Source organism: Anabrus simplex, chromosome 1, assembly GCF_040414725.1.
Source record: "Anabrus simplex isolate iqAnaSimp1 chromosome 1, ASM4041472v1, whole genome shotgun sequence".
NCBI lineage: Eukaryota > Metazoa > Arthropoda > Insecta > Orthoptera > Tettigoniidae > Anabrus > Anabrus simplex.
Window position 1 is genome coordinate 1,794,819,438 of NC_090265.1, and position 72,089 is coordinate 1,794,891,526.

At 40.8% G+C, this 72,089-nt stretch overlaps 1 protein-coding gene across 1 annotated transcript; it reads right to left on the reverse strand.

Annotated features, from left to right (window-relative positions):
* Positions 1-8,762: 8,762 nt before the first annotated feature.
* Positions 8,763-53,663, reverse strand: LOC136882913 (enhancer of split mgamma protein). The gene is made up of 4 exons (XM_067155159.2): positions 53,604-53,663; positions 27,968-28,057; positions 11,580-11,705; positions 8,763-10,824 (listed from the first exon to the last, which is right to left on the reverse strand). The coding sequence occupies exons 1-4, from the start codon at positions 53,616-53,618 to the stop codon at positions 10,465-10,467; spliced, it is 591 nt and encodes a 196-aa protein (XP_067011260.1). The 5' UTR covers positions 53,619-53,663; the 3' UTR covers positions 8,763-10,464.
* Between the last annotated feature and the right edge of the window lie 18,426 nt (positions 53,664-72,089).

Consider the following 72,089-nt stretch of genomic DNA (forward strand, 5'->3'; position numbering starts at 1 on the left):
GCTTTGATGTCAGGTCACAGCCTTGGAATTGCGGCAGCTTGCTAACATACCGTGTTCTCGTGGTTGTACAATATTTTGAATTATTAATATTGATTTACAATTCTAAGTACTTTCTCTTTCTTAAAATGTTGTTAACATTTTAGGATTGTTTCCTTCATTTTAAAATCAGAGCAACAATATAAAACATGCGTGAGCAAATTGCCCTGGGGCGTGCTGTCATGTAAAAATAGGGCTTGTGATGACGAGTCAAGTATCGGACATGATTGTCACTAAGATTAGACGGCGACATTGGAGAATTAGAAATAGTTTTGAACTGTAGTTCTTCATTGTTTTAGAGATTGAGTGCTGAAAAGTGTAGCAATGTACAATATTATGAAAACAAGAGATTAAAATAAAAAATTCTCGATTTGAAGTGAATATTATGAAAATCTCCTGTCTGCTGCAACCCGCTCACCACCGCAGTTCAACAAGTTGCGTGGCGAGTCAAGATTCAAACTTCTCTAGCGGCCGACATGAGAACTTCTATAACCTGTCAAGTGTAGCTAGTAGCATACAGATGGCGTACACTTCCAGGTCTGACAATGTTTGAAAGCTGATACTTGGCACGCGCTAGATGGAGCTAGTGAAGATTATATATCATTTATAAGTTTTGTAACTTTTGCAAGGTAAAAGAATTTGCATTTATTTTGTTCCTAGCGTTTGCAAGACAGATATAGGTGGATGATATCATCACCCAGCAGAATAGTATAGAGTGTTAGATATACGTCTTTGCTGCGCAGAGTGGTGATGGCAGTTCTCGAGAGTATTTCACATTTATGTGCTCTTAAATGTAAGACCCTGAAGCTAGAAGAAAACACATGTTCCACTTCGTTCCTACTATTCAGCAGAATGCGTTCATACTTGTTTCTGAGCTGGCGGTTGAGTGCCGCACTAACACAGATTTTTTTTTTTTTGCTAGGGGCTTTACGTCGCAGCGACACAGATAGGTCTTATGGCGACGATGGGATAGGAAAGGCTTAGGAGTTGGAAGGAAGCGGCCGTGGCCTTAATTAAGGTACAGCCCCAGCATTTGCCTGGTGTGAAAATGGGAAACCACGGAAAACCATTTTCAGGGCTGCCGATAGTGGGATTCGAACCTACTATCTCCCGGCTTAGGAGTTGGAAGGAAGCGGCCGTGGCCTTAATTAAGGTACAGCCCCAGCATTTGCCTGGTGTGAAAATGGGAAACCACGGAAAACCATTTTCAGGGCTGCCGATAGTGGGATTCGAACCTACTATCTCCCGGATTCAAGCTCACAGCAGCGCGCCTCTACGCACACGGCCAACTCGCCCGGTACTAACACAGATACGTTTACCAATGCACTGGAAAGATCGGTGCCTGACAGGCAACTCAAGAGTTGACTTGCACGGATCTGGGGGTATGTATTGTGAGCAACTTATGATAGACAAGAAATTATTCATGGAATGTTTTTGACATTGATTGCCTAATGGCCGCACAGCTACAGTGATATACTTCTCTGAGCAATTGACGTAGGTGTTTTCTTTACATTTCCTTTACTGCGCTGAGGCTTGTAGAGTGAACACTGGAACATACAGTAAGTCCTTAATTAATCTTACTGCTTTTACATTTCAGTAAATACTTCTACGGTTCTCGGAGACTCCGCAAGTTTTTCCAGCAGGAGTTATTTTAGCTGCCAGAAAATTTACCGACACGAGGCTGACGTATTTGTGTACCTTCAAATACGACTGGACTGAGCGAGGATCGAACCTCCAACGTTGTGCTCAGAAGGCGAGCGCAGCCCGGCGTGGCAAGTCCTGTGTGTATTTATCCCTTTCTAGAGTCCTTCCGCGGAATATAGGCTAAATAAATATTGAAAGAAAGAAGTCAGGATTTTGAAATTTAATATGAACTGTGCAATGCATTTCGGATCGGAAAAGCATAATATTAAGAAGTGCAACACAACGTCTAGTTCGGGTGTCCGATAACGAAAAGCCTTGTCCACAGGAGAACCTACCGTTGGCTCGTAACGCATAAGACAGTGTTTGTATTTCACAAAGTGATCAAAGTAGATTATTAACTTGCAGCGGATGAAGAACGACTCACTGCGCTGGTCATAAAAGTTGACTCCAGAAAAATAAGAAAGCCAGCTCATTCAGTGCGGTAATGTGGTCTAATGTGAAATAGTGACATGTACGTATATCGCGGCGATGAAAACTCGTAGATGGCGCAACTCTTGTGCTTTCCGGACGTCCAAGTTGCTAATAAGTACTATTCTTAACCCTCAATATGAACTTATAGGTATTTTTCTACTCAACTACAAGTTCTTTGCAACAGAAAATAAAAATAAAAATACGGTGTAAGATAAATGTTAATTATCTGAAAGCACACGATATGGCCGCCAGAGTGACTCATGAACTGTGTGTGTGTCTCTGATTGACGTTGCTTCTACTCACTTGTGCCAGTCTTTGTTTTCTTCAATACACGATTGTTTTTCATAACGTTTGCTGTTCTGTAACCGATATGCTTATTTTAAAGGGTCGGAACTGCTAGAGTAAAAATTTGAATCGAGTATTATTTATAAGGTAAGGTAAACTCGTGCACCCTCGTACCGAAGTGGCGGAACCCTCTTCAGGCACACCCCCCAATGGAGGTGAGTTCCATAGACCATTTTAACCACATACCAGCCCTACTGCAATTATTTAATTTCTGACTACCAGGAATCGAACCCGGGCCCCCGAAGACGGGGCTAATAGTACTAACCGTTACGGTACGGAGGCGGACCTGAGAATATAAACTGTTGATGAAAATCAGGTTTGACTTTCGCTATTGCCTATCAAATATATTTCCGACTTTAATTACCAATAGCTGAGTGATCAAACGCAATTGCCTCACTCACTCTGGGAAAATGCTTTCAATGTTTATATTAGCGATACGCCTTGTTTCGTAATACCGAACATAGTGGACAATAGCCTAATTCATTATATTTCTCTCTCTCTCATTCATTCTTTCTTTCATTCTTTCTTTCTTAATCCGTTTATCCTCCAGGGTTGGTTTTTTCCTCGGATTCAGCGTGGGAGCCGACCTCTACCGCCTCAAGGTCAGTGTCCTGGAGCGTGAGACTTTGGGTCCGGGATACAACTGGCAAGGAGGACCAGGGTCTTGCGGAGGATGGGAATATTGAAAGAGACAGGCAAAGAAGAGGAAAGGAAGCGGCCGTGGCCTGATGTTCGGTACTATCCCGGCATTTGCCTGGAGAAGAACCACGGAAAACAACTTAGAGGATGGCTAAGGTGGGAATCGAACACCTCTCTACTCAGTTGACCTCCTGAGGATAAGCACTCGTGCCACCACTTTTCAAATTTCGTGGCACAGTCGGGAATCGAATCCGGGCCCCCAATGGTAGCAGCTACTCACACTAACCACTACGCAAGACAGGTGGACGTAATTAATTATCGTTAACATTTTACAGTATACAGTAGGCCATTCGTCAAGTATCTTGAGAAATATTGGGCGTGGAATATTATGTCTATCGTAGCAGGTCAGATTTCTCGAATGGTTTTGTTATGTCAAGCAGAATTCTGAAACTTGTAAAGGGATGGCGAATACGTCAAAATAAATTATACAACAAAATTCCCTATAAATCACAATTTAAATGCTGTTTCGAAGCTGTTGAAAATTATATTGGTTACACTTTTAAGGGCACTATGCACTAAATTCCACTTACCAGTATCTCGTCATTTACGAAGATTTTTCTGTCTTATGACGTGATGTTTCAGTCTCTTCCAGTTTGAAGGAAACTTCATTTAAGTAAATGTCTTCAAGTAACATTCTTATAAAAGCTGTGATATCATATGCGTCTACTATTTTATTTCGAGCTAGTAAATCTGAAGGACTTTATACAAAGAAAACGTATTGGTTTTGTAATTGATGTAGTTTGGAGTTCATTGGTCGAATATATTAAAATGCTCTGGGTGAAACATAGGATTTTATTGGTGAACAAATACAATGTAAGGAAAGCAATGTGTGAAGTACCAGGAAGAAATCAGACCAATAAAATTTATCACAGTCTAGAATCACATTATTTTTCACTGGGTTACATACGCAATAATACAGTTAGATCCCAAAATTTGTCGGCTAGGTCAATACTGCCAAAAATTAACGAAGCTTTATGTCGGCAGAAACATGAAACAGTTAGAAAATCTTAGTGATGTAGTCTTTTCTTTTTCACAACCTTTCTAAAAGTGGGCTCTTCAGTCTGTTACAGACTAGGCCAAGAAGCAGAAGTTGGCTGTAACTAGATGAACTAAAACAAGCGTTGAATGTAATGAGTATTGATTTAAACAAAGTTCAAATAATAAAATGTTACAGCGCAAATTACAACAAACTGGTGAATATAACCTTCCTGTTCTAACAAATGACATGATATAGTTCAGTTCCAATATTCTACATTCGATGAGATTATCTTCTAAATTAAAGAACATTTGTAACATTTGTTGGTTTATCTTAGTTTAATTCAACCAGTTGATGAAGTGACAACGTAGTCCCTTTTTGTCGGTATGTACGGTCCCACTCATACACAGGAAATTCCTACGTCATAACTTCATGGTTTGGGCATACGACGTTCACATCGTCTTGTTTAATAATAATAATAATAAGAAGAAGAATGCGTAATGGCGGTAAACTATATTTATGTGCCGGAAACTTATTGTTGAGTCATCTGTTTACATTACAACTCTTTTTTCTTCTTTGTCTCGACGATATAAATATTCCATTGCATTTTAAAATAACGAGTGACGTGCAATTATTCATAGCACAATATTTAATAATCTGTAATACTGTGGAGTGTTTTAGAATTATATGAAAGTTCAAACAAAATTGCACAAATAAACTATTAAAAATAATCAGGAATATTCTTGTAAGTCCTAAGTAGGATAATATATTTTTCAATTAAAAAAATACAAACTACAAAATTATGGAATATGTAAACATTTTCGTTTTCTAACCTATAATTATAAATACTACTTCACAAACTACTTCTTTGAAAGACAGTGGTAGTTGAAGTTAACTGGTACAATATATTAATTCTTTCTGATATAAACGTACTACACTTAAAATATATTTTATTACGAAAAAGCATTTGTTCAATGAAACTGTTACAAATTTTCACACGAAATAAATTGCATTAGTTTCGTAGGTCTATAACACATGTTTCCTTCTTTGTGTACAATATATTTACCATGCAATATAATATATTTCTCTTAATTATTAAATAACTATATAACATAACAAACAGTCATTTGAGATCAATTTGGAATCACCGGGAAGGATTTGTGAAGGAAGAATGTGACGTGAGTCTTCGGAGGAAATATTTTACTTATCACTAAACAGATCATAATCAAGGTTCAGTTAATGCCTAAAGCGAGCACAAATTGAGGCAAGCTTCATTTATAGGACGAGGAGTAGGCGATTGGAATAAATTATTAACAGAAATATCCGATAAATTTCCAAGTTCTTTGAAGATATTTAAAAGCTAGGTAATTGATAGGGAGTTAATGATCGATTGATTGATAAAGCGACGAATGTAAATGGTTTGCAGTACTGACAAGCAGGGATGCTTCACCTTTGTTATACCAATGGAATGATAAGGGAGGTAGTTTTGAAAAAGAAACAGTATGTGGATAGCTATGAAAGATCTTACTGTTAACCTAACAAGTCTTGTAGTTGAATATCATGATCAAGGTTCAGTAAACACCTAAAGAATGGAAATGATTAGAAAGGTTTGGATTCTGTCTTCGTGATAGAAATAGAAAGAAATGGAATTTTAAAAATGTCAAATTATTTTTGCATATCTAACAATTACTTGTTAATTGTTTTAAATCAAATTTACTCTTAAGGTATTTTTAAATGTTTCATATTTACTGAGCAAGACAATTCTACACTCCTTTCAGTACTCAAACTCGAACATTTCTACTTCGAAGGTAATTTTGAAGTAATTTTAATCATTGCGAGCAAGCAACGGCACTGAAGACAATGGAATAATGTGCACCTAGTACTTCAACATCATTTGGCGTTAAATAATAATCTTTATAAAAATAATTATGGTCATCCACGATCATAAAGAAATATTGTGAAAACTTGACTATGGTGATTTCTCAAGATCATTTTGTCTAGACTGGTCTTTGGTGAACAACAGTTGTTTGTCTGAATCACTAGGAACCAGGTTGTTTCAAGTTTGAGTCCTTGGAGAATTCTTCAAAATACAGTGGACTTATAACAATACACCAATCATAGTTTGTCACCCTTTGATAAAATTTAGAAATTCAGAATTTAATACTTTGGATAGCTTATGAAGTTTTATCTTTTCTATGAGCATTTAAAAGTAAACAGATTCAAGTGCTTCAAGGATGGGAAAGCAAAATTGTATATCATACAAGAATGCGGCCATTGGAGAAGACAAAATACTTCAACACAAAAATACAAACAAATATATTAGCAAATTCAAGCTTAAATTAAAATTACGACAAATATTTTTATATCTGATTCTGTAAATAGAGTGGAATAATGTACATATTGTAAGCATTATGCAAGCTTTAACTTAAGTTAGACAAGAACTAACTCAACGAGATACTAAACTAAACAGATAACAGGTCCATACTAATTCCTAACCAGCTTTATAATGGGAAATACTGAAATGAATCTTGCTGTAACATCAAAAACAATTTTCTTCAGTCTTTAAATCACATTAGTTATATTATTCACAAAATACAACTTGACGGGCAAGTTTAACTTGTCGTAAGGGGAAGGATTTGCATTTAGAGAGCTGCAAAATGCACGATGTATTTCCGAACAAAATTACAATATCGAACACGTACTAACAAATATTACAGGCATTAACTACAAACCTTTTGTAAACGAACTGAGGAATCTTAGCTCAGACAGGCACTTAATATTGTACATAGTATATACCTTGAAATATTATGTTTATATTTAATGTATTTCCTTTTTGATATATATTGTTTTAGTGTTCAAATAAATTAATGTGATTGCAATTAATGAAGTTACGCATTTATTTTAACATCTCTTCAAGCAGATTTGAAGTAACTTCTTAACATTGAGACTTTGTTGATGTTTGATTATTTTTAAGTATTTAAATTAACGTTTTTACTTCAGCTGCACATCCTAGTTTTTGTTAAATTTAGTTAGTAAACTACTAAAAATATTGATACACTTTAATTTATTCTACATTATTCTGAATAAGTATTTCTGAGAAATCATATTTCTTATATGTAATATATAATATATATAAATTTGGAGACCACTGGTTTTATTCATACTTTGGTTTACAGTGTGACGACATAAGAAGAATTAAAATAATCTCTTGAATTCAATCATTATTTATTTATATTTTCAGATCTTCGCGATAGAGTTAGTGAGGCTTTGGCCATCTCTTTTCATGGTACCATGGTAAATCGTGGTTTACGTCGCTGATATTTAGGGATGTCTGAATGCAAAAATTCGGTGACTATGGCATTCGCATATAAGAGGAAAGTTCTGATATCTCAGTGTTAATATCGTTGGCACTGTAACCCTGAATTTTATTTTCGATTTATAACCTATTCGTAACATTGTTAGTTTTGCATTAATTCAATACTTTCTTTATGTGGTTATTAATTCAATAGTTTTTTTATGTTGTTCAAAGCAACAGAAAGTCTTTAAAGCATTTCTGTAACATTCTCATCGAATGTCTTCCGGCCGATTAAATCATCAGTCCTTTATTAAATTCAGTTGAAGTGATTTGCGAAATAGGTATACCATATCATGGTGCTTCGTGACAATGTCAAGCCGCATATTAAAATCGGCACAGTCGAACATTTCCAATCTTTGAGGTTCACTGTTCTACGTTACGAAGGACCATGGTCCGTTCGAATACGCTCTCTTATCAGACATTGCGAAATCTTCCCTCCAAGCACGAACATTATTGCAATGTCTGGCGAACACTGTCCATTGGTATGGAGTTATGCCTGTAAAAGGATTTCCTGTTGCCATTTAAGATTATAGACCAGTGGCAACGGTGTATGTGCGAAGGTGGACAGAAATCTGAATAGTCTAGAGCGTAATACCTTATGTTAGCGTCATCTTCATCATCATCATCATCATTACCTGAACTACACAGTTGTCTCAATCAGTACTGAGTGACTCTCCTACATCTACAAACTGACTGAAAGCCAGAACATCACAAAACAAAATCAAAATATGACGGTGACATCTTTTTTAAAGTGAAAATATACACATAAAGACCCTAGGTATCATCTTCAAATAGTTCTAAAATATTTACAATGTACAAAAATAAAGCTATGAACTAATTTTCCTCAATAAAGGTAATAACAATTTTGCATACAGAAACTAATCAAAATACGTCTTTCAATGCAAATCTCATCCCTAAACGTTACAAAATATTGTGAAAAGCTCTTAAAAATAGTTAAATATAACTTATCAAATTTACAATACGAATTCACAAGTAAATCAGCAATGCAATGCAAGTCAAGAACAAGATCAGAATAAAACACCTGCATATAATTTGTGAACCAGGATAGGAATTTGTGATTACTCAGGTACAAAATTACCATAACCCGTCAATACTATTCAGTGCAAGGGTATCATATTTGGAAATCTCTCAGAACATTGTTTATATTTCAGATATAACAAGACATAATTTAATTTCAATACACAACATATTTTAACATATTAAATACTTTTAAAATACGTATTTCTTCATTAACCTAGTACATATCAGCCATCTTAAGTATATAGATAATTATTTTTATTCCAGTGTTTCACTATAGCTTCCACATCCGCTCTATGGCTGAACTAGGAACTAATACATCGACGATACATAATACTTAAGAAATTAGTCTTGACGTATGTGTAGAAATAATGTATTCATATTAATATACAATTAACTATGGTTTTGATGACTTATAAGCATACATAAATGTGAAATGAATCAATCTCAAGCTTAAAATGAAACAAGTCTTGTTAATCACATCATATTGACAAGATTCTCTTCTTTCATATTTTTTGTCAAAACAACACGAATGGTTAGAAAAGTTAATATGGTCAACGGTTGGTATTCATACTAATTTCCTGCTCGAACTTTCTTAGCAAAGTTAGAAACGATCCGGAAGCTGTAAGTACTGTGTGATCCTTACTCTGTTAGCGCCTATCCACGATTGTAATATGTACACGGGTGTACACTGTGTTGCCTGCACAGTAAGCGCCAGTCGCAGAAGTGATTGACTGTAGTGCCCGAGTGTACGCTATATTGCCTACACTGCAGGCGCCAGTCTAGGAATGTATTGACTGTACAGTAGTACATAAATGTGCCAGCTTGAAAGGGTGAATGCGAGAATGAATTACGTAGTAGTATTTCCATTATTGATATAATTGTAACACGACGCTTTAAGTTATGTAGACCATCAGACGTGTTATAAGTTACTTATTTCTGGTGTCGTTGCTACCACCATTACCGTCAGTAATATAGTTACGTATAGAACTACGTTTTCGTCTATAAGTTAGCATACGAAAGTACGTATTGAAATTATCAATCAAAGAACTATGGAGAAAATTACATATCCAAATAAGGGAAAGGTAAATGGATGAAAATATAAAAACACTGTAAGGACGTTTTCCCGGTAGACGATACATTAGAGTGACAAGACACCTCGTAAATATTTTTGTGGGTACAGGAAACAGTAAAGATGCGATTTGATGGATTAAACATAATAACTTGAAATAAATTACAGGAATATTTAGATTAGTTTTATGGAAATATTACAAGTTTTCTTCAGTCATACTTATGATGAGTATCTCTGAAAATGATTTTCATGTAAGATTACTGTGGTTCTTCATAGTCTTAAATTGTTGTTTCTCACAACGGGGTTTTGAGATAACTGACGCCTCTCTAACATAAAATCAGGTTAATAATTAATTTGCAGCATAAAGTTTACACTTTGTTTATAAATTTTGAATGCATGGTGCAAACGTTCTATTCACTCGGGATTAGCTAAACAGAAGTTGAAATTAAACTCAATAATTGTTTGTTTTCTTGTCTCTCTGTTATGAAATCATGTTGAAATAGTTGAACATCGTTGTGCGGAAGAAAGGAGGACCGTGCAATAAGTAATTTGATTCATTTACTCTACGTGTGGAGCTCATTAGTTCTTCAGCCGCCTGAATGTTGAACACACAAGTTTCAAAGAAAAAGCAGGTAAAATCTTCCCGTCGAACAAAAGTTATATACTTGATGGCTTAACTGGAACATAACTCAAAAACATCTAAGGAAGAGCCATTTCAACTCTGTATTATGTGCGATAAGGATATTTGAGTTATCCTACTCTGACACTCGTTTTTCCTCTTGAGGAAAGACACAGATAGTTTCTAGAGCTTGGAGAACACGTGTCATATCACCAAGGCCTCCAGAGGGGGCCTGGGGGTGGACTATGTTCCCCGGCGCTACCGCCTGTGTTGTTCACGGTCATGAGAAGTCCGGTGAAGGGTCTGGCGAGGTCCTGAGCACTGGGGGTTGAAGACAGGACCGGCTGGTGTTGTTGGCTGGCACAGTCTGAGTCGCTTGAGCTGCTGGGGCTCGCAGGTGACACGGGTGGTGAGAAGGCGAGATGGCCAGGACTCGGCACCTGGACACTGAGCGGTCCAGCTACATAGTGACTGAGGTGTGCCACCAGGCGGCGACCAACTCGCGCATCCAGACCTGGTAGCGACAGAAGGAACTGGCAAGCCTCGCTAGCGCACTGGCTGAACCCCGCCTGCAACAAACATAATCATATATTCACACTAGGCCTACTCTTGGAACAATCTAAGGTTAGTCTGGTCTGATTTTTCCCACAAAATCCTGCCAATGCGCATACTATTGAAGAATTATTAAGTTATTAAAGCCCAATGCACAAAGTTGTGGTAAGCGCTTGCGTTCTATTTTTAAAATATAATCAAGGTCTCAATTAGAAAATTTGTTACTAAATCGTATATAGTACGATGTGTTGATGGTCGTATGGCTGGACATGTGTTTTCCTCATTACTAACAACCACAGAACTCGTAGTTTATGCGTCAACTAGTCAATGTATTGGCGCACATACAATACCCTAGAACGTACATATTCCTACTTTCAGCAACACAAATTCAATACTTCTGCCTTTTAATTTATCAAGTAAAAGATTTTATAAACAATATTTTGTGCTTCTTAACATGAATGGTGGATGACTAACCCAGTTGGGAGATGGGCAACTCGAATTTTCAGTTTTCCAGATGAAACTGTCAGGAACAAAATGGCATCACATGCAACTAGAAATCAATATGAACGTTGTTGAGTAAAACTCGCTCAGGGAAACATCTGGTGAACTTGTTCCATTGACAAAAAGAGTATACATCCAAACGGTCAACAAGGTAAGCTGCACCAGGTTTAATGGTTGTTACCTGTTAATCAGGAATTACGAACAGATTTTGATGATGAACTAAAAATGAGCCTGTTTTACTTCACGAATGTCAGTAGGGACATAGACGAACCTGGAAGCGATGAGCGTCCTCCATGGCATCGCGGGGCTGGCTCAGGCGGTGGAGACGATGGAGATGACGAACAGTAAGCTCCAGAATATCCGCCTTCTCCAACTTGCTGACATTCTCTCCCTCGGCCTATAAAACACAACAATAATCATGAGTTCATCACTCAGTGCACTTTGGGAGGATGTTAAGGGACACCTGCTGAGTGGCTCATTACAGTGTTACCCGTGTTGAACTGAAAAGAATAAATCCTAGTTCTTGACGAACGCCGAGGTGCCACAATTTTGGTCCCCAGGAGTTCTTTAACGTGCTGAAAGGCAACGATCCTGTTGATAGTCATTTTTAACAATACCTGTAAGGGAAAAGTTCCGGATTTGTTACGTCCTCTACTGTGCAGTACAGTAAAGTGCAGTAGAGTAAAATTTTGAAAATGTTATATAAAACCAATAACTTAATTATTAACAGTACTGTGCCTTTCTTATAGGAGCATTATTTATGATAATACAATAATATAATTTGGTTAACATCTCTTAAATATTTATATAATTTTAGAGACGCCAGGTTGTTCTAATTTTGTTCCATTCATTATTCCATTTTATTATTATCAACAAATACGTCGCAAATGGGAAATAACCCGGCGGCAATGGTCACTTACAGTAATGTAATAATAAAGTAAAATTAACATAATTACCTCAGAACAAACAAACAAGAGTACAACTAGCAATTCGATAGAAACAAAATATTACAAGGAATCCGACTAGTTTAACATTCTACATCCAGCTTCATGGTATAAAATTTGAGCACACCGTGATAAAAGTGTACGTGTTTCGTCTGAGGGTTGTTGCATTATTCTGATTTTTGCGTTGTACGTTTTGGTTATTGCATATTACAAGCTTATTCGCTGACATAAAAGCTCAGGAGTGGAGCACAAGGGATATTTTATACGCCGACATTTCTGCATTTTGAAATTCTGACAGTCGTTGCCAAGTTTTGAATCAACGATCTCAAATCCGGTGGCCGACACTCTACGAAGGATTGATCCAGAGAGATGGAAACAGCATAAATATTTGGGGTTACACCAAACGACATGGCAAGCTAACCCTCCCAAGAGTACGTTACAGATGTTGATATTCGCTTTCAGATTAAAATCATATCTCAGAATTGTCCTACACGACATTGCTTCTCTGGGTTAAGTGGCTCAGACGGTACGGCACTTGCTTTCTGAGCCCAAGTTGCTGGGGTTCGATGTCAGTTCAGTTCCGTAAGACTTGAACGTGCTCAAATATGCCAGCTTCGTGTACATATATTTATTGGCACTTAAAAAATTCCTGCACCACAAAATTCCGGCATCGTTTTGTCTATGAATAGAGTAAAATTTTGAAAATGTTATATAAAACCAATAACTTAATTATTAACAGTACTGTGCCTTTCTTATAGGAGCATTATTTATGATAATACAATAATATAATTTGGTTAACATCTCTTAAATGTTTATATAATTTTAGAGACGCCAGGTTGTTCTAATTTTGTTCCATTCATGTTCCGTAACACGCCGGAAGCCTACAACATGGAGTTATCACCTTTTATTGCCCTAAAGTGCCACCACCCTCAGCGACGATCGTCGAATCCACTATTCTCTGAGCAGAAGGACGACTGCTAACCAACAAAGCCACCGAAATCCTTAGTAGGAAACACTCACGGCTAAGTGTTGGGTGCGTCCAAGTTCGCTCCATCACGTAGAAGAGACGTTTTCATTATTGAAGACCTAGGAACGCAACTAACGCTGCCCTGTACAACGGGCTACGGAGAACTCTTGAATGAAACGAAGCGGAAGAAACACAAAATATGGGACGACTTTTACGTCACTGATGCTCTAACTCGTTTTGCCATACATCAGAAGGTTCGCCAACTGTGAAGTATCATGTATATGTATGTGGTGTCATCGGCAGTGTGACAGACGCCGTGCTCTGAACTTGTTTGTGGCTGAACTAAACACATGTGCCGGTACATCTGCATAGTTGTGTCACTAAACACTGTATACGTATGGCCATTGGCAGCAATAAAACTTTAATTAATAATTGGTGCATAATGTGGAGATTGGCCTGTCCGACTCGTTGGCTGGATGGTCAGCGTACTGGCCTTGGATTCAGAGAGTCCCAGGTTCGATTCCCGGCCGGGTCGATGATTTTAGTCGCTTCTGATTAATTCTTCTGGCTAGGGGACTGGGTGTATTTCTCTGTCCCAACACTCTCCACATCATATTCAGACAACATACCACACTACCAACCACCACAGAAACACGCAATAGTGATTACATTCCTCCATATAGGGTTGAAGTCAGGAAGGGCATCCGGCCGTAAAACAGGGCGAAATCCACATGTGCGACGCAGTTCGCACCCGCGACCAAACACGTGTGGGAAAAAGCGGCAGAAAAAGAATGTGGAGATTGGTCAACTGATGGTGCATGTTATAAGAGTGAAATAACTGAAAAATTTTTTGTGTTGAATATTATATTTAATTCTCAGCATGAGTAGTACTTCATGCACGGTAAATTATTATGGAGACTTAAAGAAAACCATGGTAAATGGAGGGAAGTTCATCCATTGTCACTTGGTCCATCAAACAGTTCATATAAAGCGATCTAGATTTGAAGACATCTATGTTCAGATGCTTTAAGTATGGAATGATTTTTACTGTGTACAGTTTCAAAGGAAGTTGGGATGAAATCTTTCTATTGCGAGTTGAGGAGTTAGTTAACTCCTTCCACTTCTGTAACTTGTTTTGACGGGCCGTCGAGTAGGTGAAATTTGGGGAACAGCTGTCACGAAAAAGTCAGTTTTTAATTGTACGCATTTGACGTGATAATAACAATTAAAATGCCGGAGAAGATTTGAAGACATTAAGCTAATGAAGACAACACTAAATGAACATGCCTGTAAAGCGTTTTTCTTCATTTTATATTTCTGAATTAGTGGAGTCACTGGAATTCCTCGTTGAAAGCTTTCATGAAGATATATTACGGCCAGTTCTAATTACTATTTCTGTCCTTCTTGGTTGAAAGACGTCCTGGAACGAAATATTTGCAGATGATCTCATTGGAGTTAGAAGAACTTGTACCCAGGTATTTTTTAGGAGCGGTTCAGATTCCTGCACGTTGAATGGCCCCGATAAGTATTTGTTACCTCCAACAGTTCGATTCACGTAGATGACCCCTGAATTGCTCCGTGTCCCCTTTACTTACCTAGCGCTGCCCTATAGAGCTGTGATTCCCAACAATAAGAAACTATTTTAAATTAATTTTCATTCAAATTTTCTTTAAATGTTGCCATAGTTTAATTATAGGGCAGCTAACCCCGATGGATTCAAATTACTTTTACGTTATACAGATGATTTTTGATTTTGTACTATTTGGACTGGATACCCTGTAATACCCTGTAATACCCTGTAATACACTTACCATGCAATAATTAACACGGGAAATACAAAAGGCAATATTATTAGACCTTGATATTTTCTTATGTATATAAATGATATGTGTAAAGAAGTGGAATCAGAGATAAGGCTGTTTGCAGATGATGTTATTCTGTACAGAGTAATAAGTAAGTTACAAGATTGTGAGCAACTGCAAAATGACCTGGATAATGTTGTGAGATGGACAGCAGGCAACGGTATGATGACAAACGGGGTTAAAAGTCAGGTTATGAGTTTCACAAATAGGAAAAGTCCTCTCACTTATCATTGCTGGATTGATGGTGTGAAAGTTCATTTTGGGGATCATTGTAACTGTCTAGGTGTTAATATAAGGAAAGATTTCCATTGGTATAATCACATAAATATGATTGTAAATAAAGGATACACATCTCTGCACGTGGTTATGAGGGTATTTAGAGGTTGTAGTAAGGATGTAAAGGATATGGCATACAAGTCTGTGGTATGACCGTAACTAGACTATGCTTCCAGTGTATGAGACCCTGACCAGGATTACCTTATTAAAGAACTGGAAAAAATCCAAAGAAAAGCAGCTCGATTTGTTCTGGGTGATTTCCAACGAAAGAATAGCGTTACAAAAAAGTTGCAAAGTTTGGGCTGGGAAGACTTGGGAGAAAGGAGACGAACTGCTCGACTAAGTGGTATGTTCCGAGCTGTCAGTGGAGAGATGGCGTGGGAGGACATCAGTAGACTTATAAGTTTGAGTGGTGTCTTTAAAGTAGGAAAGATCACAATATGAAGATAAAGCTGGAATTCAAGAGGACAAACTGGGGCAAGTATTCATTTATAGGAAGGGGAGTTAGGGATTGGAATAACTTACCAAGGGAGATGTTCAATAAATTTCCAATTTCTTTGCGATCATTTAAGAAAAGGTTAGGAAAACAACAGATAGGGAATCTGCCACCTGGGCCCTAAATGCAGATCAGTATTGACTGATTTGATTTTGATATTCCCCATGGTTTTACTGTGCAGCCTAACAATGAGATGTACTAGTGTGCCTCGCTGTATGTCTGTCTCTCGAGAGTGCTGCCACCTAGTGGTAACTGTTTGTACTTCGTTCGATTTCATCTACAGAAGAGCAGCATGTCACCGTGTTCTATTCCGAGAACATTTAGTGGAAAATGTAGACTTCTTCTTCTACCTGTGGAGTCGCTGTGCGAAATGTGTGGCACATGTGGATTTGGCATTGTTTTATGGTTGCATGCCCTTACTGACACCAACCCTATATCGTGGGATGCAATTACTATTGCGTATTTCTGTTGTGGTTGGTAGTGAAATGTGGTGTCTGAATATGAAGGGGAGAGTGTTGGGAGAAAGCAAACACCCAGTCCTCCATCCAGTAGAATGAATCACACGCGGTTAAAATCCCCCACCCGGCAGGGAATCGAACCCCTCAATGCTGACCATTCTGGCAAGGATTCTGGCAGTGGAAAATATAGATTAATTAGCCCATATTTGACCTGTTTATCCGACGTAGCTAAGAGAAATGTTGCTACCAATTATTACTATCTAATGGTTAGTTTGCTGGTCTTTCGTCCAAAATGTCGCGGAGTCGATTCCCGGTGGGGTTGAAGATTTTGACCTTCATTTGCTAATTCCCATGGGTTGGGGCCTGGGTTTGTGCGCCGCCTTAAGCATTACAATTCATAATTTGTAGGGCCGCATCCCCACAGACGCGCAGGTCGCCTATAGGCGTCACCTAGAAAGACTTACACCAGGCCATAATTTGAGCGTGTAGCACAATATTGTGAGATACCGCAATACTAACGCCTACTTCTTTTACATCAAATGAAGGTCTCCTTGTCAGGATTACTAGAAAAAGATTATTAATTTTCTTAAACCTTTATTTGCATAAAATAATCAATCATATGCAAATAATATGATTACGCCATTGCAGTTCACTGTGTACACCGGTAGATGGTGCCCGATAGAGAGCTCTGTGGAAGTTGTCTATCGACGCCGTATCGGTCTACATAGGCTGTCGTCGCTTTCATCTATCCTATCCGACCTCCCTTCGTCAACTCCTGTTATTTTTTTCGACCCCGAGGTATTAGACCATTCGAGGCCTAGGGAGTCTTTGATTTTCACGCCCTTTGTGGGAGTTTGTGGATTAGAATTCAGCCACGGTAACCTTTGCCAGGCGACTAAAAAGCAAAACCGAGTAATTCCCGGGATAAGGAGTCGGATAAGGAGGGCGGATGAGCAGATGAAGGTTCAGCGCAACTTGGGATGGGAAACCGTGTTTAAAGGCGGAAGAAACTATAGGTCAACGGCATGAGGATGTAGAAAGCAACGGAAAACTACTACATTAAAATTCGTAAGAATATCTCATGTATAGTAGCCATGCAGTTGATGTGTACAATCAAGAAAGAAAGTCAGCCTGCCTTGAGCATGTAATGAGGAATGAGAAGTTGAACATGCAGGGATGAAAAGGTCACGGTATCTTGGCTGAGGAACTCTTTGCTGCGATTGTGGACAACCTGGAGTAATGCAGTGTAAAGGCGAGTAGTGTCTGAGTTTAGCCTGCTACGAGATGGATTTGGATATTTAAGTATCAGGGCTCATTTTAACAAGCGCAAAGCAGAATTTACTTGCTGTGTGCATGTACTTCTGCCTTGCAGAGGAATTCGCTAGCGGACGGTCGTGTATTAAAATATGAATAATATTTTATTTTGGGATTCGTCTTGCTAATCAGCTGGAATGAAGTGTAAACTTTAAACAGTCAAGATAAAACAAATGAAATTTTTGTTTACCTCAGAGAATTTGTGAGCAAGGACCTCCCTAAGAATTCAGTGTGGCAGTAGCTACAGTAATTGCACACCTTTGCATTTACCGGTAAGTACAACTCAAAACTCTGAACATTTTGATTGATCCAAATAAATAAAATATTTTTCTGATAATAATGTATTCTTCTGGAATGATAAGCCATCAAATTTAAAAGAAATAATCAATTGCGCATTTAAGGATTAAATTCAATTTCCAATTTCCTTGTTCTCTTCCCCAGTGCTTCCTTTTTGATTGTCATTCGGGGTAATAATCTCGCCAAGGTATTTACACTTGATGGTTAGTATTATAATAATTATTATTTTTATCATTATTATTATACGCACATCTGTCGATCTGTCATAGAGTGTCGGATTCCAACATCACGGGTCGAACGTCAGAGATAATAGTATTTTTGAGCGGTGGGAAATGTCCATTCTGCATTCGGCTAAGAGTAAATAACAGAAGGTGTGTAAACATTTTCCGAGCTAGCAGCTGAATTATTGATTTGTTTTGCGCCTTTTTATCGAAGGTAACTCGAGTGAAAAGAGACCGGAGGTCGGACAAGCACGACGGCGTGCCGCTATTCACGGAAGAGATCTTCAAACCTCCAACACAAAAACTTTCTACGTTTACTTTGAAGGACATGCCTATAGTATCCACCTCTCATGAACTTACCATCCAATTTCTCTCCGGTTGGTGTAGTACTGAATATTTCTACTTTATCTTTAAAAAGTAATGGAGAAGGCACTACAAAAAGCAGCTCATGAAACAAAGAACTATTGGAATGTTCGGGTTATTAAGAAGTGACATGTTCACCCGATGTTGTATTCGAACCTAATTTTACCGTACAATTGCGTTTGGTACCATTCATACGTGGGGAAGAAATCTCACTGCTTTCTCTGGATCTGATATCGCTGCAAGTAAGTCAACCTTATTAGGTACAAACGTAACGCTTTTCCCAAAAAATCTTAGTTCTTTGAGAATGGCAAAGGCAAATTTGTGTTACGTAACAACAGCTACTAAAAAGTTTTCTTTCCTCCCCTGAAGGGGGAGGCGGGCCTCTTAGACGGTGACGTCGTCTCTCAGCCCAGGAGATTTGTTACGTTGAAGGAGATGTGAGAGGGTGAGAGGCCGTGAACTGTCCCGGCATTCGCTTTAGTGCAGGAGAATGGAAAACCACAGTGAAACATTCTCAGGACAGCTGACAGTGGGGACCAGGCCTTCTCCGTCTGCCGAGTGCAGAGGTGTAGAGCCACAGCCACCCCTCCTCTGCTCGGTTGGTCGGTCGGAGTGCAGAGCTGTCGGACCAGCCGAAGCGCGCTCTATACCCGCCGACCAAACGTAAGAATTAGTTGTCCTATATTTACTCTTAAGTTTGTTGAGTGGGCTTTATATTACAAATATTATGAAATACTATGTCGCACATGAATTCTTTTAAGAAGCTGTGTCCCCATGTTCAAGTGACAGGTACTGAGTGAGCCTCGCTGTATTTTGTCCCCAGACAGCGCTGCCATCTAGTGGGATACGTTTGTACTACTACGCATCGCGGCACGGCCGACTTGATGCGTCGCTCTGCGCAGCGAGGGATCCAGTCGGCCGTGCACTTTCCCCCACAGTTGAGCAGCTTTTAGTCTGTTCTGTTCTGTGAACATAACACCAGAGTTGTGAAAAATATAACATAGTGACGTTATAAATGACTCATGTCTTATGCAACTCAATATGTAACGAAATAATAGCATTTTTATCGTGACATCGGGTATAAATTCGAAGTGAAGGCTGTATTAACGCTATAATGAAAGGGACTAGGCCTCTTTATTAACAGTTTCTAACAGAATGGGAAAACGTCTGTCAAAAGAAGACATTTTGTTGTTTGTCAAAGATGTAATATAAAGTAGCCTAAAAATAAAGATTCACTCGGTCAAGGAAGATGCATAATTGCACTAGTGGTTATGGGGTACCAGAAAATAATTTAATTAACCTACACTGTGTTTAAATTGTCCGCCTCTGTGGTGTAGTGGTTAGTGTGATTAGCTGATACCCCCGGAGGCCCGTGTTCGGTTCCCGGCTCTGCCATGAAATTTGAAAAGTCCTACTAGGGCTGGAACGGGGTCCACTCAGCCTCGGGAGGTCAACTGAGTAGAAGTGGGTTCGATTTCCACCTCAGCCATCCTGGAAGTGGTTTTTCGTGGTTTCCCCACTTCTTCTCCAGGCAAATGCCGCGATGGTACGTAACTTAAGGCCATGCGCTTCCTTCCCTCTTCCTTGTCTATCCCTTCCAATCTTCCCATCCCCCCGATAGGCCCCCTGTTCTGCATATCAGGGGAGGCCGCCTGGGCGAAGTACTTGTCATACTCTCCAGTTGTATCTCCCGACGCAGAGTCGGAAGCTCCAGGACACTGCATTTGAGGCAATAGAGATTGGATCCGTCACTGATTCCGAGGGAAAAACCGACCCTGGAGGGTAAACAGATAAAGGAGAAGAAGAAGAAGTCTTTAAGTTATTAGTAATGATGTTTAGAGAAAGATCCAGAATTACACATGGAAGAGATTAAAAATAAATGTAAATAAACGGCCTTAAATAACAAGAAACTAGGAATCTGGGCCATGGTGCTGAGGATAGGAAATACTGTAATACACAAACATACATGACAGTCATAAGTCTGGAACGTGAAAGCTAACGAAAATTTAGGAGGGTTAATGAGTAATTTATATGGAGTATTTGGCCTCGGATAATTTTGAAAAGTAAGTATATCTGTAGCTATTAGAAATACTTTTGAGAAACGATTGTTTGCAACGTAGAGACCAGAAGTTTAACAATCACTTCTTGAGCAAGAAGAGCAGGAAGTTTTGGAACCAGTTATTTTAAAATAAAGAAAAGCAATTACATTTAAGGATCCTACTCTTAGATGATGGAGCAGTCCGACTGTAAATGAAGGAATTCCCACAATCCATTCTTGGAACGGACATACTAAATTCCTTTCTTCGGACGTCAAAAAGAACGAAATTATTTGTAGGAATTCTCAGGATCTAGTTCTTAAAACTCAGAGAATTGAAACATAATCAAGGAATTTTGAGAATCAACTTCTTGGAACTTAAACAAAAAAGATTTAAATACATTTTTAAGGATCCAATTCTTGGAACTAGACGAAATGTTCAACGTCTTGAAACACAGTGAAAAGAAATAAAATCTCCAAGGCATTTTGGGGATCCAGTTCTTATACATGAAAATGAAAATCCACAGTCATTCGACCGCGGCAGGAATGGAAAGAATGAAGCCCCGATCTAGCGGCGAAGATAGGAACTGTGCCGATTGCCGAAGCCTATGGCACTTCTTTGGGCCAATGGTTAATGACTGACAGATGAAATGGTATTGGAGAGTGTTGCCGGAATGAAAGATGACGGGGAAAACCGGATTACCCGGAAAAAAAATGTTTCACCTCCACTTTATCCAGCACAAAACTTACATTGAGTGACCGGGATTTAACCACGGAACCCATCGGTGAGAGGCCGGCGCGCTGCCGCCTGAGCCACACATACTCAAAGTTCTTGAAACATAGTGAAGTGAAATCAATCAATCAATCAATCAATCAATCAATCAATCAATCAATCAATCAATCAATCAATCAATCAATCAATCAATCAATCAATCAATCAATCAATCAATCAATCAATCAATCAATCAATCAATCAATCAATCATCAGTGATGATATTTTGGGCTAACCGCCGAGATGGCAGATTCCCTATCAATTGTTCCCTGGATCTTTCTCAAAGGTTTTCAAAGAACTCGGAAATTTACCGATCCTCGCCCTATAAATATAAATTTGCACCAATTTGTCCTCTTGAATTCCAATTTTATCTTCATATTAGACTATGACTTTTCCTACTTTTAAAAGCTCCGCTCCAGGTTATTGCTCTATTTATGTCATTCCACGCCAACTCTCCACTGACAGCTCGAAATCTACTTGCGCTTGAGGCAAGCAACTCCTAGGGAAATGAGCTCCGAATTTTAGGTTAATATAATGAAGTATGAGAATATATTCTTTATCTATTCCTAAACATTACAAATTGATCGTTTCCAGTGCATTAAATTAGCAGTTCGCCTTTTTCCTACCACTGCGAGCGCTAATGTCAGTCAATGTAGAGTTTCGCTTAAGCCCTTATAACTACATTCCCTGTAGACATTTATCAAAAATCAAAATACGCCTGAGTGTATTGAACCAAGGAACACATTACAGAAAGAATTATGTAAATAAGTTAATTTGACAAGGATTTGAATAAGAAAGAAAACGGGTAAAGAAATACGCGCTTTTAGGCTCTTTTTGTGGAACTGCATTTAGACCAGAAATCGTATTTGTAATTTTTTTAGTTTGATAGAGCTGTCCAAGACTCACAAACTGAAAGCTATCGGGCCCTTTAGCCCTTCAACTTTCGACACGATTGAGGAAATTGCTAATTTACGTTTTTCATAGTGTCTTTGTCTGCTAGGGAACGACAGATAGATTCGCTGGATTAGTGGCGATGCGCTAAGGACATGATGACTGAAGGATCGAATGAATGAGAAGTGCAGACGTCCAGGGGGAGGAGCTGTTACGCGCCACTAGCTCGCTCTAGCTGCTGGACCAGAACTGATGCAATTTGTCTCGAACGAGCGCTTCTTGTTTGTTTCTTGTCCAAACACGGCGGTCGGGCGTCTCCTTCCCACACTACAGCATCCACTGACAGATCGTTCCACTGGAAGAACTTTGACCAGCCTTGTCTGGTATTTTTGTGATTCGCATTTATAATCAACGGAAATGGAAACTATCAACATCCGAGACTGACAACTTCTTTCACGGATGGTTGATTGTCACTGTAAGAATGACATCCAGTGTGAGAACTTGTACAGGATTACGAGAACGAAAAAAAACCCGTTCTAATGAAACGAATGGAATCTTAAACGTGTGTGAACCGCAGTTCTTCCTCGCAATAAGGAGTTCTGCTAGAGATACATGTATAAAGTTTTATTTTTAGCAACATTCTCCTTCAAATAACGCAATTTCTATCTTATAGCGTTTAGGTTCGTATCCAGAAACCAACCACAGTGCGAACTAATTGGCCACAACCATTACAATGACTTTGAATTTAACATTGATAACATTATTTTGTGGAGCCTCCGTATCTCAGCCGACAGCGCGTCGGCCTCTCATCGCTGAGTTCGGTGGTTCAAATCCCGGTCACTCCATGTGAGATTTGTGCTGGGCAAAGCGGAGACGGGACAGGTTTTTCTACGGGTAGTAAGCTTTTCCCTTTCACCTTTCATTCCAGCAAAACTCTCCAATATCCTTTCATTTCATCTGTCACTCATCAATCATTGCCCCAGAGGAGTGCGACAGGCTTCGGCAGCCGGCACAATTCCTGTTCTCGCCGCTAGATGGGCCTTCAGTGGTGTAGTGGTTAGTGTGAATAGCTGCCACCCCCGGAGGCACGGGTTCGATTCCCGACTCTGCCACGAAATTTGAAAAGTGGTACGAGGGCTGAAACGGAGTCTACTCGGCCTCGGGAGATGAACTGAGTAGAGGTGGGTTCGATTCCCACCTCAGCCATCCTGGAAGTGGTTTTCCATGGTTTCCCACTTCTCCTCCAGGCAAATGCCGGGATGGTACCTAACTTAAGGCCACATCCTCTTCCTTTCTTCCTTCCTTGTCTATGCCTTCCAATCTTCCCATCCCGCCGCAAGGCCCCTGTTCAGCATAGCAGGTGAGGCCGCCTGGGAGAGGTATTGATCATCCTCCTCAGTTGTATCCCCGACCTAGAGTATGAAGCTCCAGGACACTGCCCTTCAGGCGGTAGAGGTGGCATTCCTCGCTGAGTCCGAGGGAAAAACCGATCCTGAAGGGTAAACATATAAAGAAGAATAAGAAGACAAGGAACGAACCCTCTTTGGCATGTTTCCCGTGTTATATGCCATTGGTTTTTGCGGTTTCCGATAAGTGCATAGCCTTTGGTGGTGCTATTTGAGGATCCAACCAGCCTTTGGGCTGATGACCTAACAAACAGACAAGGTTTTTAACGTAGAATCTATTAAAAAACTGCAGTGGTAAGATCTGAGTGATACGAAAGGGAAGCAATTGTGCAAGAAATGAGAAAAAATCAGAACCCCAAGATTTATGGATGGTATTTGGTAAGCCTGGTTAAGTAGCAAAAAAAGTGGGCCAATGCCATTTCTCGATGAAGTGTGTCCCGTGTCCCTATATTTATCTTCCCAGCTCACAAACGTCCCAATTTTAGGTTTCAAATTAGTAGCTTTTTATATGCAAAGTTGTAAATCACCGAGTTAACATTAACGCCGGTAAGTACAATTAGTCGGCAATAGAATATCGCCTCGTCAACAAGAAATTTGTTTGTTTGTTTTAATTTCTTCTTTTTTTTTTTTTTTTTTTTTGCTAGGATTGGAAAGGAAGCGGCCTTAGCTTTAATGAAGGTATAGCTCCGGAATTTGCATGGTGTGAAGATGGGAAACCACGGAAAACCATTTTTAGGTCTGCCGACGATGGGATTCGACCTCACCATCAACCAAATGTAACATCACAGCCACGTGCTAACCCACTCGGTAATTATTTGTAAAGTTTTTTTCTATTTTTAAAAGACAAATCATTTCAAATGAGCCGGACTGAGTGGCTCGGATGGTAGAGCTCACGGTGGCGGGATCGACCCCGCGTCAGTCCGGTGGTGTTCGAACCAGCTTCTTGTCTGAAGATTTACTTGTACGTGAAAGAAGTCCTGTGGGGCAATATTCCGGCACCTCACCGTCTCCGAAAACCGTAACAGAAGTTAGTGTGACGTAAATCCGATATTTTTATTTATTTTCTTGTAAGTTGCTTTACGTCGCACCGACACAGATAAGTCTTATGGTGACGATGGGACAAGAAACAGCTGGGAATGGGAAGGAATCGGCCGTGGAAAACCATCTTCAGAGCTGCCCACTATCTCCCGAATACTGGATACTGGCCGCACTTACGCTGATGCGAAGAGGTGATAGTGAGATGGCTGCCAGGTCGGGGCGGTACGGCGGGTGCGGAAGGATTTCCCATGGAAGCGATTTCAAGGTGTCTTTCACTGGTTTTTCTGTGTGAGATGGCGCATTGTTGTGTAACAAAATCACTTTGTCATGTCTTCTGGCCCATTCTGGTCACCTTTCGATCAATGCGTGATTTAAATGAATCATTTCTTGTGCATTAACGGTTTCGCCGGGCTTCAAGAGCTCATAATACACAACACCGCTCAGGTCCCACCAGACACAAGGCGCTCACATGTTTCTACAGCAAACGATGACTTTCCACAGCCTTTCGTTTTGATTAAATAAGAAAAGCAATGCGAGCAGGCACAAACGTGGACATGTTCACTGAGAGGCTAGCGTGTGTCAAATTCATACGCTGTGTACTGTTCGCTGGCGCCATCTCTTAGTGAAACCGCATACACCTGGTATGTAGTGCGGCACACTAAGTCCCTCATTTGAAGCAAGAAACAAACAACAAAATGCAGAAATAAGTGATAATTTGTACTGAAATGTAATGTTATCCAAAATACAGTGTACAACCAAACAAACATTTACTTTTGTCCTTGTTCGTCACAAGTCCAGCTACTTCTTTCAGTTATTTTGAATAGGCTGGTGACTGATTTCTTTTAACAATGAAAATGAAAACCTACAACCTCTTTTTCCAGTCACTGACCGGGTCAGGGATGTAATGAATGAAACATATATAGGCTGTTTTTACAATGGGGTCGCCACGCCCAAGGTGATTTATTAATGAGTGATAAATGCTATGAAATGAGAATGGAGAGTGTTGCTGGAATGAAAGATGACAGGAAAAACCGGAGTACCCGGAGAAAAACCTGTCCCGCCTCCGCTTTGTCCAGCATAAATCTCACATGGAGTGACCGGGATTTGAACCACGGTATCCAGCGGTGAGAGGCCGATGCGCTGCCGTCTGAGCCACGGAGGCTCCTTCTTTAACAATATAAATCCTAAATCTCTAGAACTAAGCGGGCTCAGTTATCCGTTACTTAGCCAGTAAAAGGAACTCGAGGTCGCAACAGCACAATATTGTCGATGTCGTTTAATGTGTCACATAGAGTGCAGTGGAAAACGTTGGAAATTTTACATGTGCTTGGTGAGGAAAACACCTGTCTCCGAACAGAGAAATGATATCACAAAGTGGTCATCGGCAGAGTTCACAAAATAATAATAATAATAATAATAATAATAATAATAATAATACAGTAGAGTCTCGATTATCCGAGCTAAACGGGACCTGGAGTACGTCGGATCACCGAAAATGTCGGATAATACAGAATAACTGAGACAAACAGGAAGGTTTTACGGTTCTCTGTTTATTGAATTGTACAGTACATGCAGTATTGAACGAAAACATTCCAGATGTCTTTTCTCCACAGGTATTAAGCTGCCTAATGCCGTACCGTTTCTTCCACCGATCAAGCCACCCAGCACTGGCAGGAAAATTAGGGTCCCCTTCATTAAACTCCTTCTGGAAATACACAGCCTTTTCCTGCAGAATGGGGCCAGATATTGGCAGCTCCTTCTCCCAGTGTTGAGATAACCAAAGAAACAGTGCTTCACTTACTTTTTCGTACTCACATTTTTCATTTTTTCTCTGCTCTGGTAGAGCACCCCTTTTAAATTTCTTCCCTCAGTTTTTTCCACTCTCCCACTGTAACACATCCAACATCCATAATCTGAAGCCTCATTTCCCCTTTGTCCAGTCTCTTTAATGCACTCAACTTGTCTTCCATAGAAACAATCACTTTCTTCCATTTACTCGCTATACTCACAGAGGATATGAAAACTACAACATCCGCACCCAACCAATACTACAATGAACAATGACTGAAGACTCACTGCACCTGTCCTTGAGAAAAAAAAACTGTCCTACCGCCAGCGGTCAGGCCAGTGCTTGTCCCATGGTCGCACCCTCCACAGCGGGTGTGCCTGAATTTAGTCTCCACCAAAAGTTCAAATTAAGTCTACCAGTGTCGGATAACACGGAATGTCGGATAAGCGAAGGTCGGATGAGTGAGACTCTACTGTAATAATAATAATAATAATAATAATGGCCTGTGGCCTCCGGAGTGGCCTGGTGCAGTCTTTCGAATTGACACATATGGGCGACCTGCGTGTCTGTGACGGTGAAGCCCTATTTTGTTATTATTTAGTCAGTTAAGCGTCCAGGGTTTGTTTCTTCCTCGGACTCAGAGAGGGATCCCACCTGTACAACCTCAAGGGCAGTTTCCTGATCCATTTGGTCGTGGTACAACTGGAGAAGGGAACCAGTACCTCGCCGAGGTGGCCTCACCTGCTGTGCTGATAGACAAGGAAGAGGGAAAGAAGCGGCTGTGCCATAAGTTAGGTTCCATCCCGGCATTTTCCTGCAGGAGAAACAACGAAAAACCAGTTTGAGGGTGGCTGAGGTGGGAATCGAACTCTCTTTACTCAGTTGACCTCCCGAGGGTGAGTGGACCCTGTTCCAGTCCTCGTACGACTTTTTAAATTTGGTGGCAGAGCAGGGAAGTCTTGAACACTAACCACAAGAACAGTGGCTTGGGACCGATGACCTAGATGTTAGAAACTAGCATCATCATCATCATCATCATCATCATCATCAAGCAACAGTGGGTCGCAGAGAAGCCTGATGTAGGCCTTTGGACTGACACCTGCAGTCAACCTCGGTATCCATAACGACGGATCCCTACCTAGAGTGAATTTCAATATTGAAGACTGCACAGACTGAGCCTCCTAGCTAGAGGAATTCACCAATGTAGGTTAAAATTCCAAATGGAGTGGGGAATGGAACCCGGGACCCCGTGGACCAGAGTCCAGCCATGACGCCGGGCTAATTTCTGCTCTTTTTAGCCACGTGTATCATTTTAACCTCATACCGGTCCTCTGCCGATCTCAATTTTTTTGCCATTATCGGAAATCGAACCGAGGCTTCCAAGGATGGCACCTGATAGCAGGAGGTTTAAGTTACTCTACGAGGAGCGAATGAGGAACAAGTCATTGCAATGATCACAGAAATTCACTTCACAAAATCGAATGCAAACACAATTATTTTTTAAATCATACTAATTAGAAGTGAACTTACCTCAAGAGCGCCGACCATGAGGTCCTTCAACTCATCCAAACACCTGTTGATTCGGGCTCTCCTCTTCCTTTCCAGCAGTGGCTTTGTCACCTGAAAGAGACGTACAACAGGAGATGAGAAAGCAACTCCCAACATGTCATGGAGCAGAGATAGATGTTTCCTCTAGACATTGCCAAAGTGTCCTCATTGATTTGATCCATTTCAACACAAGTGGGCTAGATATCATAGTGGTTCAAATAACAAGTCGTAACTCCCAGTCTTTTCCGAGAAAATAGAATTTCAAAAGACCAACATGAGACACATCTCGTGATCCATGGAGCGAATGACTCGTTTACTAAAACTACACTAATTGATCTGATAAATTATAACCTTAAAGTAGGCGAGTCCTGTGTGACTTAGATTTTGTTTCATACGAAACGGAGTGGTCCGCCTCTGTGGTGTAGTGGTTAGCGTGATTAGCTGCCACCCCCGGAGGTCCGGGTTCGATTCCCGATTCCGCCACGAAATTTGAAAAGTGGTACGAGGGCTGGAACGGGGTCCACTTAGCCTCAGGAGGTCAACTGAGTAGAGGTGGGTTCGATTCCCACCTCAGCCATCCTGGAAGTGGTTTTCCGTGGTTTCCCACTTCTCCTCCAGGCAAATGCCGGGATGGTACCTCACTTAAGGCCACGGCCGCTTCCTTCCCTCTTCCTTGTCTATCCCTTCCAATCTTCCCATCCCTCCACAAGGCCCCTGTTCAGCATAGCAGGTGAGGCCGCCTGGGCGAGGTACTGGTCATTCTCCCCAGTTGTATCCCCGACCCAAAGTCTGAAACTTCAGGACACTGCCCCTGAGGCGGTAGAGGTGGGATCCCTCGCCGAGTCCCAGGGAAAAGCCAACCCTGGAGGGTAAACAGATTAAGATAGAAGATAGACGAAACGGAGTTCTTAAGGTTTACTACATAACTTGACGCAATTTTATGTAAGCCTAAACTACACTGACTGACAGAGCAAATGCAACACCAAGAAGGAGTGGTTCGAAAGGGATGAAAGTTGGGGAAAAAACAGAGACGGCACGGACGAATAATTGATGTTTATTTCAAACCGATATGCAGGTTACACAATGCGCACGGCATCGACTCAGTAGGATGTAGGACCACCGCGAGCGGCGATGCACGCAGAAACACGTCGAGGTACAGAGTCAATAAGAGTGCGGATGGTGTCCTGAGGCATGGTTCTCCATTCTCTGTCAACCATTTGCCACAGTTGGTCGTCCGTACGAGGCTGGGGCAGAGTTTGCAAACGGCGTCCAATGAGATCCCACACGTGTTCGATTGGTGAGAGATCCGGAGAGTACGCTGGCCACGGAAGCATCTGTACACCTCGTAGAGCCTGTTGGGAGATGCGAGCAGTGTGTGGGCGGGCATTATCCTGCTGAAACAGAGCATTGGGCAGCCCCTGAAGGGACGGGAGTGCTACCGGCCGCAGCACATGATGCACGTAGCGGTGGGCATTTAACGTGCCTTGAATACGCACTAGAGGTGACGTGGAATCATACGCAATAGCGCCCCAAACCATGATGCCGCGTTGTCTAGCGGTAGGGCGCTCCACAGTTACTGCCGGATTTGACCTTTCTCCACGCCGACGCCACACTCGTCTGCGGTGACTATCACTGACAGAACAGAAGCGGGACTCATCGGAGAACACGACGTTCCGCCATTCCCTCATCCAAGTCGCTCTAGCCCGGCACCATGCCAGGCGTGCACGTCTATGCTGTGGAGTCAATGGTAGTCTTCTGAGCGGACGCCGGGAGTGCAGGCCTCCTTCAACCAATCGACGGGAAATTGTTCTGGTCGATATTGGAACAGCCAGGGTGTCTTGCACATGCTGAAGAATGGCGGTTGACGTGGCGTGCGGTGCTGCCACCGCTTGGCGGCGGATGCGCCGATCCTCGCGTGCTGACGTCACTCGGGCTGCGCCTGGACCTCTCGCACGTGCCACATGTCCCTGCGCCAACCATCTTCGCCACAGGCGCTGCACCGTGGACACATCCCTATGGGTATCGGCTGCGATTTGACGAAGCGACCAACCTGCCCTTCTCAGCCCGATCACCATACCCCTCGTAAAGTCGTCTGTCTGCTGGAAATGCCTCCGTTGACGGCGGCCTGGCATTCTTAGCTATACACGTGTCCTGTGGCACACGACAACACGTTCTACAATGACTGTCGGCTGAGAAATCACGGTACGAAGTGGGCCATTCGCCAACGTCGTGTCCCATTTATCGTTTGCTACGTGCGCAGCACAGCGGCGCATTTCACATCATGAGCATACCTCAGTGACGTCAGTCTACCCTGCAATTGGCATAAAGTTCTGACCACTCCTTCTTGGTGTTGCATTTGCTCTGTCAGTCAGTGTACATTCAACACAATCTAGACTTGTGAAAGGCTTCATTTCTTCATCAGTAAAGTCAACAAAACCGGGCGAGTTGGCCGTGCGGTTAAGGGCGCGCTGCTGTGAGCTTGCATCCGGAAGATAGTGGGTTCGAACCCCACCGTCGGCAGCCCTGAAGATGGTTCTCCATGGTTTCCCATTTTCACACCAGGTAAATGCTGGGGCTGTACCTTAATTAAGGCTATGGCCGCTTCCTTCCCTCTTCCTAGTCTACCCCTTCCGATCTTCCCACCCCTCCACAAGGCCCTTGTTCAGCATAGCAGGTGAGGCTGCGTGGGAGAGGTACTGATGCTGCTTCCCAGTTGTATTCCCGACCCGAAGTTTCACGCTCTAGGCCGCAGCCCTTGAGGCGGTAGAAGTGGGATCCCTCGCTGAGTCCGAGGGAAAAACCAACCCTGGAGGGTTAAAGAGATTAATAACGAAGGAAAGAGAGACAAAAGAAAGAAAGAGAGAAAGACTGAATAATGAAAATTCGAAAAGAAAAGATACCTCGAACAGTTTTCACCTGACTGCAAAACACAGAGTTGAGTATTTTTGGCAAGTCTACCAAAGCTCAGGAGCATTTTCCGTGCAACATGTCAAAGTAAACATTATTTGTCAATGGGTGGTATGAATAAAACGTGAGTACTTACTCAAACTACATACTCATGAGCATGAGCATTTAGTAGGAGTATATTCTCAGTCCAAGTAGTATGTACTCCATTTGGTAAGAATAAAAAGATTCTCCTGTGATGGAGTAGATACTCAAGCGCACCGCCATGTGGATCGTTTGAAACTGAGTAGATACTCATGGTGTGTACGATCGTCAACTGTTATGTTGTTTGGTTCCAATCGCAACATAACCTCAACTGGATCCGGTTTGGTTTGTAACTTTGTAGTTTGCACTGATTGTTCGTTCGTGAAGTTCGTCGATATGGAAAGTATTCATCCGGTAACATTTTCGAATATATTGCGGGAACATGCGGTACTTTTTAGTAAGTCCCAACTGCCGGCGGTTCGGAAAGAAAAATCCGAATCGTTGGAGGCAATTCAAACGAAATTGATAGCCATGTGCGGCAAGAAAGTTGAGATCGGCACCATTACGAAAAGGATAAACAACATGAAAATGAGGGTGAAACAAAAGTGCGACATAAACCAAACGGGGAATAAAAGGATAGTGCTGAAGGACTGGGAGAATATTATCCACGAGCTGTTGGATGGGGATACTAATCCAACATTGACACGAATTCCAGGTATGTTCCTAAAGTATATTCACGATTATTTTCTTGAACAGGTTTATAGAGGTTGTAGAAAGTTCAGTATTTTGTGTGCCAACACTACAAACTTTAAGGTTAAGATATTTATATTTATTGCTTTATAAGAACCAAATAGCACCTAGGCATTTGGTTCAGAGTACCGGGTTTGAATCCCGGGCCTGGGATTTTAGCTCCGTTGTTTTTCGTTTTTTTTTTCGTAGGAGCAACTGCGGTTGGAGTAGGGCTTACTGAAGTTCAGCCACAACATATTCCTCCACCTGTAGTGGAATTTGTAGTATTGGAAGAGGGAGGAGAAGGAGGGAGTCCTGTAGAAATCGTCAACTCTCCAAATGTAGCCACCCCTAAACGAAAAAGAAGTGTTTTGGATGACTATGAAAATGACAAAACCAGAACTCTAAATAACACAGACCTGCAGCGCTTGGTGCTGTTAAAGCAGATAAGAGTGTTGGAACTCACAGAAAAAAAGTTAAAATCAGAGATGAAAGAATGAGAGTCGAGTATATATATATTTAAAAATAAATTGTTTTGCATACATTTTTGATTTTTTTAGTGAACAATAAACCGAGTGACACTGGTACTTGCTGCAACTCAAACACCTTGATATATTATCTCTGCCAATTCATTTCGCCTAGCTTCACCATTCCACCTGATATTTGCAGCAGCTGCCATGTCATCCTCATTTCCATCTTCTAACCTTACATTGCCACCTAATGGTTGTAGTTCAGGGTCCTCATCCTGTAAGTACTTGGCAATATTGTGCAACACACAGCAACAAATGATCAGTTTTGGCACTTTATTTAAAGATAGGCGTACTTTGTGCTGAAGAATTGGGAAACGTTGTTTTAGTTGCCCAAAACATCGTTCGATCACAACTCTTTCTTTGGTAATGCACCTGTTATAGGCAATTTCTTGAGGTGTTTGTGGATTTCTGAACGGTGTCATAAGCCAAGGTGCAATACCATAGCCACTATCCGCTAACAGTAAAGCATTTACCCTATTCAGACTTACTGTTGTCTGGACAGTTGAATTTCTCCAGACTCGAGAATCATGCACAGATCCAGGCCATGATGCATCGACACTGGTAAAAACTTCCTTGGCATTGCCCGTTGCCTGTACAGTAATACTTGTATAACCTTTCCTGTTTACATATTCATCACCATAATGTGTAGGCTTATTAATTCCAACATGAGTGCAGTCAAGAGCACCTACCGCTGCTGGAAAGTAGTACTTTTCCTGCCACTCTTGTTTCGCAACTTCAAATTCCATATCTGTTTGAGGAAATTTTATCCACACTGCAGCTTTAGCCATGATGCGGTCCATAACCTCAACAAGATTTTTAGACACAGTTGTTTGGTGGATTCCAAGATCTTCTCCTATGCCACACTGGAACCCTGGGTCACCTACCAATCTTAAAAATGCTTTTAATTTTACTATGTTTTTAACAGCACCACCTCTTGTTTCCAGTTTCTCCGGCCCAAATAAGTATAGGTTTAACCAGTCCACATTAACTTTGGAAAAACGATATAGACTTTTAAAATTATTAGAGTTCACATGTTCACTTCTCTCCTTGTAAATTTTTCCACGAGGCACCACATTATTAATAAACTCAGCCATGTTATTTCTCCTCAGAATCTAAAAATTGGCATATACTCAAGCTTGAGACAACTATCAGCCATACTCAAAACAAAATGAGTATATACTCATCAATCTGAGAAGGTACTCCCTTTTATTCATAGCACATATGAGAAACTACTCTCAGACTCTTAGGAAGGTGAGTATATACTACACCATCTCCATAACATGAGTATATACTCAGCTAGTGAGTACATTCTCAAGAACTTTATTCTTATGAAGTGGAGTATATACTCAGAAAAGTTGAGTACATACTATATTCTCATTTTTATTCATACCACCCAATAACTTCGCAACCAGTTAACTAATGCACTTCGAATTTTGTGTGGAACTTTTGTGCTAGTGTTGTAGATTAAGTGGCAAATTGTAAAAGTTCAAACTTTCAGTCATGACTCGTCTTAAAACAATAATCATCACCACTGCCACAGCCTCGACAACGGAGTACTCGACTATTTAAATCGCATTCAGTAACCACAACAACCTGCCAGTAAATAAACGAGTGCGCGAGGTATCCTGGTGCGACGACTTGCGACATCTCGATGCGATCTATATCGATTACTATAATGTAATTTTGCAATTTTATTACGAGTAAAAAGTGAATTTTGTGAAAAGTAACAATTATTACTAAAAAAGTAATCCTTTCAAGTAATTCAATTTCTTCCCAACTCTGATGATAAATATTATAATAAGATGAAGAAGAACTAGATAACTCGTAGTCACATTGTTTTACCTGCCCTTTTCAATGGTTTTATAAACGTTTAATCAGAAGCGCCTTTTTGTATTGCGCAGTTCGTAGTCAGAATTAGTCCATTCTGACGTCTATCCATATAGTCGCCTTTTTTTATCTTGATGTAAAGCTTGATATTGCGTCGTAGAAGGCAATGGTAATTATAATTGCAGTTCTTATATATAGAACGGTTGTCTTGTGAGCTCATACGTTAGTGAGGAAGGAGCGTTTTATTTTCAGGCACAAGACTCTTTCTAGTGTAGCTGGGTTACTGTTCGATAGGTGTTCCCAGATAATGTCTAAGGCGTATGTCATGGTGGGGTCTGTTTGTACGTAGACTTTTTTCTCTTAACAGCATGGAAGTTATTAGGATCACTCTGTCATGTGTTGAATATATATGGAAGCTAGGAAAGGTTGGAGGTTCAAAGGGTATCTAGCCGGGAATAGTATTCTTTCGTCATGTGTATTCTACCTGCCTTGACAGGTAGTAATCAAACATGGCTGCATGCAACGACATTACTAAGGATAAATCAGAATATTAATTGTATGTGTTACTCGCTTAGCAACATGCTAAGTACTGAATGTATTGCGAGTTAGAGTAGTCCTTCGCCTCCAATTATTGGATTGATCTTTTAATGACCTGATTTTATGATTAGTCGAAGTTGGCTGAACTTAAGAGACCTATTAATGTCTCAGGTGATACCGGAGAGAATAAAGCAGAAATGAAGCAAATGGGTCCAGAAGAACCGACAGACGGATTTGCCAAAGCTGTTTTTAGGCTATAGGTTAATGTCACTCTTGGCGTACTCAGCCTTGAACCCTGTCAGACGCTAATTTCACCGTCTCATGTGACCGCACCTCACCTACCGCATGGAGTGCTCCCACGGATCGCCGAACTTCCGGGGAACATGATATACAATAGATCCTCCTATTACCGTCTTCCAGTTGATCGAACATCGGTGACAGACACTTATACTCTGTCTAGGGACACAACACGCTGCTCGGGAGATAACAGCAAGCACAATAGCATGCTGTACATCACCAACTACACATTTAACTGCCATTTCAATTGAAGATGTGTGAGATCTCCAGGCGTGATACGGTGCAATTCCTCGACAATGAATCTTCTACATCTGGATACACGAATAAGAAGTTGTCAAGTGTCTTTCCTTACGATGGGAAGTGGCAGAAAAATAACGCATGTTATAAATGCACGTAGATCAGTGATATTCAAAGTGTGCTACGCGGGCTACGCACATTTCTCGTAGCTTCCAACTGTTTTGAGTGAGCAGTTCAGAAATGAATTGAGCCTGCTCATTTTAGTACTATCTTGTTTAGAGTTAGTGCTTTTGTCTCCTTTCCGAACTATTCATTCTAAAATATATGTCGGTTTATGTCTCCCATTGACTATGTGTGAACAAATGCTTACTTATCCTGCATTGCTCGTTTTTAAAAATATTTGTTTCGAAATCCACATCATTCACTTGATTTTCTTGACTAGCAATGTATATAGTACAATAGTAATTGGTATTAATGATATACTCGTGTATACAGTAGGCTGCTCGCGAGCGCCGGACTTTCTACTTATAAATGTCCCGCGTGCACAAGCGATGAATGGGATATCTACTAACTGATTTTCACAGGGGCACTACTGCCAGCAGGCAGGTTACGCCACAATATGGAGAGATAACAACCGAACGGTCACTCGTAGCATGTTCCTCTGCGCTACCCGTCTAATGCAACCCCTTGGATTAGTAAACCTCGCTTACGACCGCATAGTACTAAGCTGCTGGATGTATATCGGCAATGGTTAGTGTGTTCAACAACAACGAATACACAGACATGATTTTGTGGAGAATCTGGTGAGAATGCAGTCGAAGCTCCAAACTGACGCCTGCTTTCTACACATGTATTTCGCCGAACAGTAATTGTTTTTGTTTCATACAAACATCTCTTTTATAGAGTGGAATGTCTACACGTGTATACGTTGATATGTTATTAAATTTTCTTTTCTGAATCTTTGGTGTATTTACAAATGCACGCTGTAATGGAACGTGGGCAGTAAAGTGAATGGTAATTGTTTCACAACATCCACAATACAGCAGGTGTAGCGCTCCTTCGAAAACAAGTGATTAGGCATCCCATGCATCACCAGTGCGTGCGAGGTAATTGTAATTAGAAAGTACGGCGCTCGCCTGGTGTACTGTATATCGTTGCTAGGCAATGAAAACCTCGCAATTCCACCCACGAGAAAGCCTCGTTTCTCCAACTGTCTTGTGAAGACTTGCCCCGTTGCCTGAGAAAGGAACATAAGACTCCAATGCTCCAATATTTGGGCTATTGTTAAGCAAAGACCGCTCAGGTTTGGATTTCTGCTGTAAACTGTACTCCGAAATAGTCCCTAGGATTCTTTTGCCAAGTGACGATGTTTAGGCAATACATTATTCTTATTATTGGGGAGCAGCCTGTCATCCTGGTGACCGTGGTTTGATTCCTGGTGTAGCTGGGGTGGGAGTTTCAGCTGAAATTCCCATGATGTCAGGAAAAACATGCCACCTTAAATTTCTTTCATTTCTCAGTACGTGCGGGCATAAGCTGCGGAACATGATGGTGATTATTATTATTATTATTATTATTATTATTATTATTATTATTATTATTATTATTATTATTATTATTATTATTATTATTTCTCCGTTAGGGTCTTCTAGGGAACACAAGACAATTTCAATGCTTGATCCTTTCATATTCCTCCTTCCTCCTCCAATACCCCTTCGTGTGCTCTCACACCATTCTGAGCCTTTTTTCTTTCCCTCCCCACCTTGGAATCCTTCCCTTTTTAACACTTTCTTTATAAAAATTTCTCTCTCTCTTGCTGGTTCTTCCCTTATAATGTTTCTTTCCAAATCGACTTCATGAATCCAGGTTGTTGTTGACTTCATGTTCCGAAGATATTTGAAGATCCGTTTCGCTAATCTGTTGTCATCCATTCTGTATAAATGTCCAGAAGATATCAATCGCCTCTTCCGCATTGTTTCTGTTATGTTTTCCTTGTTCCGGTACATTTCATCATTACTTCTTGATTTCCAGAGTTCTGTAGTTCTTAGCGGGTCGAGTATTTTCCGTATAATTTTCCTTTCCAGTACTTCTAAGTTATTCAGCACCAGACATTCACTCTTGTATAGGCTTTCCCGTCTGACTACTGTGCTGTAGCGTTGTATTTTGAGGTTTTTAGATAAACACTTTTTGTTGTAGATATTCCTAGTTATACCGTATGCTCTTGGCATCTTCTACATTATTATTACTGTTATTATTTTAAGAGCAAGTACAACTGGACAACCACAGTAATCAGAGAGTAAGAGGTGTGACACTAGGAAAAAGCAGTTATCGGTAAAATGAAAGGCAAAAGTCACCAAGGTCAGTGAAATTAAAGACTCAATACACCTCGTAAACCTCATACGGTACCGTAGAGATCGGAAGAAAGTAAATGTTGACCAAGGAAGGTCGGATAGGAAAGATGAAAATTGGGAGCCTCTCATAAGTAAATGGAAGAAATCCCAGCCTCAGCTAGAAGAACCGTGGTCGCCAGCGCATGGACTGAATATTGGAATCTGCACGTTACTGTGATATATACCTTGAAGGAATGTTGGGGATAGCACAAAAAACCCGTCCGCAGTCGAAAGGAATTATGCTTAACCGTCTACGATTGCGATAGAAAGCGGCCCCCGGAGGAACAAAAGCGAAGTTGCTGACCACTCGATCATGGAGCCAGAGAACTTGGGATAATATATGACTGCAGTGAATTCGAACCCGACACTGCAGCAAGAGGTCTTGCCAGAATGGAACTCATATAATATGTCCGACAGCCTTGAAACGTGTATACATTTTAAGCTGTAAAGTGATGGATGTAGAAGGACTCTTTGTATTAGACTAGCACGTACTTCAGACCTCTTTCGTGGCAATTAGAGCTTCAACGAAGATTTTTAAAATAATGGAAAAAACCAAAGTTGGCACAAATGTCGTGTTTATGTACACTGGCTCCAGATTTATTAGGTCACTTCCTCCAGCATCGCCCTCTTTTCGTGACTCCAACATAACACGTGTCCGACAGGACTAATTTTCGCGTGCCTATTTGCATATGACCCTGAAATAACTTCACGGCAAAACAGGTACATGTTAACACGTAGATCTCATTAGTCCTCAACAAACGACCACACACTAGAAATGAGTTGCGGAATAGCTCCAGAATCTTACCATCTTCGGGAAACGAACTACTACGACTTAGAACCGGAGGCTATTTAGGTTATTAAAACTATAGAAATTAGATATCACAAGTATAACAAAACTCATATTAAGTTCTAGACCACTGCATAAATGAGAATACAAATTTGCAAAAGTAAATCAAGTAAATTAATTTTGGTGACATTAGAAATGTGATGTATAACTAATGATTATATGCAGTGCTTTTTTCCCTAAGAAAAAATGTAGTGGTACTCAATCGAACTTCTTCGTAAACTGAATGTCACACTTTGTTCATATCTCCAGATGTAACCGCCTCCTTCTCTTTCAAAGGTACGATTTTACTACTGGTCGACTCTGAAGAAATTTTCACTCCCATCCGTTTGTCTATTACTAAACTTGTGAAATCTTTTCACTAAATTCACTCGTTTCTCTGCAAGAAGTCACTTTCTGTGTTAATGTTCAACAATCAGGCCCATCATGATCAGACTTGTTTCCCTCTCGAACTGCAGTAAATCTGTCGCTACTTGCGATGTTTCCTTGATATTCACTTGTTTTACTGTTCACATGGTCGGGAGATACTTCAAAACAATCCTCATGCTTTCTGAAGCCATACTTTCCACTGTCGACTTAGTAAAATGTAAGATAAAAACTTTCCAGTCTGCCAAACACACAAAAATGTCAAAGACTATAAAAATGACTTTAATATATACACACTATTATCCAAAGAATGCCATGTTTCGTTCTACAAGAACATCGTCAGATTCTATCAAATCACTTAAATCATGCGTATATATGTACAGTATTGTTTGCGCTCAGTAAACTTGTCAATGATAGAGAGTTTGGTGATAATACGAACAAGTATCAACATATAATGATTATGTGAGGATACACTGTTTGGAGACAACGGACTAAGCTTCGTCAATCTAGGTAAGTAGCCTACAGAAGTATTTCATTATGTTAATTCGGTATGGCTGAATACACCTGCAATCATTATTTGCTAATACTTTTTCATATCATCAGCTAACTCTCTATCATTGACAAGTTTACGCAACGTAAAAAATACTGTACAGTACATATAAAAGCATGTTTCAAGTGCTTTGATAGAATCTGACGAAGTTCATTAGAATGAAACATGTCATTATTTGTATAATAGTGTGTATCTTTTTAGAGGTATGTTTATAGTGTTATGATTTAAATTGACATTCGTGTGTTTGACAGATTGGCAAGTTCTATGTTACATTCTCTTATTGCGCACGAGTACAAAAATATTTAGTTATTTCATTTATTTCATTTCTCAAACTTGTGAACCCGCGCACACCTGGCTCCTACTAAATAACTATGTATTCGCTTTTCTCAGAAGCACAAAACAAGTGGTTTTTCAAATTATTATGCAGTTAAATCCAAAAACCCTGCGTGTTGGTACTAACAGCACTAGTTGCAATATGGATATCGTTAGATTGTTCTTGACAAGTTTGTTTGTTTGTTGGAGGATGAAAAAACCAACCCTCTACTCTATTAAAATCCAGTTCAACTACAATAAAGAGCAAGGCGAAGATTATATCTTTATTCTTCTGAACTGATCTCACGAAACGGTTAAAAAGGACAAGAATGATAATTTTAGAACGGCAGTTTAGAGAAACCCGAAAAGTGCTTGTACGCATTATATCTACAGAAACGTAACAACTGCGGACAAACAAGTTTGATTTTTAGCCAACACTTCATAGGGAATGTTCGGAATAATATCCAGGTCATTTCTTAGCAGACAAAGTAGCGGTTGCCATACCACGAAAAACGTAAATACAAGCAATTTAGTCAGGTGTGTCGTACGTTGAAGTGCTAAAGGTTTCGGAAATGTTTCAAAGTGAGTCTTGGATAGCTCTGTAAATCTAAAAAAAAAAAGAATTTGGAAAAACATTTACGGCCAGAATGCAGTTCCAAAAAAAATCAGCCTAAATTCGCTTTTGTTCCTTCACTCGTTTCCTTTTCGAATCAAATCATAGGCAAATTAACTCAATTGCATAAGTCTTTCTGTGATGTGTTCTTTGTTACAATACCCTCAGGCGCATTTTGATTTTTGAAGAATATCCTCACGGAATATAGTTATAAGGGCTTAAGTGAAACTCTGCATGACTCATATTAGCGCACGTAGTGGTCCTTAAGTGAAACAATGCATTGACTCACATTAGCGCCCGTAGCGGTGCTTAAATGAAACAATGCATTGACTCACATTAGCGCACGAAGTGGTACTTAAGTGAAACAATGCATTCACTCACATTAGCGCACGAAGTGGTACTTAAGTGAAACAATGCATTGACTCACATTAGCGCCCGTAGCGGTACTTAAGTGAAACAATGCATTGACTCACATTAGCGCCCGTAGTGGTCCTTAAGTGAAACAATGCATTGACTCACATTAGCGCCCGTAGCGGTGCTTAAATGAAACAATGCATTGACTCACATTAGCGCACGAAGTGGTACTTAAGTCAAACAATGCATTGACTCACACTAGCGCTCGTAGTGGTAGAAAAGGCACACTACTCATCTAATTCGCGGATGACGATGATTAAGTAAAGGATTGTAATTTTTAGGAATAAATATACAATATTTTCTCATAATTTATTATATTTGATTTACCTAAAATTCGTAGCTCATATCCCTGGGATGTTTTCAACAGTGAGTTGCGCCTACAACTGTAGCTTTTGTTTCATTCGAAAAAACTTGGCGGTTTGTACCGCCACAAGAGAAGCTCTGATTATACGCATACTATTTATATTACTGTAGTGTATATATTTTATTGTATAATTGTGTTTCATAAGACGCATCTTCGTAGCCTGAGATATAAGAAACGCAATAAACATTCCTCTTCTTCTACCGGTTTTTCCACACCTGTGGCGTCACACATACATGGATTTAACCCTGTTATACGACCGGACGCCCTTGCTGACGCAATGTGATTACCGTGGTGGTGTGTTGTGTTGAGAGAAACACAAACACAATCGAGTGAGTCGGCCGTGCAGCTGTGACCTTGCACTCGGGAGATAGTGGGTTCGAGCCCCTATGTCGCCAGCCATGAAGATGGTTTCCCATTTTCATACCAGGCATATGCTGGGGCTGTACCTTAGTTAAGGCCACGGTCGCTTATTTTCCACTCGTAATCTTTTCCTGTACCAACGTCGCCATAAAACCCATCTGTGTCAACGCGACGTGAAACACGAATTGTTAAACACCCGTCCCCGAGCCAGAAAAATTAATCAGAAGCGAATGAAATCCCCGACCTGGCCAGAAATCGAAGTCGGGAACCTCAAGACCATTGAGCCCGACTACATGACACTAGGAACACCCTATAACTAGGGCTAGGATTTTGATTAAATTTCATATTTTTCTCGTGAAACATTTATTGTCCGCCTCTGTGGTGTAGGGATTAGCGTGATTAGTTTCCACCCCCGGAGGCCCGGGTTCTATTGCGAAATTTAAAAAGCGGTACGAGGGCTGGAACAGGGACCACTCAGCCTCGGTAGGTCAGCTGAGTAAATGGGAGGTTCGATTCCACGTCAGCCATCCTCGAGTGGTTTTCCGTGGTTTCCCACTTCTTCTCCAGGCAAATGCCGCAATTGTACCTAACTTAAGGCCGCGGCCGCTTCCTTCCCTCTCCTTTGTCTGTCCCTTCCAATCTCTCCAACCCGCACAAGGCTCCTGTTCAGCATAATAGGTGAGGCCGCCTGGGCGCGGTACTGGTCCTGCTTTCCAGTTGTAACCCCCGATCCAAAGTCTCGCACTCCAGGACGCTGCCCTTGAGGCGGTAGGGGTGGGATCCCTCGCTGAGTCCGAGGGAAAAACAAACCCTGGAGGAAAAACGGATTAAAAAAGAATAATAATAATAATAATAATAATAATAATAATAATAATAATAATAATAATAATAATAATAATAATAATAAAGTATTTTCAGTTGTTGCTTTAACGTCACACTGACACATCGAAGGTTTTCTGAGAAGCAGGGAAGCGGCGGTGACTTTAGTTAAGGTAGAGCCTCAGCTTTTGACTGGTGTGAAAATAGGAAAGCATGGAAAGCCATCTTCAGGGCTTCCAACTGTGGGGTTCGAACCCACTGTCTCCCAAATGCAAGGTCACAGCTCCGCGTCCCTAACCTCAGGGACATTTCGCTCACTAAAACAAAAATTCACCGCTTTAGTAATTGTATGTTTCATGCCAAACAGAATACTTTAAGACATTTTTGAATCTCGACATTTAGTTATTTTACCAATTTTCACTTAAATGTCGTATTTGTTGGGCTCACTACCATCTGAAGAACAAGCGAGCCTCAAGGAAGCTACAAGTGAAGTGGCAGGACAAAGTTTTAGAACATAATTACACACCGAAATACTTGAGTGTTACTTTGGATCGTTCCCTAACTTACAGGGAGCACTGTTCAAACATCAAGGCAAAGGTCTCCTCTCGAAACTCCCTGCTCTGTAAAGTGACAGGTTCAAAGTGGAGCGCCCGCCCTCATACGGTAAGGACATCAGCCATGGAACTTTGTTACTCTGCAGGGAAGTATGCTAGTCCAGTTCGGTATAAATCTACACATGCCAAAAACGGTCGATGTCGCCCTCAATGAAATATGCAGACATATTACAGGATGTCTGAAACCAACACCAACAGACAAACTGTACTCCCTTGCAGAAATTGCCCTTCCTGAGATCAGACGCGAAGTAGCTGCAAATGTGGAGAGGTTAAGGGCTTCTACCAGTTCAGCCCAGCCCCTACATGGACACAAACTACCACCAACCCGACTGAAGTCCAGGAACACTTTTGTGCACTCCTCGTCCCCAGCTAGCGCAGATGCAAGGAAGACCAAACTTCTACTCTGGTATCAGAAGATCCCTTTTCATCTAGAATGCTTAAAATTGGAGGAAAAGCTTCCCGCTGGTTGTGAAGAAACCTGGACTACATGGAAAGCACTGAACAGACTAAGAGCACGCGTTGGAAGATCCAAGGACAATATGAAGAAATGTGGCCTCCTGAAGGGCGATCAGACCCTGTGTGAATGCGGCGTGGTACAACGGACAAAATACACCTTATTAATTGCCCTCTATAACCTGTTAAATGCACAGAACTTAATCTAGCACAGGCCAGTATCAGTGCTTTTAACGTGGCCAAATTCCGGGCCGATATTTTGTAAATATAGTACTTTCATGTATTTTATATAATTTTGTAATATGCATCTGTAATCTATATTGTGGTCCTGACACGAATAAATAAATAAATAAATAAATAAATAAATAAACAACATTTCTAGGCAGTTTTTTTGCTGTTGGAAACAACGTCAACCACGTGTTTCAGCGTCAGAGGGTTGGTCATGGCGATAAATAATTTCAAAGAAATAATTTAATAACTTGCAACGTTGTCATCTTTTCAGCTACTCAAATTAGCTAATGAGATCACTTCGCGGGCGAATCCAAATGGGCTTTCAGAGGCGATGTTGTTAAGCCTAGAACTGGCAACGGTCGAATATTCGACATGTTCGTATTTCTTGTCGTAATTTCTTCAACATATGTCATGACAGTATATACCAGCCGTGAGTTCAGTTTCATTCGTATTTACAACGTTTGTGGGCGCATTATCTCAAAACTAAATGAGTGCAATTTTCCGACCATCTGTTTGAACGCCGTTTCTGTAGTGTTTGTAAACAAACCTTCACGGGCTCTGGGTTCCTATTCTATTTGATTTTATTTCGTAATTTTCCCTTCGGTTTGAGTTATTTACTTCTGCATATGTGCGACAGGCTTCGGCAGCCGGCACAATTCCTATCCTCGCCGCTAGATAGGGGCTAGATAGGTCGAATGACTGGAAAGAGGCTGTGGACTTTCACTTTCACTTCTGTTCATATATTGTTATGCGATTGTTTATAGTACAGTGTGTGTCTAAATATGGCATTTTCACTTCATTACGGAAAGTTAGTAATGAGGTAATAATAATTTCGTGTGGCCATTTCTAGCCGAGTGCAGCCCTTATAAGGCAGACCCTCCGATGAGGGTGGGCGGCATCTGCCATGTGTAGGTAACTGCGTGTTATGGTGATGGAGGATAGTGTAATGTGTTGTATGTGAGTTGCAGGGATGTTGGGGACAGCACAAACACCCAGCCCCCAGGCCATTGGAATTAACCAATGAAGGTTAAAATCCCCGACCCGACCGGGAATCGAACCCGGGACCCTCTGAACCGAAGGCCAGTACGCTGACCATTCAGCCAACGAGTCGGACAGTAATGAGGTAGTGTTGGAAGATGAAAGTGACGCAACTGACTTTGCGGTTATTGACAATGAACTCACAGATTCAGAGACAGATTTGGAATGTTTATCGGCTGTTTGTTTGCATCAAACAACGTGCTCTAAGGCCACGCCTCAAATGATTGCATGCCAATAGATTTTCGCTAATATTCTGAAGAATGTACCTCTCAGTCAGGTGAAACTTTTGCTAATGCATTACAGATACATTATTGAAAATTTTGTATATCTCCGTTTGTTTGTGACATGTTCTACCTTTGTGTACATATGAGCGAAAGTTTTGTTATTATATTCAATTCATGAATTACACTCTTTGAACAGACTGTACATTTTCTAGTCGACTCATATATAGAATTTCGTGTCACTATAATAATCCTCAATGTATTAGCTTTACGCAGATATGTAAAAATTTGTAGATTTGTTTGCTATCTTGCGGATATTTTGTATTGTATATAGACAGATAAACTTGCACGTGGCTTAGCAAAGGACCGCACCGCCGGTTGTCAAACCCCTCCGATGGCGAAGTCCCCTCATAGCGGTCTTATGCCATTCGCCCGCCATGTCACCTGATTGGCTAACTTCAACAGTGCGAGATGTCGAATTATATTGTTTGACATTATTTGTCAGTGTGACCAACCCTCTAGCGCTCATGAAGCTGGTTTACGTTGTTTCCCCACAACCCTATATATTTGTCCTATATCTGTTATTACGGGGTAAATTTCAAATTATCGGAGAGGTTTACAAACTTAATGCAGAAACGAAAACAATTGAGCCGGTCGACGTAAAAAGGGCACATAAGTGAAAACTCGTTTTGGAGAAAAAAGGAAATGTAATATTTGTCTTTGTTTTTCTTCGGTGTTTATTTTTTCCCATATTGTAGTGTTTGTTATTATTTACAATATTTAATTGAGATATGAGTAATTCATGTAAAATATTACTTAAATGTCTCATGAATTAAATAAATAAGAACTTTTAAATCAATATGATGAGCCTTTTTTTAAGCAAACAGTATTTTCGGTGGTAAAATTCAATATACAGTGCTTTAAAATAAATGTAATCCAATATTAATATCAAAGATTGAGTTTGTGGAAAAATTAAGTGGCTTCTATGGATCAGTATTGGCAGAGAATATAATTTTCTGTTCAGTCTTGATTTATCATCTCCTCAGTAAACGCAACATCGTCTTGTTCAGGCTTCTTATATCCTGCAATTTGTTTGGGGGGGGGGGATTGATGTCTCGGGGAGTGGTATTTTCAATGGGGAAGTTTTCATGTCTGTAAGGATTTTTCCAAATACGAAAAGGGCTTAAATTTAGAGTGAAGGTGTCTCTCTGTCATTGTGTTTGTGATCACATACTGCATTCTGGAGAATGAGACATTATTTCTGGATACTGCTTTCTCCGAAAAGAGTGCAGATAAAAACTCATCCCAGGCTGACACTTACATCAAAAATGGAGAAGAGTTTCTGCGGCACTCACTTCTTTCCGGCCAATGTACTGTGTGATAAGTCGCAGGTTGCTGTGACCAAACTTTAAACAGGTGCAACATCACATCCCGCTGACCCTTTCGCCATTATGAACTAGAGAAAATTGCGGAAAACCCCATATATTCTGCGTAAAACACGCCCATAGGTCTATGTGCCTTTTTTACATCGACCTCTTCAATTATTAATTCTTGACCTTTTTCCCAATTATTTGGGTTCGGCATATTGTGGATCAAACACTTTTTTTGCCGCCAGATACCAATCATATATGAAGGGATATGCTCAGTATTGCGATATGTTGTGTGTAGACGAGATCCCCCACGGAAAAGGTATTAACCAAACGCGATTAAACTCCACGACGCGAATTGCAATCGAACCCAGAGGCCTATGAACCGAAGTTCCCTACGCTGAGCATTCAGCCGAGGAGCCGGACGCTGAAGGATACAACAAGCATAATCAAAAGTGTAAAGTATCAGGACAGTAGAACAAACAGCAGTACCTTGAAGGAGGCCAATGCCATGCATGACATTGAGACTATTATAATCAAACATTGGCATTGTATGTCACCCGCCGTCTAAAGCAACTGATGAATTCTCAGTTCAAGGATAGACAACACAAACAGGGAGGATCATCAGTCTCGTATGAGTACACTAATAAAAATAATGCTATTATTTTCACGTCCCACTAACTACTTTAGACGGTTTTCGGAGACCGCGAGGTGCCGAAATTTTGTCCGCAGAAGTTATTGTACGTGCCAGTAAATCTACCGACAGGAGGCTAACGTATTTGAGTACCTTCAAATAACACCGGACTGAGCCAGGGTCGAACCTGCCAAGTTGGAGTCCGAAGGCTAGCGCCTCAACCATGTGAGTCACTCAGCCCGGCTGCATAAGAAGAATTTGAATCATATCTTATTTTACTGTGAGATCTGTAGAGTGGTTGTGCTGATGATAATAATAATAATAATAATAATAATAATAATAATAATAATAATAATAATAACAATAATAATAATAATAATAATAATAATAATAATAATAATAATAATAAAATCCACAGCCTGTTTCCAGTATTTCGCCCACGTCAGGAATGGAATGAAAGAAGCCCCATCTAGCTGCGAGGATAGGAATTGTGCCGGCTGCCGAGGCCTGTCGCACTCCTCTGGGGTAATGATTAATGACTGACAGATGAAATGAAATGATATTGGAGAGTGTTGCTGGAATGATAGGTGACAGGGAAAACCGGAGTACCCGGAGAAAAACCCGCCCTATCTCCGCTTTGTCCAGCACAAATCTCACATTGATTGACCGGGATTTGAACCACGGAACCCAGCGGTGAGAGTCTGACCCACTGCCGCTTGAGTCACGGAAGCTTGTTTGCTCTATGGCGGCTAGAAATGTACCTCAGCTACATATGGTTCTTCCCAAACACACACACACACACACACACACACACAATATTCCATCATTGTACTGTATAGGTAAGGATTATTCTGCCCGAAGGCAGGTCCGAACCTCCACAGAGGTGATCCTGAGCCGGAGTTTACGTGCGGTAGGGTGGTCAGTTCCTTTCCGCTCCTCCATTCCCTTACCCACCAACAACAGCGCGTGGCAACCCATCCAACTCCTGACCACGCCCAATGTTGCTTAACTTCGGAGATCTCACGGGATCCGGTGTTTCAACACGGCTACGGCCGTTCGCTATTGTAGACTACTGTATATATCCCCGCAAACAATAAACAAAGGGTAGTTTACAAAATTCATTTTCAAGACAAAAAAGTCAATAGCTCTGAACAGTTTTTCTTCAAAATGCACCTCTGAATAAGTAGGCATTTCCCACAAAAGGAGTTTCCCATCTCATCCCATGCCCGAGTGAACTCTGATGTCAAGAATTCTCGCACTGTACCAAACACGAGTTAACTCGGATTTCGAACAATGCGCTGTTCCGAGTTCAGTCTGTCGCTGTAGCTGTGTTCAGACGACGGAAGATTCTTAAATCTCCTCACCGTATTTTGAAGATATGTATGTGCCTTTTGTTTTCCTTTCACAGCTATCCTGTTGGTAATCTTGTCGTTCTATGGCTGTTCAGTACAAAGTATCATTAGCCTATTTCAACAAATGTCTGGTGTGGGCCATGCAAAAGGCTAAAAAGAACTTTGGAATGAAAAGGTTAAAGGACAGAAAGTGTGTTTGTTATGTGTGCGACTTTAGGTAGGAGCTGTTATCTGTTCCTTAACATTCAATAGTTCCAAGTTATTAGGTACGTTTAAAGTCCACACAGCATTAAACATTCTGGTAAGAGTATCGCATCTCACCGACAGGTAGTGTTGTTCTGACACAGCATGATCTTACGGTCTTTTCCTGTTAAAGGGAGGAAAGCAATTTCTTTTTTAAAATGACTTTCTTCAAACGTTGGCTCATAACATTATTGAATTAATAAAACAGAATAATAACGTTATTTGGACTCTCCTGAATGAAATAATGTATAATTTATTTTGATACGCTGCCCGTAAATATTTTAAAAACATATTTTAGAATGTACGGGCATGTTTTAACTGTTTGATCTAGAAGGCAGTGGTTTTAACTAATCTGTTCCAGAATGATGTGTCATAACAATCACTCAGATAGACCAGGCTGTTTTTGTGTCTTACTTTGAACTCAGTTTCTAAAAATTGACTTATTTTCACATGTCTGATCAATTACCTCATGAGGTGTAGAAGCTAATGAGATCATATTTTTCAGAGCTATTCTATGATTTAGTCCGCCTCTGTGGTGTAGTAGTTACTGTGATTGGCTGCGGCCCCCGGAGGCCCGGGTTCGATTCCCGGCTCTGCCACGAAATTTGAAAAGTGGTACGAGGACTGGAACGGGATCCACTCAGCCTCGGCAGGTCAACTGAGTAGAGGTGGGTTCGATTCCCACCTCAGCCATCCTGGAAGTGGTTTACCGTGGTTTCCCACTTCTCCTCCAGGCGAATGCCGGGATGGTACCTAACTTAAGGCCACGGCCGCTTCCTTCCCTCTTCCTTGCCTATCCCATCCAATCTTACCACATCTCCACAAGGCCCCTGTTCAGCATAGCAGGTGAGGCCGCCTGGGTGAGGTACTGGTCCTTCTCCCCACTTGTATCCCCCGACCCAATATCTGACGCTCCAAGACACTGCCCTTGAGGCGGTAGAGGTGGGATCCCTCGCTGAGTCCGAGGGAAAAGCCAACCCTGGAGGGTAAACAGATTAAGATAGATAGATATTCTATGATTTAATGCAGCTACTAAACCAGAAAAAAGTATTTCGCTTGATTGGTTTCTAATTTAGAGCTATTTTTAATGACATTGATTTCGTTAAAAATGGAACATTAAAAGAATTAATAAATGTACAGCTGTTCACTCAATCCATTTCATTCTTGTTTAGTACCTAGGGGAAGGTTGTAATTGTCAGTGGTAAAAATTTTAAAACTATAACCTTAACAGTTCCTGCGATGTTGGGATATCTTTACTGTCAAATTAACATTGCTAAGATAGACCTTTTCCACTCCCGTTAAGTACATAATTAGAATAACAAAGTGTGCGCGGGTGCGCGGAGGGAAAATTAGTAATTCATATTACAGTTAATTAGTGCATATGCGTGTTGAGATCCTGTGAGGTGTACTGCGATTAGCTGCCAACCCTGGACGCACGGGTTCGATTCCCGGCTCTGCCACGAAATTTGAAAAGTGGTACGAGGACTGACACGCCTCACTCAGAGCGGGTTCGATTTCCACCTCACCATCCTCAAAGTGCTTTTCCGTGGTTTCTCCTCCAGGCAAATGCCGGGATGGTACCTAACTTAAGGCCACGGCCGCTTCCGTCCCTCTTCCTTGTCTATCCCTTCCAATCTACCCATTCTCCCACAAAGTCCCTGTTCAGCATAGCACGTGAGGCCACCTGGGCGCGGTAGTGATCCTTCTCCCCAATTGTATACCCTACCCAAAGTCTCAAGCGCCAGGACACTGTCCTTGAGGCGGAGGAGGTGGGATGCGTCGCTGAGACGAGGGAAAAGCCAATCCTGGAGGGTAAATGGCTTAACAAGAAGAAAGCATGTGTTGAAGTCATCCCGTCATCACGATGTTACCTCAATTAACGGCAAGAAATTATTATTTGACAAGAAATATAACAATATATTTCCCTTCAGTCTGGAAACGATCGCGAGAAAATCGAAATACTTAAGCTCCATTCTTCTCTTAACATAAGATTGCGACTTATGTCTTCTGACTTCCAGGTGACTGTCATTTGTGTGCCATGAATTTAATTTTCTACACCTTTCATTGACTTTCACTTCATGTTCTTCACAGATACCTAAACAATAGATAATACATGCTTTTCTTATATCTAAAGGCCGGGCGACTGGCTCAGACGGTTGAGGCGCTGGCCTTCGGACCCCAGGTTAGCAGGTTCGATCCTGGCTCAGTCCGGTGGTATTTGAAGATGCTCGAATACGTTAGCTTCGTGTCGGTAGATTTACTGGCACGTGAAAGAACTCATACGGGTCTAAATTCCGGCACCTCGGCGTATCAGAAAACGGTAAAAATGTAGAAATTTGGATGTAAAACAATTATTATTATTATTATTATTATTATTATTATTATTATTATTATTATTATTATTATTATTATTATTATTATTCTCCTTACTCTTCTTTCTTAATCTGTTTACCCTCCAGTGTTGGTTTTTCCCTCGGACTCAGCCAACTGGGGAGGAGGACCAGAACTTCGCCCTGGCGGCCTTATCTGCTATGCTGAACAGGGGCCTTGTAGGAGGATGGGAAGATTGAAGGGACAAACAAAGAAGAGGGAAGGAAGCGGCCGTGGCCTTAAGTTAGGTTCCATCCCAGCATTTGCCTGGTGGAGAAACCACGGAAAAGCACTTTGAGGATGGTGAGGTGGAAATCGAACCCGCTCTGAGTGAGGCGTGTCAGTCCTCGTACCACTTTTCAAATTTCGTGGCAGAGCCGGGAATCGAAGCCGGGCTCCGGGGGTGGCAGCTAATCATGCTAACCACTACACCACGGGGACGGACATTATTATTATTATTATTATTATTATTATTATTATTATTATTATTATTATTATTATTATTATTATTATTATTATTATTATTATTATTATTATTATTATTATTGAAGGGGTAACAAACAAGGTCATTGGTCCCACAACGAACTATTAGTGTCATCACTAAGTGAGGGGGATTTTGTACGAAATAATACATGACATGCAACTGACAGAAATGGCGGGAAAATACATTTCTTAAATCTAGTACGTCCTTGTCGAATCATTGCAACTTATAAGAGAAGTAGGTCTATATCGTACGCAGTTGCGTAGGCAGGATCGATCGACAGGTGGGGGAGAGGTGTTTATAGTTACAAAATGATGATACAACATAATGAAGGTGCTTATGCACGCATGCAAGGGCACAGTACCGCTACAGTAGACAATGTTACAATAATAGTTTTACAGCGAATGGTATGTTCAGATTAGAATCTAAAATCCAACTTTCCAGGCTTCATAAAAAATAGAATCTGTTTGTCATGACTCTGTGAATGTTCCCCCAGTTTCTGTTTATTTTGATTTATAAAAATTGGATGGGGGGAGGGTCTCTAACCCCCCAGTAACACCCCCTCCCCACCATGGCTACACCCCCGACCGTACACATCTGATTATTGTATATTTGCAGACACTGCGCATGTGACCGATTGCAGTCACGTAATCTCTTAGACGTTGGCTCCTTCTTCCCAGCAATGTCGGTTCGATCCCAGCATTTGACGGCATTTATTTCCCTTAAATCCATGTAGTTGGATTCCTGCATGTTAAAGTACTTTTGAAAGTTAACATTTGTAGTACATGGAAGGACGTCAAATAACAGCAACAATTATTATTATTAGACTATTATTGCCCAATACCCTTCGCGACGCAAACCCTATCTGGAGGGATGTGTTCACGATTGCATGTTTCTGTGGTGGTTGACGATGTGGCGTTGTATGTAAATTAAGAAGGATAACTAGAGCCCAGGGCCGGAAACTGAACTCAGGACCCCATGAACCGAAGACCAATACGTTCACCATTCACTCGAGGAGCCGGATATTATTATTATTATTATTATTATTATTATTATTATTATTATTATTATTATTATTATTATTATTATTATTATTATTATTCACACATGATACTGGATGACTGAAGTTATACCCCGTGTGCAAGGTTTATGAAATCTGTGAAAATACTTCCCGATATTGTGAGAAAGAACCAGACGTTGTGTATGATACTGATAAGCCTAAATTGCCTGGTGCCATGTTTCGGAAACATTGATATTAGAAATGTTTTAGGCCGATGACCTAGATGTTAGGCTCCTTTAAACAACAACAAGAACTGTTTTAAATAATTTAAAGTTTTTAAATTAAGTCTTCAACAGACATGTCACTTCTCTGCTAAAATACTTTCCGCCCATTACCAGGGTTATTATAGCGACTTCTCACCCATTTGGCGCAATACGGTATGTTAGACAAATCAGCCTTGAAAGAATAAGTGAGACTAGGAATGGGCTCGAAACCCATTCTTTACCATCCTATGGCTTTCCAGTCCAAGAAGAGTGGCGCTATTTTACCTAAACTATGTACGGCTCCATGACTAAATGGTTAGCGTGCTGTCCTTTGGTCACAGAGAACCCGGCTTCGATTCCCGGCAGGGTCGGGAATTTTAAACATCATTGGTTAATTTCGCTGGCACGGGAGCTGCGTATCATGGTGCGCAGGTCGCCTACGAGAGTCAAATCAAAAGACCTGCATCTGGCGAGCCGAAAATGTCCTCGGATACTCCCGGCACTAGAAGTCATACGCCATTTCATTTACCTAAGCTATGAGCACTCACCTCAAGGTGGTCAGGCACGCCCCCAACAATGTAACCATACACCAGTCCTCCTGCCATTCTCAAATTTCTGGCAGTACCGGGAATCGAACCGAGGACGGTAGCTAATCGTTATTGTACGCAGTCAGACGTCTTCGCCCCGATCACTGTCTAAATTAATAACAAATACACACGGCATTAAGGACCCCGCACATCCACAAGTTATCAGAAGGATTTCACACGCACAAAGTATAGCTATGGAGATGTTGACCACACTTTCCGAAGCTCCTGAAAATAAAACTACAAAACATATCCCTCCACCGAGCATGGACAGGCATGGCGATCGAACTTGTCACTACAAATAATAATAATAATAATAATAATAATAATAATAATAATAATAATAATAATAATAATAATAATAATACACTGTTATATTGTCACATTATGTTATGTAAATCGGGAGGCGTGACAGCCATTGGCTTTTCAACAAGGGGGGTGTCATTCGAATCCCAGCGAAGGCATGAGGGAATTTTGAAAGAAAAGAAGTAAATTCCATGTTTAACTGGAAGTTTCATGGCTATGATCGTGATCCAGCAGCCAGATAACACTGCAACCATGATTGTTGTTTAATTCGTTTCGTATAAATTGATGAAATGTAACTGTAGTTTCTAGCCATGAGAATATGAGTGTGACGCGGAAGATCTTACCTTCTTGTACTGCATGGTACGCGACACCGACAAAGCCGCGTGTCCCGCGTACGGCACAGGCGCCAGCATGGTACTGAGTGCCGGCTGCGGAGAGGGGGGAGCTATATATAACCTTGCTCCCCTCCCCTCCGCAGTGACCAGGTGTAGTCGAGCCGTGGGAACTACGAGGAACTGCGCGTTCCCACACAACCACCTGTAGTACACAGGAGTGCTGCCTGACACGGGACGCACACGGGCCCGACACGCGGCCTACTGCCCCCACCCCTCACTTACTGCATTACAATACACGACTCCGCATTACTCCACTAGCTTCAACCTCGCGCCGCGATCGGGGTGTCAGATTCTCAAAAGTGACCGGAATCATTTTGATTAATGGGAATTATTAATATTAATTTTGGAGATGGTAGACTTCAGCATTTTAAAGCTAAGAACTGCGCGTTTTAAAATTTAATTTAGAATTAATGTTATTATTATCATTCTGGAACGTATTAAATTCTAAGTGATACTTTCGAATGGAGAATCAGATAACGAAATATCAACGTATCACCTGCTGAATTTTCTATATTTTCCAGTTGAAATTCAAGAAAATGACGAAATGAATATATTAAATTGTTTTTAACATTAGAAAACATGTTGATATAAACCTGAATGGTTACTGCGTACCTGGGGAGGATTATTATGATTGACAAATATATCGCAATTGGCAAATATCCCTGTGTTATAATAGGTAAGGTAAGGGTTATTCTGCCCGAAGGCAGGTCCGAACCTCCGCAGAGGTGTTCCTGAGCCGGAGTTTACGTGCGGTAGGGTGGCCAGTTCCTTTCCGCTCCTGCATTCCCTTATCCCCCCACCAACAGCCCGTGGCAACCCATCCAACTCCTGACCATGCCCAATGTTGCTTAACTTCGGAGATCTCACGGGATCCGGTGTTTCAACACGGCTACGGCCGTTGGCTGTGTTATAATAAAGTAACGTTAAAACATAATTACCCAACAACAACAGTATAAAAAGCAATTCCATGAAAACAAAATGTTGCAAGAAATATTACTAGTTTAACATTCTAAATCCAGTATCATCATATACAAATTCACACACAACTTAAGGCTTCCTATTGCTTAACACTACGTCTTAATAGGTTGAGCTTACTACTAGCTTAACATTACAAGTGATAATAAAGTAAATATAAAAGGTAATTATCCAACAACAACAACAAGCAATTCCATGGAAATAAAATGTTACTGCAACCATGATTGTTTAATTCGTTTCGTGTAAATTGATGAAATAGAACTGTAAATTTTTTTTTTTATTTTTTTTTTTGCTAGTTGCTTTACGTCGCCCCGATACTGCACCCGTCCACCTCCCGAGTCCCAGACTAGCATTTATCTCAGGGGTGTCGGTTCATTATTTAAATCATTAAATATAAATATAACGGCATAATAGAACACGGGGATGAACGGAGCAACTTAAAATTAAAAGGGGGAAGGCTCGATTGTAACTTGAATTTAAGGACTCCATGATAGGACTAGGAAGTGACTATTACTTTAAAAAGGGCATCATCTAACTACAATAAAAAGATTATGAGAGTGGTTTCCTTTGAAATAATTTGCCAGAAGGAGCGGTTTATTACGCCATCTGACGTATGAAACTTTGATACACTTGGCAACAATATTTGAATTTCCACACATGTTACATATATAAATCACTTGCCATACCGCAAGTGGTATCAATATCTTGCTGCGTTGCTTCTGAAATAAAATGACATTTTGGAGGTATAATTTACGGATCGATTCCATTTGAATCGAACCGTCACTCAAAGATATAGCTTCCTTCTCTCGGGAGCCCGAGCATAACCCATGTTACGGTCGGCTTCCCGATTTAACTAAGATGACGTACTCCGGCTATATACATTTTTCCGAGACCGGTACTCGGACTGGGTAATGTTTCTCGTGAAGTGCGAAAACTGGATTCCACGGACAGTTCCTATCTTACGATATCCAGCTGATGCCATACCACTGAATTAGCATTTACATATTATTTACATGTGATCTGAATTGTCACCAGTTAGCCTCAGTAGACTACTGCCACAGATGAGATAACGAGAAGCGGTGGGAAATACCGTGGCAGTGACCCCCCTCGCATCGCGAGCGAAGTAAACAAACACGCCAAGTATACAGTCACATCGTCCCATGCGGAAACCGTACAAAAACGAGGCAACAAAATGATTCTAATATTAACATTCTCATTATTCAAACATACGAATAGAGGGATGTTGTCACCAAACAATTTAATCCACGAAATTATTATTATTATTATTATTATTATTATTATTATTATTATTATTATTATTCGACGGTTCCTGGCACTATCACGTTTGATTAATATCGTCATTATTATGCGGGATGCAAACACAAATGGTTATTACTGTTATTATTATTATATCCCTCTCGTGATTATTATTATTATTAATGAATAGGTGACTCAAGATATTATTATTATTATTCATGTCACTTAAGAGGTTATTATTATTAATGTCACTTGCGCCAAAACATATACAGATATCGGTCGCAATTACACATATTTCACTGATCAACCAACGACATCATTACCGTTATTATTATGACAATTATTATTAATCTGACCGCGATGATTTAACATCGTCCTTACATTATTATTATTATCGGTTGCATATTATCATTTAGATTCCCGTTTAACATCTTTATCAACGCTCAATTAATTAAGGCGGTCCAATCCTTTATCTGCAATATTTATTATTATTATTATTATCACGACATCATGATTGTCCTCGCTCGTCATTACAATGAATACAATATACGACCATTTCTGTGGAATCTGAACTCTCATTATCCTTAGATCCGTTGTATCTCAACGAATAGCTGTGCAGTCTATTTATTTCGTACATGCTGTCACGGGTTCGAATTCTCCCCGCTCTGTAACTCAGTATTTCTCTGTGACACTGCCCGTACATTTAACACTCATATCAATATCCTAAGTGTCTCTCGTACGGAATTTATTTTCCTCTCTATCTCAATATTCCTCGATTCATTTATTTCTCACAGAATTATCAACTGAATTATTTATTCATTTCTGACATTGTACGACCTTTTATTATCTGACTGCAGATTCTTTCACATATTCTATCTCATTTTGATCTACGCTTTAGTTCATTCTCCACAAATAATCGTAACATCTTGAAATTATATTTACCAAATTTTTGACAATCATGGTCTCGTAATATTAGTCCTACATTTTCCGGCTAATAAATCGCAACTTCAAAACGCGACATTTATACGTAAAAAAAATATTGGACCGTAATTTAAACCACACGTTCATTTAACATGTACGGATTATTAGCACCGATCTACATTTCATTATTATTAATTGATCAAATTAAATTACCACGCACTTTAATTCCAAATTAAAACGACCTCCCGTCATTAAATGATTCCCGATAAACTCGACACCTGATCACATAAATTATTATTATCTCCAAATCATATTTTTAAAAAAATATCTTCTAAAAAAAGTAGTTATATTATTTATTTATTATTATTATTATTTAAAAAAAATAATAATTTCGCCTGTTATACGGTAGTCCACTCGTAATATGTTTAACGCATAACCCCTTGTACAAAATCGATTTATTCTGGCACTAAACACTCCAGATATGATTTACTTGGAAATTATTATATTAATCGCATCTCACAAATTTAACAACTTCACTTTGAAAATATGACCATATTAATTACAACAAAACACACTTGGTATGGCGAAGCTGGATTTTCCTTCCATGTCATTAAATGGCTCGTTAAAATGACAAACATAAAAGCACATATCGGGTCTTATTTAACTATCATAAACAAAATCAAATGTAAAGAAAATTATCGACTACAAAGAAAATATGAATGCATGCATGACTTAACGTACTACAATATATATACAAATTTACATCTCCAACAAACTGAATACATAAAAGACCCGATTATTTACATTATTATGATTTACTACTGTCCGTGCTACAAATTTAGGATGGGGTCGTTAAGCGACCCATCTTGTTACAGAAGGTAACCAAGTATAACCAAATTATTCCCATTTTTCCCATCACGATAACATTTCCCAAATATTATTTACAGTTTAGTACTCATCTTAGTTATCGGTATTCCATTACAGCTTTGCAGACGAGAGGCTCCATCCGGCCCCTCTCTGCGTTTTACTCCTCCATTCTTGATGGCGTAGTTTCACAAAAGATTTCCTGGCACATTATCATTTTACACTCATATCTTGATTACCACAAACCTTCACCATTTACAACGTTAACACTGTATACTTTAACTTGGATACAACAAATTTCTATCCTAGACCCAAGAATTTAATATATTTACACTATTTAATCTTCGTCCACCTACCGCACAATGGACCTGGACACGTACGACGAGGTGTCAACTATTACGCCCGTCGCGATACGCCCGATTTATACGGCATTCTTGACGTGTTCATAATATCGGTTCGGTATAGCTAAGTACAGGCTACTACTTCCTTAAAGTACAGTTCGTCACACAGTCTATTATGTACGTACTTATGGTGATATATTTTATACTACTCTCTTGCAGTGTAATTACTTTACATCACTGATATTCACAAATGACAAACACTGTCCTACGTTAACTATTTCTAATTCCTGTTGCTTGAGCGCGATCACATTTTACAAACACTGGCGGATGCTCGCGCCATTAAATGACTGTACGACCGTAGAATTCTAAGATAGCGGCGACAAACAGTTCAGCTCCCGATATTCAATTCACGTGTGCTGGCGACCGTCAATTCAGCTCCAACGATTCAAGACAAGTGTGCTGGCGAGGATCCCTTGCCCCGTATATATGGATGAAGCCTTTTTCCCGCGGATTCGTTGACGTCATGCCCCTTAGGGAGGGGGTGGATTTTTAATATCGGTACTTGCACTCCGAATTGGAAGTTAAAATTTACATCAAATTAATCCACTCCGCTAGCATATCTGCTGGATAAAATATGAACTCCTGGTGATCACAGATTTAGGAGATATGGGTGGATTTAGCTCCTCACATTTCGCGCCTTTGTAAGCGTCCCTGACAACGTGGTCTTCTTTCAGCCAATGAGATTCAAGCTGTCCGGTTTCCAAGAAATCCAGCCTTCAATTTAATTAATTTGCCAATAAGTATTGATTATTTTTCCATGCGTGACATCATATAAATTCATTACATTCATCCGCGTACTCATATTAATTTATTACTGAATACTTTTGTAATTACGAAAATATCTCATCCATCATTCCTTAAGATGGTATCACTGAGTCTCCCATCAAATTTTTACTATTGGCCGGCAAGCGGTCACGTGATTTAAATCTCCACCTGCTCGAACTTAGGCTAGCGAACGTACACTCAGCCGCTGTAATTTTCCATGAGGTCACGGAATTTCCGTCCTGCCAAAAATATCCCAAGGTATTACTCATGTTGTGAGTTTCCTTTGTATGACTCTCCCCCTTCCTCTTTCTGACCAAGACTTATTTGTGGACTCTGTATTTCCTTGTACGCCAACTAATGATATTCCCTGCTGTGAAGTAGCTAAAAGTTGTCGTGTTGAGCTAATCCGTCAGGCTCCAGTCTGTCGTCCTTCCTTCGCTCTGATTTTGACATTACATAAACGAAATATTTTCAAATACACTCCTCTGTATTTCAATAAATGTACCATATTATTTTACCGATCAAATCATGACTGACTATGGGCCTAAGTCACTCGGGTTCAATACAGATAGGTCTTATGGCGACGACGAGACAGGGAAGGGCTAGGAGTGGAAAGGAAGCGGCCGTGGCCTTAATTAAGATACAGTCCCAGCATTTGCCTGGTGTGAAAATGGGAAACCACGGAAAACCATTTTCAGGGCTGCCGACAGTGCGGTTCGAACCTACTATCTCCCGAATACTGGATACTGGCCGCACTTAAGTTATCGAGCTCGGTACTGTAGTTTCTAGCCATGAGAATATCACTGTAAAAATATGACAATACAGCATGATGTCTCACGAAATATGACCTACTAGTAGTTTAACATTCTAAATCCAGTATCTCATATACAAATTCACACACAACTTATATATTTCAATTGCTTAACACTACGTGTAGGTTGAGCTTACTAAGTAAAGTTAAAATCATAATTACCCAACAACAATAATAATCATAATAATAATAATCAGAATAATATCTCCTATACCCAATTCCACTTCATTTCTAACGTTTTCTGACTGCCCAAGGTAGAATCATGGAAGTGCTGAATGGGTTGAATCCAACAATTCTGAGAAGTTCGCCGTCTTAACACGTGTCAAAAAGTTTGAAACAGCCCTCCGACTCACTCAAAACATCTAGAACGAAAATTCTATCTCTCGAAATGCAATAATTCGACATTATCAAACTGCAATTAGACCTGAAGCATTGTATGCAGCAGAATGATTAACACTTCCAACACACAGACTGCTAGAAAAACTGGCAATTAAGGAAAGGAAGATTATGAGAAAAAATGGGTGTCATTCTTAAAGATGGTGTTAACAGACTTCGGAACAACTTAGAAAATATACACCCACTCCGAAATATGAAGCGTAATCCGTCTTATGCTCACCTCTTCAGATTGCCAGCTGAAGGAATCTGTGAACTTTTGCTATTCTATTTCAGAAGTCTTAAAAACGATTCCTACTTGTTTGCTGGAGGTCGATAAGGATCGTTTAAAGTATGGAATGACAGAAACTGCAAGCATCAATGAAGCACAAACTTAGACAGGTTCACCAAGAAGTCGCAATCAACTGAATGGGATACATTGAAAGAAAGCATACTCTGAAAAGATGAAAACCTTGTGGGCCCGCAAGAAGAGGAACAGCTGAGAACTCGAGGTCCTTAGTGGTCCTAACGATGAAAAATAATAATAATAACAATAATTAATAATAATAATAATAATAATAATAATAATAATAATAATAATAATAATAATAATAATACTGGTTTTTCGTCACTCTAACTCCTTTTACGGTTTTCAAAGACGCTGAGCGGCCGGAATTCCGTCCCGCGTGCCGTTAAGCTCGCGACACGGGGCTGACGTATTTGTGTGCCTTCAAATACTACCGGACTGAGCCACTCAGACAAGCAAATTACTGCTATAATTTTAAGAGAATGCAATAGGACCTATGGAATAATGTTTCGTTATTGCTCTAAGAAAAATAGATTAGGTTATGCCGGTCTAGAAAGCCAAGAATAACGACACCTCGTAATCTCCAGGTCTTCGGGCTGAGCAGCGGTCGCCTGGTAGGCCAAGGCCCTGCCGGGCTGTTGTGTCATGGGGTTTGGGTTTTAGTTATTATTAGAATATATTAGGATCACGCACTGCATGTTACTTGCGCTTTTAAACAATTTTGAATGATGCTATTTGTTTTACGTATCCGAGCACCGGACTGAGCCAGGACAGAACCTGCCACCGCCTCAAGCGTATCAGCCACTCACCCCGACGCATGTTTTATTACTATTATTTATTATGATTTAATATGTTTACCCTCTAAGGTTGGTTTTTCTCCGGACTCAGAGAGGCACTCCTCCTCTACCACCTCAAGGGCAGTGTCCTGGGGAGTGAGACTTTTGGTGGGGATACAATTGGGAAGGAAGGCCAGTACCTCGCCCAGGCGGCCTCACTTGCTATGCTGAACGGGGGCCTTGTAGGTGATGGGAATATTGAAAGGAAATGACCATGGCCTTAAGTTAGGTACCACCTCGGTATTTTCCTGCAGGAGAAGTGGGAAACCACGGAAAACCACTTCGAGGATGGCTGAGGTGGGAACTGACCCCCCTCTACTCATTTGACCCCCGGAGGCTGAGTGGACCCCGTTCCAGCCCTCATGCAACTTTCTAAATTTCGTGCCAGGGCCGGGAAACGAACCCGGCCCTCCAGGAGTGCCAGCTAATCACACCAACCACTACACCACAGAGCCGGACAAAGAAAGTTCTAACGTTTTTTAATATAAAGTTTCAATATTTCTCATTACTTAACTTTGGTGATAAAAATGAAAATCCACAGCCTATTTCAAGTCATTCGACCGGGTCAAGGATGGAATGAAGCCCACATCTAGCGGCGAGGATAGGAGTTGTGCCGGCTGCCGAAGCCTGTCCCACTCCGTTGTGGCAATGATTACTGACTGACAGATGAAATGAAATGATATCGGAGAGTGTTGCTGGAAGGAATGATTACAAGGAAAACCGGAATACCCGGAGAAAAATCTGTCCCGCCTCCCCTTTGTCCAGCACAAATCTTAAATGGAGTGACCGGGATATGAACCACGGAACCCAGCGGTGAGGGGCCGGTACGCTGCCACCTGAGCCACGAAGGCTCAACTTTGATTATATTAATTATTACTTGTTAAGTCATAAATTTAACATAGACTAAGTTATGTCAGTTTTCAATAATAATTTATTTTATATCATCTCATCTTAGTTCTGTTAATTTATTTTTAACTATTTTCTTGTACTATTTTAGATTATAAACACAATGTGGTTAATTGTAAAGGGTGTAGAGCCCTGACATTGCCACTGATCAAGGCCCTAAATAAATAAATAAATAAATAAATAAATAAATAAATAAATAAATAAATAAATAAATAAATAAATAAATAGTCCGCCTCTGTGGTGTAGTGGTTAGCGTGATGAGCTGTCACCCCCAGAGGTCCAGGTTCGATTCCCGGCTCTGCCACGAAATTTGAAAAGTGGTACGAGGACTGGAACGGGGTCCACTCAGCCTCCGGAGGTCAACTGAGTAGAGGTGGGTTCGATTCCCACCTCAGCCATCCTGGAAGTGGTTTTCCGTGGTTTCCCACTTCTCCTCCAGGCAAATGCCGGGATGGTACCTAACTGAAGGCCACGGCCGGTTCCTTCCCTCTTCCTTGCCTGTCCCATCCAACCTTCCCATCCCTCCACTAGGCCCCTGTTCAGCATAGCAGGTGAGGCCGCCTGGGCGAGTTACTGGTCATTCTCCCCAGTTGTATCCTCGACCCAAAGTCTGAATCTCCAGGACACTGCCCTTGAGGCGGTAGAGGTGGGATCCCTCGCTGAGTCCGAGGGAAAAACTGACCCTGGAGGGTAAACAGATTACGAACGAATAAATAAATAAATAAATAAATAAATAAATAAATAAATAAATAAATAAATAAATAAATAAGCGGACTTGCTTATTCATAAAGTATATCGACATACATTTAGAAACCAGTATTCAGGCCAATAAATAATGTTCAACTTGAACACATCATCATCATCATCATCATCATCTGCTTACCCTCCAGGTTCGGTTTTTCCCTCGGACTTAGCGAGGGATCCCACCTCTACCGCCTCAAGGGCAGTGTCCTCGAGCTTCAGACTCTTGGTCGTGGGATACAACTGGGGAGTATGACCAGTACCTCGCCCAGGCTGCCTCACCTGCTATGCTGAACAGGGGCCTTGAGGAGGGATGGGAAGAGATAGGCAAGGAAGAGGGAAGGAAGCGGCCGTGGCCTGAAGTTAGGTACCATCCCCGCATTCGCCTGGAGGGGAAGTGGGAAACCACGGAAAACCACTTCCAGGATGGCTGAGGAGGGAATCGAACCCACCTCTACTCAGTTGACCTCCCGAGGCTGAGTGGACCCAGTTCCAGCCCTCGTACCACTTTTCAAATTTCGTGGCAGAGCTGGGAATCGAACCCGGACCTCCGGGGGTGGCAGCTAATCACGCTAACCACTACACCACAGAGGCGGACTCAACTTGAACACACCCGTTCAAATGTTAGTACAAATTACTTCAGTTTTACTTTCATGTAATTTTTAACTTGCCATTCAGTGAAAACATCACTATTCAAGTTAATCACGCCATTTGAAGCATTCACGAAATGTTTAACGAGGAAAAAAAATCAATATTGTTTTAATTTGGCCTGTTTTCTCCCACTGTAACAATTAAATAGTATTTCCCGAGAAATCTTTCTGCATCCATGCAATTAGCAGGTGAGCGGTCCGACTCGTTGGCTGAACGGTCAGCGTACTGGCCTTCGGTTAAGAGGGTCCCGGGTTCGATTCACGGCCGGGTCGGGGATTTTGACCTTAATTTGGTTAATTCCAATGGCACGGGGGCTGGGTGTATATGTTGTCTTCATCATCATTTCATCCTCATCACGACGCGCAGGTCACATATGGGCGTCAAATGGAAAGACCTGCACCTGGCGAGCTGAACCCGTCCTGGCACTAAAAGTCGTGCGACATTTCATCTTTTCAGCAGGTAAGCGGATGGATTTAATGGTCGTTTGAGCAAGGAGAGGGCATGTTAATCGCAATGGTAATAAAATCTGCAGGCATTCAACCTCGGAATTCTGTCTAACATTGTTGTTTATGTGTTTGTGACAGTAATTGTAACTCTTTAAAAAACATTAGGGTCTACATTATGAAAACATGGAGCACTTGTCTTAACGCTGATATGAAACGATAACGCCTATGATTCACAAAATTCAAGCTTTTAAACCAGGAGTTAAAAGGTCGCAAGAGTACAGGACAAATCTTGAATTTCTTGAAAAGTCAACGGAAATATATTTATTTTATGCAGTTCATTTAAATACAAAGCTGCACCAAGATTTGGATCGATCTTTATGGACAGATTGTCGATTTGCCTCAGCGAGTTACTCTGCATCATGCTAGTCCGGTAATAAATGCTGTATATAGGAGGATGGGAACACACCGTCATGTTTTATGAACTACCTTTCTTGCCGGGAGGTTCATTCCTGTGGCTGTATATAGGAGGATGGGAACACGCCGTCATGTTTTATGAACTACCTTTCTTGCTAGGAGGTTCATGGCAGTGACTGTATATAGGAGGATGGGAACACGCCGTCATGTTTTATGAACTACCTTTCTTGCTAGGAGGTTCATTCCTGTGGCTGTATATAGGAGGATGGGAACACGCCGTCATGTTTTATGAACTACCTTTCTTGCTAGGAGGTTCATGGCAGTGACTGTATATAGGAGGATGGGAACACGCTGCCATGTTTTATAAACTACCTTTCTTGCTAGGAGGTTCATTCCTGTGGCTGTATATAGGAGGATGGGAACACGCCGTCATGTTTTATAAACTACCTTTCTTGCTAGGAGGTTCATTCCTGTGGCTGTATATAGGAGGTTGGGAACACACCGTCATGTTTTATGAACTACCTTTCTTGCTGGGAGGTTCATGGCAGTGACTGTATATAGAAGGACGGGAACACACCGTCATGTTTTATGAACTACCTTTCTTGCTAGGAGGTTCATGGCAGTGACTGTATATAGGAGGATGGGAACACGCCGTCATGTTTTATGAACTACCTTTCTTGCCAGAAGGTTCATGGCAGTGACTGTATATAGGAGGATGGGAACACGCTGCCATGTTTTATAAACTACCTTTCTTGCTAGGAGGTTCATTCCTGTGGCTGTATATAGGAGGTTGGGAACACACCGTCATGTTTTATGAACTACCTTTCTTGCTGGGAGGTTCATGGCAGTGACTGTATATAGAAGGACGGGAACACACCGTCATGTTTTATGAACTACCTTTCTTGCTAGGAGGTTCATGGCAGTGACTGTATATAGGAGGATGGGAACTCGCTGCCATGTTTTATAAACTACCTTTCTTGCTAGGAGGTTCATTCCTGTGGCTGTATATAGGAGGTTGGGAACACACCGTCATGTTTTATGAACTACCTTTCTTGCTAGGAGGTTCATGGCAGTGACTGTATATAGGAGGATGGGAACACGCTGCCATGTTTTATGAACTACCTTTCTTGCTAGGAGGTTCATGGCAGTGACTGTATATAGAAGGACGGGAACACACCGTCATGTTTTATGAACTACCTTTCTTGCTAGGAGGTTCATTCCTGTGGCTGTATATAGGAGGATGGGAACACGCCGTCATGTTTTATAAACTACCTTTCTTGCTAGGAGGTTCATTCCTGTGGCTGTATATAGGAGGTTGGGAACACACCGTCATGTTTTATGAACTACCTTTCTTGCTAGGAGGTTCATGGCAGTGACTGTATATAGGAGGATGGGAACACGCTGCCATGTTTTATAAACTACCTTTCTTGCTAGGAGGTTCATTCCTGTGGCTGTATATAGGAGGATGGGAACACGCCGTCATGTTTTATAAACTACCTTTCTTGCTAGGAGGTTCATTCCTGTGGCTGTATATAGGAGGTTGGGAACACACCGTCATGTTTTATGAACTACCTTTCTTGCTGGGAGGTTCATGGCAGTGACTGTATATAGAAGGACGGGAACACACCGTCATGTTTTATGAACTACCTTTCTTGCTAGGAGGTTCATGGCAGTGACTGTATATAGGAGGATGGGAACTCGCTGCCATGTTTTATGAACTACCTTTCTTGCTGGGAGGTTCATGGCAGTGACTGTATATAGAAGGACGGGAACACACCGTCATGTTTTATGAACTACCTTTCTTGCTAGGAGGTTCATGGCAGTGACTGTATATAGGAGGATGGGAACACGCCGTAATGTTTTATGAACTACCTTTCTTGCCAGAAGGTTCATGGCAGTGACTGTATATAGGAGGATGGGAACACGCCGTCATGTTTTATGAACTATCTTTCTTGGGAAGTTTGGAAGGGATAGACAAGGAAGAGGGAAAGAAGTGGCCGTGGTCTGAAGTTAGGTACCATCCCGGCATTTGCTTGGAGGAGAAGTGGGAAACCACGGAAAACCACTTCCAGGATGGCTGAGGCGGGAATCAAACCCACCTCAACTCAGTTGACCTCTCGAGGCTGAGTGGACCCCGTTCCAGCCCTCGTACCATTTTTCAAATTTCGTGGCAGAGCCGGGAATCGAGCCCGGGCCTCTGGGGGTGGCAGCTAATCACGCTAACCACTACACCACAGAGGCGGACGAAGAATATTTATGTAAAAACAATATTTACTTAGGCCTACATTTGTCCAACTCGTTGGCTGAACGGTCAGCGTACTGGGCTTCAGTTCAGAGGGTCCAGGGTTCGATTTCCGGCCGGGTCCGGGATTTTAATCGCTTCTGATTAATTCTTCTGGCACGGGGACTGGGTGTATTTGTCCATCCTAACACTATCCTCATCATATTCAGACAATATACCACACTACCAACCACCGTCACAGAAACACGCAATAGTGATAACATCCCTCCATATAGGGAAGGGCATCCGGCAGTAAAACCGTGCCAAATCCACATGTGCGACGCAGTTCGCACCCACGAGCAAAAGCGGTAGCAAAAGTAGAAGAACAATATTTTACATTTTCTTGTCATGAGAGAAACGGAATAAAGACCGCGAATCCTTCTGCATTTCATAGTTATTGCAACCAAACACAGCGCATATATATTTTTTTTGCTAGTTGCTTTACGTCGCACCGACACAGATAGGTCTTTTGGCGACGATGGGACAGGAAAGGGCGAGGAGTGGGAAGGAAGCGGCCGTGGCCTTAATTAAGGTACAGCCCCAGCATTTGCCTGGTGTGAAAATGGGAAAGCACGGAAAACCACTTTCAGGACTGCCGCCAGTGGGGTTCGAACCTACTATCTCCCGAATACTGGATACTGGTCGCACTTAAGCGACTGCAGCTATCGAGCTCGGTGCATATATTTTCAGTCATGTTGAGAGAATATATAAAGGCATGACACACGCTACTATTTACTTATGTCAGCTTACTGAGAACGCATAAATAACACTAAAAACAACTTCACAAACAAATACACGTGCTCTTATGACAGAATCAGTAACTCCAGGTCACTCCGTTAGACAGAGCTCTAATTGCTGTCCATCGATATCTAGCAGACTGTCGTGTGTAATCTCTACTGCATTTGGTTAAATGGTACGGCATTACGCCATCGGAATGTCACGGGCTGTATGTTTGCATGGTACCGCTCGACTGGTCGATGTCGGAGCCAACGTTGAGCTGCAATGATAACTTCCCCATCATCTACGTAGTGCATCCTTCATTGGGCCAAACAGATGGAAGTCAGAAGGCGCGCGATCCGGGCTTGTAGGGTGGATAAGGAAGAACAGTCCATTGAGCTTCTGTCGGTGATGTGATGAGGAAACACGCCTCGCCCAACGACTCTGTTTGGTACGCACCTCCGTTACAGAAGCCATTTTGAAGGGTAGTTACAGCGCAGCCTCCTATCGGAAATTAATGAAACTTTACGAGATGGAGGGAGAATATTCAAAGATAACTCTGTTAGTTAAGAGTCGGTTAATAGTGGTAATTAGTATAGTGAGTATTAATATTACTGTATTGTCGTTGTTGTTAGTACTCCATAATGTTAAGTTGCATGTAATGGGTCAGGGTCCAATAGATGGGGATGTTTCTTCGTCAGCTGCTGGTGTTCCGTAGCTGTAGGATAAGATCATTAAATCACTCATTCATTAATTCATTACCCCATCCATTCACTCATGCATTCATTAAGCTATCCATTCACTCATTCATACATTCAGTCATTCATTTATTCAATAACGAGGGCTCTCTCCGCAGTTGCTGGTTATCAGTTACTGAGAGTGAAGAGTTTCCTTTGCCTTTCATGCAGGCATGAATACAATTCAGTCACGCAATCATTAATTAATTAATTAATTAATTTATTCATTCATTCATTCATTCATTCATTCATGTAGCCATTCAATCATTCAGTCCATGCATAGAGTCTGTTGAATGTGGAGGAGAAATCTATACAGACTTATGACAAATAAATACATTTAAAAATAAATAAATAAATAAATAAATAAATAAATAAATAAATAAATAAATAAATAAATAAATAAATAAATCTCAAACAAAATTTCAATTTTTGAAACCCGAAATTGGCTGAGAAATAAAATGTGTTGCATTATGTATTGAACGCCCATCGTAGATCACTTCTGATTGTACTTCCTAAATATCTGACTAGAGATACTTGTTCTATTTCTTCACCTAAGAGAACTATAACCCAAATAAATCGATACGTTTTACCGTACAGGAAAAAATTGCTGAAATGTAAGAAATGTAGTCATTAGAAATCTTAGTGAGCGTTATAATTGTGTTTAAATTATACATTACATTGACAGCGAACTTACTATAACTTCAAGTTTTTACCGATTGAAGATGCCGAGGAAGATTTACGTGAATGATCCCAAGTTGACGGGTTCCTGTCAAGCTGCCACACAAGTAACAGGTTAATGGTACATATTGTCGGTGACATGAACTTGACTGGACTCACAGCAAAGAAAGATAATAAGATTTTAATGGGAGAGTCATCTTAAAGATCGAGTGGTTGAAATAAGAATTGCAACTGTAAAAAAAGATTACGAATGGCTTAAATTAAGTTAATTTCCTCGTCTCCACCGGACATGTCGAGTCACACGGATATTACAAGCTTCTGCCAGTCACTTCCCTGGACACAAGCTATTAATTTCTTCGCCTGGAAGGCTCCAGAGCACGTTCGTCTGTGGGAACATTCAAATCTTGCCGACAGCGTGTAGACTTTACGACAAGTATCTAAAATGTCTCCAAGGACATTCATTGTTTTACATATGGTAAACTAGCTAGAGACACGCAGTGGGGACTTCCTCGGGGTTTGAAACTTCTAATTTACTTATAAAATGGAATAAAGAATGATACAAGCGAAGAGTGAAGATTGTGAGACACAGCGCACTGATGTGAGTGACAGACACGCGAGTGACGGACAGCTGCAGGAAGTTCATCAATTCCTGTCGTCTGAATGCTTTCCCTTCCAGCTGTTAAATTAACATTTATTATTGAAAAATGAAAACCCACCGCCTGTTTCCAGTCATTCGGACGGATCAATCAATCAATCAATCAATCAATCAATCAATCAATCAATCAATCAATCAATCAATCAATCAATCAATCAATCAATCAATCAATCAATCAATCAATCAATCAATCAATCAATCAATCAATCAATCAATCAATCAATCAATCAATCAATCAATCAATCAATCAATCAATCGCTACTGAGCTGCATTTAGGACAAACGCCGAGGTGTCAGATTCCCTATCTGTTGTTTTCCTAGCCTTTTCTTAAATGATTGCAAAGAAATTGGAAATTTATTGAACATCTCCCTTGCTAAGTTATTCCAATCTCTATCCCCTCTTCCTATAAACGAATAATTGCCCCAATTTGTCCTCAAGGCAGTATTATTGGACCTTTATTTTTTATTAAATATATAAATGAAATGAGTAAAGAAGTGGAATCAGAGATAAGCCTCTTTGCAGATGATGTTATTCTCTATAGAGTGATAAATAAGTTACAAGATTGTGAGCAAGTGCAAAATGACCTCGATAATGTTGTGAGATGGACAGCAGGCAATGGTATGATGATAAACGGGGATAAAAGTCAGGTTGTGAGTTTCACAAATAGGAAAAGTCCTCTCAGTTTTAATTACTGCGTTAATGGGGTGAAAGTTGCTTTTGGGGATCATTGTAAATATCTAGGTGTTAATATAAGGAAAGATCTTCATTGGGATGATCACATTAACATGATTGTTAATAAAGGGTACAGATCTCTGCACGTGGTTATGAGGGTGTTTAGGGGTTGTAGTAACGATGTAAAGGAGAGGGCATATAAGTCTCTGGTAAGACCCCAACTAGAGTATGGTTCCAGTGTATGGGACCCTCACCAGGATTACTTGATTCAAGAACTGAAAAAAATCCAAAGAAAAGCAGCTCGATTTGTTTAGGGGGATTTCCGACAAAAGAGTAGCGTTTTAAAAATGTTACAAAGTTTGGGCTGGGAAGACTTGGGAGAAAGGAGACGAGCTGCTCGACTAAGTGGTATGTTAAAGCTGTCTGTGGAGAGATGGCGTGGAATGACATCAGTAGACGAATATGTTTGAGTGGTGTTTTTAAAAGTATGAGAGATCCCAATATGAAGATAAAGGCGGAATTCAAGAGGACAAATTGGGGAAAAAATTAATTATAGTAAGGGAAGTTAGGGATTGGAATAACTTAGCAAGGGAGATGTTCAATAAATTTCCAATTTCTTTACGATCATTTAAGAAAAGGCTAGGAAAATAACAGATAGGTAATCTGCCACCTGGGCGACTGCCCTCAATGCAGATCAGTAGTGATTGATTGATACTGATAGTAGACAAACATGGTCGGTATGTGCTCTCCTAGTCAAATACAGAGTAGTATTCAGTGTTGTATCTGTCAGGTAATTCTACAAAAACTCCGTCATTTCGCATCCTCTACTCCTTCCTCGTACTCCAAAGAATATATCTAATGCCATCTGACGGCGCCTACAACTAAACTGGCGATGTAACCCAATACGTAGCTGATGCTGACGGCTGCGCGATTTATAAATCAACAGATCGCGATTTCAAGAAATTGCCGTTTAGAGCTCTTTCTGGCTACAAACCACCGCGAGCAATGAAACAAGGATTCAATTAAAATTTCCAATTGCTTTTTACCGTTTTTGCTAATGAAACCAGTCGGTATTCGATAACGACAACAATAATAACAATAAAAATATAAAATTGCACATATTGCTTTTATTTGCTCCAGTACAGCTTGTTGTAAAAGTTTAGACGCCTAAAGACATCATATAGGAGCAAGTGCTATCTCCAAAATCGTGAAAGACATAGACTACGCGAATCGTCATCCCTCCAAAAGAAAAAAAAAAAAGAATCTTTTCACCACTTTTTTCTAACATCTAACCAAAATTCCCCTTCCCTTCTCGTCCTACTCTCCCTAGCAAATCCTTATCAAATCTGCCTATATCTTTTGACATAACCATGAACGCCATATATCACACTGTCTCTTCTGCATTGCAGACGCCATTTTGTCAAACTTATACTCATGTCACTTGCAATAGAGTCAGTTATTCAGTAGTACTACATGAATAAAAAACATCCACATCTTTCAGGGAAACAACTCAATGTTGAAATAATCCTGGGGATATGAGCTACGAATTTTAGGTACATGAAATATAATAACGTATGGGAATATATTGTTTATTTATTCCTAAAAATTAAAATCCTTTTCTTAATCATCGTTATTCGGTCGATTAGATTAGCAGTTTGGGTATATTTTTTACCACTACGAGCGCTAGGTCGGTAATGTCTTTCAGGTTGAGCCAGAAGTACTCCTGAACCCTGTGGTAATGTGACGGGGAGGGCCCACGTAAAATAAACGGTGGTTGGTACACGTGGATGTTGACGGGGTGGAAGGAGTATCTTTGGTTGTAGGGCTGTTTTGTCTTATGTTATGTAAAACAACACAAGGCATCACTGGGATATGTGTTTAATTGACTGTACAGTTGAAGGTGTGCCATAAAACTACCTCTGTCCACAATCTATATCCATTTATACAGGTGTCGACTGAGGACAACAGTACGCAGTAAAGGGTTAACGACGTGGGTGTATACATTTTTCAAAACTCAAAACACGCCTG

Bases quoted from the DNA above. Each gene is read 5' to 3' on its own strand.
- LOC136882913 (XM_067155159.2), bottom strand. The intron at 11,706-27,967 runs GTAAGTTCACTT...TGTGTTTTATAG, and splicing joins TCATGGTCGGCGCTCTTGAG to GCCGAGGGAGAGAATGTCAG. The intron at 10,825-11,579 runs GTTCGTCTATGT...TGTTTGTTGCAG, and splicing joins AGGACGCTCATCGCTTCCAG to GCGGGGTTCAGCCAGTGCGC.